At 40.0% G+C, this 72,089-nt stretch overlaps 5 protein-coding genes, 1 non-coding gene and 1 pseudogene across 6 annotated transcripts; 4 read left to right on the plus strand and 3 right to left on the minus strand.

Moving 5' to 3' along the window:
- Positions 1-5,253: 5,253 nt before the first annotated feature.
- On the plus strand, positions 5,254-5,410 carry LOC123723419. The gene has a single exon (XR_006756743.1). It is a non-coding gene; the product is annotated as a 5.8S ribosomal RNA (ribosomal RNA).
- Positions 5,411-12,981: 7,571 nt separating this feature from the next.
- On the plus strand, positions 12,982-15,313 carry LOC123723134 (caskin-1-like). Its single transcript, XM_045685689.1, has 2 exons — positions 12,982-13,569; positions 13,688-15,313. Exons 1-2 carry the CDS (start codon positions 12,982-12,984, stop codon positions 15,311-15,313), a joined length of 2,214 nt encoding a protein of 737 aa, XP_045541645.1.
- Positions 15,314-15,337: 24 nt separating this feature from the next.
- Positions 15,338-16,354, plus strand: LOC123723135. Its single transcript, XM_045685690.1, has one exon. The coding sequence runs from the start codon at positions 15,338-15,340 to the stop codon at positions 16,352-16,354; it is 1,017 nt and encodes a 338-aa protein (XP_045541646.1).
- Positions 16,355-32,782: 16,428 nt separating this feature from the next.
- Positions 32,783-34,995, minus strand: LOC106711170 (tRNA selenocysteine 1-associated protein 1). Its single transcript, XM_014503411.2, has 6 exons — positions 34,628-34,995; positions 34,373-34,504; positions 34,052-34,274; positions 33,747-33,964; positions 33,305-33,473; positions 32,783-32,919 (listed from the first exon to the last, which is right to left on the minus strand). The coding sequence occupies exons 1-6, from the start codon at positions 34,658-34,660 to the stop codon at positions 32,807-32,809; spliced, it is 888 nt and encodes a 295-aa protein (XP_014358897.2). The 5' UTR covers positions 34,661-34,995; the 3' UTR covers positions 32,783-32,806.
- Positions 34,996-35,727: 732 nt separating this feature from the next.
- On the plus strand, positions 35,728-37,869 carry LOC123723270 (lipoma-preferred partner homolog). The gene has a single exon (XM_045685848.1). It carries the CDS (start codon positions 35,977-35,979, stop codon positions 37,375-37,377), a length of 1,401 nt encoding a protein of 466 aa, XP_045541804.1. The 5' UTR covers positions 35,728-35,976; the 3' UTR covers positions 37,378-37,869.
- Positions 37,870-38,779: 910 nt separating this feature from the next.
- Positions 38,780-44,700, minus strand: LOC123723136 (annotated as a pseudogene).
- A 999-nt stretch (positions 44,701-45,699) lies between these two features.
- On the minus strand, positions 45,700-55,653 carry LOC123723137 (angiogenic factor with G patch and FHA domains 1-like). Its single transcript, XM_045685691.1, has 11 exons — positions 55,335-55,653; positions 55,112-55,184; positions 54,748-55,034; positions 54,515-54,673; positions 54,389-54,433; positions 54,020-54,301; positions 53,516-53,537; positions 47,368-47,513; positions 46,591-46,719; positions 45,775-45,963; positions 45,700-45,705 (listed from the first exon to the last, which is right to left on the minus strand). Exons 1-11 carry the CDS (start codon positions 55,500-55,502, stop codon positions 45,700-45,702), a joined length of 1,506 nt encoding a protein of 501 aa, XP_045541647.1. The 5' UTR covers positions 55,503-55,653.
- Between the last annotated feature and the right edge of the window lie 16,436 nt (positions 55,654-72,089).

Consider the following 72,089-nt stretch of genomic DNA (forward strand, 5'->3'; position numbering starts at 1 on the left):
GTACACTTTAAATATTTTAACGAGGAACAATTGGAGGGCAAGTCTGGTGCCAGCAGCCGCGGTAACTCCAGCTCCAATAGCGTATACTAAAATTGTTGCGGTTAAAAAGCTCGTAGTTGCTCGTAGTTGCGCCGCGCTGTCGGTGCACCGCATCCGCGGTGATACTGACACGTCTGCGGAGCATATCGTCGGTGAGCCGTCGGTAATACGGCGGTTCAATATCAAAATCCTATCGCGGTGCTCTTCGGTGAGTGTCGAGATGGGCCGACAATTTTACTTTGAACAAATTAGAGTGCTCAAAGCGGGCTCAAAATTGTGCTTGAATATTTCGTGCATGGAATAATAGAATATGATCTCGGTTCTATTTTGTTGGTTTTCAGAACTCCGAGGTAATGATTAATAGGGATAACTGGGGGCATTCGTATTGCGACGTTAGAGGTGAAATTCTTGGATCGTCGCAAGACGAACATCAGCGAAAGCATTTGCCAAAGGTGTTTTCATCAATCAAGAACGAAAGTTAGAGGTTCGAAGGCGATTAGATACCGCCCTAGTTCTAACCGTAAATATGTCATCTAGCGATCCGCCGACGTTACTACTATGGCTCGGCGGGCAGCTTCCGGGAAACCAAAGATTTTGGACTCCGGGGGGAGTATGGTTGCAAAGCTGAAACTTAAAGGAATTGACGGAAGGGCACCACCAGGAGTGGAGCCTGCGGCTTAATTTGACTCAACACGGGAAATCTCACCAGGCCCGGACACCGGAAGGATTGACAGATTAACAGCTCTTTCTTGATTCGGTGGTGTAAGATACGTCAATAAAACACTGCGGTCGGATGCCAACTGATTTATTACTTTTTCATAAGTACCTTCAATATACTACACATCTCTCTCCTAATTAATAACATTTTGATAATCTATGAACTAAATAAACTTACAGATTTTTTTTTTTTTTTAAATGCATTTTAACAAGTTTAACTTACATCTACTATTTTCTTCCTCCACCAAGTGAAACTAATTATTCATCTTACATCATATAACTTACTTTATGTTGATATTAATTTTAATATTAATTATTACATTTTACTAATATCTAACAAAAAGCTTGTTTAATCAAACGACAAGAAAACCAAAGGAAATGCGATAAATGTGACCAAGTGCTGTAACGATTTTTTTTTTTTTTACTTGACCTTACTCCATCCCTTTCCTTCGCCATTCGCGACGAAGCGCTCTTTTTGCCCTCTCATTTAATTCTCCGGATAACGTGCTCACCTGGTTGGAACTTCCGGGAACCGCCCAGGTGGTATCTTCAGCCTCCGCTGGCCCTACAGCCTCAGTGGTCGGCGCCGACGCAGTGCCTGTGTCACTGTCGGGCTGCGGCTGAGCCGTCGTGTACGTATCGTAATCAATATCGAAAGTATCACCTTCATAATTGTTATTTCTATTCCGCGGTCTCGTGTTGACGTACTCATCCATGTTACTATAATTATCCGATTCGTTTTCTATGTCCCATGAGAACCTATTGTTACTCCGAGGTAAAATTTGGTCCGTGTGCCTACGGTATACATCCCCATCATTATTCATAATTTTATACGACACCGGACCGGTTTGTTGTAAAATTTTCCCTTCGACCCACTTATGCTTATTAGTTGAATAATTTCTAGATAATATTTTATCCCCTACCTTAAAGTTTCTAGCGAGTCCCGAGGAGTTGAGTACTTGTTTGTCCTGCGCTTCCTCGACTATTTTTGCGGTGCTCGGGCGCATCACGTCTAGCCTGTTACGCAACCGATGTCCGAGGAGCGCCACCGCGGGCGCAACCCCTGTTGTTGCATGTTCACAATTTCTATACTGCATTAGAAACCGATATAAACTAGTATGGATGTCCCTACCTTCTATAACGGCTTTCTTAATAGTTTTTTTTACTATTTTAACACAGTTCTCGGCTGCACCGTTACCTTGCGGTCTATAGGGCGAAGAAGTTATGTGACGTATCATATTTCTATCACAAAATTCCCTAAATTCCGCGCTTTGAAACGGAGGCCCGTTATCCGTAACGAGCTTTTCCGGTAGGCCGAACCTCGCAAATAAACTTCTAAGAAATTTTATGGTGTGATACGCCGATGTGCTACGTATTTCCTCCGCCTCGAGCCACTTACTATGGGCATCCACTAGGATAATATAATACTTGCCGTGCAGCTGCGCAAAGTCAGCGTGCAGTCGCTGCCAAGGCGCGGCGGGAAACTCCCAGGGATGGAGGACGGCGCGCGGGGGGGCGTCGCGTACGCTGCGACACGCCTCGCACTTGTTTCCTATCAACTCGATATCTTTATCGAGTGCCGGCCAATAAACATAATTCCTAGCGATGGACTTCATTTTTACAATGCCTAAATGACCATCGTGAATTTCTAACAGCACGCGTTTTTGTAATGTTTGCGGTATCACCAGACGATATTTATACAAAATACAGCCGTGATCAATATTCAAATCTGCACGTCTGACATAAAAAGCCTTTTCATCATCTGAACACTTTCCCGGCCAGCCAAACATAATATATCCAAAAATTCTACTTAACAATTTATCTTTAGTTGTTGCTAATGCTATTTCTTTAAAATTAACTGGTAAAGTTTCATCAACGTACATTAAATAATGTTTATCCGGCGCACTCGATGCGCCGCCGCTGCCGTCTCCCTCTAGCGGCAAGCGCGACAACGCGTCCGCGTTGCCGTTGCACTTTGATTTTACAAAATCAATATTAAAATCGTACGCGGCTAGTTTGGCGGCCCAACGTTGTAGCCGACTCGCCGCAGTCTGTGGAATACAGCCTTTAGGTCCAAAAATATATACCAATGGTTTGTGATCAGTTTTTAACGTGAATTTCCTGCCGAATAAATATTGATGATGTTTTTGCACTCCGTACATAATAGCGAGCGCCTCTTTGTCTAATTGACTGTAATTCTTTTCGGCGTCGGAAAGCGTCCTGGAGGCGCAGCTTATAGGGCGCTCGGAACCGTCGGGGAAGGTGTGCGCGAGCACCGCGCCCACGCCGTACGCGCTGCTGTCCACCGACAGCACCACCGGAAGTTCCGCCTCGTAGTGACACAACACCTTGTCGCTAGCTAAAATGTTTTTTATTTTTCTGAATGCGATTTCACAATTTGTATTCCAATACCACGACTGATTTTTTTTTAACAAGGCATACAAGGGATGGAGTAATGTACTTAAATTAGGAACGAATTTGCCATAATAATTAACTAATCCTAAAAATGCCTTTAATTGAGTCACGTTCATCGGTTCCGGAGCCTTCACGATCGCATCAACCTTGGCCATGTCCGGATGTAAACCGTGCCTATCAATAATAAAGCCTAAATACGATACACTCTCTTGTAAAAAATTACATTTATTCAACTTAACAGTAAGACCCATGTTTGCCAACCTTTCTATTACCGCTCTCAGATTTTTTTTATGCGTCTCCCTATCTTTTCCTGTAACACAAATATCATCTAGGAACACTACAGTATTCGGTAAGCCCCTAAGGGTCTCCTCCATAATTTTTTGAAACATTTGTGGAATGCAATTTAAACCATAGGGAGTACGCTTAAATACATAAGTACCAACGTGTGTGGTGATGGCCGTGCACGCCAGCGAATCGGGGTGGAGAGGTACTTGCATATACGCGGTTGTCAGATCTATTTTTGAAAACTCCTGCCCACCGCTTAGGGCCGCAAACAGTTCCTCTATTCGCGGAAGCGGATATTGATCAATTTTTAATTTCGGATTTATTGTAGATTTGTAATCGCCGCATATGCGGATGTCCCCGGATGGTTTAATGATAGGTACTATAGGTGTACCATAATCGGAATGTTCAACTTGATAAATCGATCCCTCTTTTTCTAGACGATTTATTTCCCTCTCCACCGCGGTGCACAATGCGAGCGGTACGGGCCGCGCGCGTAAGTAAACCGGTTTGTTATCAGTCAATTGCAAGCGAAACTGTTTTTTACATTCACCTAACTTATCTGTAAAGACGTTAGGATAATTATTTTTTAAATCTTCAATGAACCGATTTCGCTGCTCGTTAACATCAAGTGAAATATTATTAATACACAATCCATTTATATTAAATCTTTGAATCCAATTTCTACCTAACAAAGGACGACTACCATTCTTGATTACGTACAGTTGTAAATTATCTTGAAAATTATCATCAATCGACGCGTTTACTACAATATATCCCATCCTCGTCGCCAGTGTAAGATACGTCAATAAAACACTGCGGTCGGATGCCAACTGATTTATTACTTTTTCATAAGTACCTTCAATATACTACAGGTGGGTGGTGGTGCATGGCCGTTCTTAGTTGGTGGAGCGATTTGTCTGGTTAATTCCGGTAACGAACGAGACTCTAGCCTGCTAAATAGGCGTCGTCATTTATGTGTGCGTGGCTTCGGTCGCGCAACTCACTGGCGACGTATTAAAATTCTTCTTAGAGGGACCGGCGGCTTCGAGCCGCACGAGATTGAGCAATAACAGGTCTGTGATGCCCTTAGATGTCCTGGGCCGCACGCGCGCTACACTGAAGGAATCAGCATGTTCTCCCTGGCCTAGAGGCCCGGGCAACCCGTTGAAACTCCTTCGTGCTGGGGATTGGGGTTTGCAATTATCCCCCATAAACGAGGAATTCCTAGTAAGCGCGAGTCATAAGCTCGCGTTGATTACGTCCCTGCCCTTTGTACACACCGCCCGTCGCTACTACCGATTGAATGATTTAGTGAGGTCTTCGGACCGACACGCGGTGGCTTAACGGCCGTCGGCGTCGCTGGGAAGTTGACCAAACTTGATCATTTAGAGGAAGTAAAAGTCGTAACAAGGTTTCCGTAGGGGAACCTGCGGAAGGATCATTAACGTATTATGTATTACTCATATATTACGAATAATAATCCACAAAAGAGAGAGCGCCCATCGGGGCACACCAAACGGGGCGACAAAAGAGGGAGTTGTGTGACACTAATCCGGTTGTTGTGTGTCATCTCCCAGTTCCGGTCCGATAATGGTGGGCGCTATACAAAAACAAACAGAAAAATACACACCGGTATTAGAAAGTGCGAACGCTATGTCGTCGTCGTGGTGGCGCGCGCGTGTGTGTATAACGCGCGCGCGCGCGCTCCCTTCGCGTGTTCGTTCGCCTTCTAAGATATTTTTTTTTATTTTTTATTTTTTTTTATATACATACATATATCAAAATATGTAAAACAATTACCCTGGACGGTGGATCACTTGGCTCGCGGGTCGATGAAGAACGCAGTTAACTGCGCGTCATAGTGTGAACTGCAGGACACATTTGAACATCGACATTTCGAACGCACATTGCGGTCCGTGGAGAAATATCCAGGACCACTCCTGTCTGAGGGCCGGCTGTTAAAATATAAAAATCACACTGTTCACTCATAGCGAACAATTGACGGTTCTCTTATTTTATACATATTCACGCAATGTGTATATATATATGGGTCCGTTTAAATATAACCTCTCAGACACATATTACACCACCATACGAGCGGAAACCGATCGCATCGATACGCGTATATATGTTATATACACGTTATATATATACGATATATACCTACGTATGTAAGTATATATATACGATCGGGGGCGTCCCGGGGACGCGCGACTCTTCGACGTAAAAAATCGACAGAGGGCATGCGAGTCACCCGTCCAGCCACAAGCATCGCCAACTGGAACGCCGCCTGCCGTGAATCCTGGCATCCCAGGTACACCGTGCGCGTCTCGACTCATCGAGGACCTCCTTTCGGTGGCCGCGGCGAGGAAAGCGCGCTATGGGCTGGGCGCCAAAAGCGCGAAGCGCTTCCGCATCAATAGTAACCTTGACTTAGACGCGCTGTGGAGGCCCTTCACCTCTGATGAGTTGAAGGCCTCCTGCTTCGATTGGCAGACGGCGCCTGGTCCGGACGGTATCCGCCCGGAAGAGTGGCGCCAAGTTCCCTGGGACCTAAAGGCGGAAATATTCAACTCTTGGTTGTCCGCTGGCGAAATCCCGGAACCCCTGCGGCTGTGCCGAACGGTCTTTGTGCCGAAAACGGACGCTCCTGCTAGCCCGGGCGAATATCGGCCGATTTCGATCGCGTCGATACCGCTCAGGCACATGCACTCTGTCCTGGCGAAAAGACTGTTGGACTGCTGCCCCCCCGATGTACGACAGCGTGGATTCGTCCGCGCCGACGGCACGTTGGAGAATTCCGCCGTGCTGGACGCAGTACTAGGGGATTGCAGGAAAAAGTTAAGAGAATGTCACGTGGCGGTCCTCGATTTCTCGAAGGCGTTCGATACAGTGTCCCACGAGTCGCTGGTCGGGCTACTTCGGGCTCGGGGGCTGCCCGTGCCATTCTGTGATTACATCTGCCGACTGTATGAAACGGCAACCACTACCTTAGTGGTTTTTTTTTTTTTTTTTTTGCAGGTTTGCCGTTCAGGGCACTTCTTGCGTGGCAAGAAACTTTATTTTTCGGGTTGCACTGACCTGATTGTTGCAGTTTTCCGCTTTTTATGATTCGACAGAACCTAAGATGTTGCTTGTTCTAATACTATTCAAATTTCCTAAACCTTCCTATTTTTTCCTCAAATTTTTCTACAATTTTACTTTAAATTTTGAATTTTGTGTTTAATTGGTCTTGTTATTTTTGTTTTTCTCCAGACTTTTTTATTTTTAATGGATTATTTTGTTTCCAGATGTCTCCGGGTCGCAAACGGACGGACGCAGCGGTGTCTACTTTCTACACATGTGGGTTGCGAGGCCAACGTGACTGGTGAGTATTTTGCACGTATTTTATTTTTATTTTTATTTCGTCGAGGTATTTCGCATTTTTGAGCGCACGATATGTCGTTATGGGCCATTTTGGTGTGCGCGATCAGGGCTGCGAGGCAGCCAGAGAAAACTAGTCCCACCCCCCTCTGACTCCCTAATATTCTAATGAATATGGGTAGTGAGGGGGGCGGTGCAAATCCGGTTTTAGACCTCCTATCAGAACCGAGTTTCATCCGGATTTTTGTTTCCAAGGGGTCCCTGAGGCTCAGAGCCGCGCGTTTCACCCAACGGTTGTAATTTATAACTGGGATTTGTTCCCCACCATCCGCCTTCGATCCACGGGTGCAGAGGGCACCACTGTAAGTATACCGACTGCACCCGCGGCTCGCGCCGAAGGTGGGGACACCTCCGCCATTTAACCAGCGCTGCTCCGAGCGCTCAGGGGTCTCCTTTGCGGCCATCTCGCAACCCTTCTCGCCTTCACATTTGCTCCTCAGACTATGTGTGCGCCCATTTCCACCCACCCGGACAACACCGATGCGGGCCCAATATGCAAATCCGCGCATTTTCCGGAGGTTAGGAAAGCCACCCTCCGCACCCCCAGGGTGAGTAGGGACGGCTACTACGGTCCAATCACCAGTTTTTCGGGCGACGGCCGCAGTGCTCTTTGTGAGGGTTTGAGGATTCTTAAGAACCCCCAAACCGCCACCGAACACCGCGACTGCCGGCCTTACCAGTTCTGTTCCGGCCGTCCCCCTCTGCACCACCCTGGCGCTGCGGAGGCCGCCGATCCACCTCACCGAACCGTCTTTCAATTTGCAGACATAGCCCGCACCGGTGCTGCCCATCTGGATGAACGTGCTCCACCCTCCTACACTGTGACGGTCCCGCCGGGCATTTGTCTGGTTTTGTATCACCGACATCGCCACGGCGGGGCCCTCAGCAGTAGGCTATTGATGCCCGTGCCAATCTGTCCCATTTCTGCCTGATGGGACAGTCGCCGCTGAAGGCAGCGTGCCTCGCGTCCCGTAGCCCGGCCAGGTCGCAATTCCTGCAAATCGGGTCCCTTCCGTCTGCGCGGGAGGGGCAATCCGCACGTTCGTGCTCCCCCCCGCACAGACCGCAAAGGTCCACGGTTTCTTTGCAGGTCCTGCGGCCATGGCCGAACCCGAGACAGCGAGTACACTGCAGCAGCGGCGACTGATCCTCGGCCGTTAGTCCCTGGATGTCAATAAATATGGCCCTCGCCTCTACCATCCTGCGCCACATTTGTGGGGACACCTCCAGGACCGTGTGGGCCTGGTGAGGATTTCTCGCCTTTTTTCTGTAGACCTCTTTGACCCTAAAGTGATCAGGGTCCATATCCGCCCACAACCTTTTATTCTGGACTTTTAGAGATTCAATTATGTCCGCTTCCGTGTTGTAGGCGAACATGTTCCTAATGATCACTCTAGGGTCTCTACTTGCAGCAGGTTCCGTTTTTAGGTCGCTGTTGGTCTTAAGTCGACCTTTCATTTTTTCTAGATCTGGCTTATTTCCACAGCTAATAACTATTTTTCCATCCCTTATTTTTCTTATTTTGTCAATCTGTATTCCTGCCTTCCGGGCGTCCAGGGCCTCCCTTACTTTGTCAATGACATTTTCACTGGTATCCATGTCTATCTTAGAGGATACGATCAGGGCGTGGCTGGGTTGGCCAGACGAGAGGTGGGCCTTGGATGTTTGGGCCTTTGCCGTTTCGGCATACGTTACGGCCCCGGGGCCTTTAAAGGCCTCTAGGGCCTTTCCGGTCTCCCTTAAGGTTTTTCCGTTTTCTTCCACTCTCTCGCCGACCTCCCCAACCCGTGTCCCGACCGTCTCCACTTTCCTGTTGGTTTCCTCTATTTTCTTGATAACACACTCTGTTATCTTCAATGACCTTGTTCTTTTCCTCTATCTTAACCCTTAACTCTTTTTCTTTTTCAGACTTCAACTGCTCCAACTGGAGGTCCAGGTTCCGAAGCCGGTCGTCCGCCTGGAGGATTACCTGGAACAGCCCGGAGAGGCTGTCCAAGACGCCCTCCTTGATGGACGACTTCAGGTTCCCGGAAAGCTCCAGTTGGGCCTTCGCGGCCAGAAACAGCCTGTTGGCCCGGATCGTGGCACTCTCCGTTGGTTGGGAGGTTGACTGTGGCACAGCTCGCGGCTGTGTTGTGGCGGTTCCTCTGGGTTTCTCCTTGCCATCGTCTTTACGGTCCGCGTGTGCGATGACAACGTTCTTAACGTTTTTTCCCATAGGAGGAGACATGATTCTCAGGTGAGTACAACCCAAACGTGAATTTATTCTAACCTAACCTATTCGCCACCAAAAGGGGTGGCGGTCAAAAGACTGAATTGAAAATTAAATAAATACTTAAAATAAAAATTGTAATGTCCCAATAGAGGACAGTTGGACAGCACAAAACAAATATTGATTAATTCTATAGGTCTTTGACCGGTCTATTTTTAAAACTTAAAACTTAGTATGACTACTTAAATTTTTTCTAATTCTATGGTCCCAATAGGGGAACAGTCTTTAAGATTAAATTTATATCTAAGTGTCCCAATAGGGGGACACAGTCCTAGTCTATCTAAATTTACCTTAAATACTAATATAATTACAACTATTATTTTCTTTTGTAATTTTGGGCAAAAGCGCCTGTCAAAAATTAATAGTAGCTTATGTTTAATACTAGTGATGCAACGGATGTCTGTTTCCGTTTCCGCAAGTGCGGAAGTTCCGCGTGCTTTTCAACATCCGTTTCTGCTTCTGTTTCCGCAACTTTTATAACGGAGATAAAACGGAACTTTACGACGGCTGAGAGATCCAAATGCGCGGCGCGAGACGGACAGTCCGTGCGCAGCCTTTCGGCACTTGTCGCATTTGTTTGTTTACGTACTATTTTGTGAATTTAAGCGCGTAATATTTTCTGCTGCTGTTTGAAACAATCAGTTTCTCTTGCTGGAGTAAACTGTCTAGTTGTTGTCCATATAAAATTTGACAACTGGCAAAATGTGACTATTTCATACTTACGAGTTATTAAATGTACTTTTGAATAAGTGATAACCATGTAATATATCATCATCATTATATAGTTAGAAATATATTTGTCGTTTGTCAACACGAGTGGTTTGGCGAACTTTAATTTGTAAATAGTGTAATTTTGTTTCCTGAAAATAAATTAAAAAAAAACGCGTATTTTAACTTATTGCAGCGCAGTAAAAATACATACATTGAAAGCTAAAGGACACCGATATCCAATGCCTTAATAAATTAAAAACGAATACAAACTGTTACCAAAAATATTTTGTAAATATGTTTTTTTTTTATTATTTACACTTCTGTTTCCGCATCCGTTTCCGTTTCCGTTTCTGCTAAAATTTATTTTTGACATCTGTTTCCGTTTCTGGTTCCGGTAAGACACTTCCGTTGCATCACTATTTAATACTGACGACAAAAGTCTAAGTCAGTATGTCTATTTAAAACAATAAGGATCGACCTGTTTTATTCCAATAGTTATTTTAAAACTTTGTTCCCAACTCAAGTATTGAATTAAGTATTAAGTGTAAGTATTGAGTTTTAAGTACCAATACTTATTCACAAATAGAATCTATACAAAGTTTTAAAATTTTCCAATACTGCTCGTTTATATTAGTGTGGATAAGACTATTATTAAGAATTTTAATTTTAATTTAGTTTAGTTCGTGTTATTTAGTGTTAATAATTAAAGTTAAGTTTACTAAATAGAGTAAATACTAATAGAATGACATATGATCCAAATCTAAATTAAATTTAAAATTTTGTTTTACAAATTAAGTTAAAAATTTTTGAGTCTTGTCCACTGTACTATTACACGAAGATTTACTATAATTTTGATTTACAATAATAAAAGTAATATAAAAAGTATGCAATTTTAATTAAAGTAAGTTTAAAATGATATGAAATAAAAATCTTAATTCTTATGTTTTGGTCTTATCCTTATTTTTCAACTAATTACGCCCTATTGTATAACAGAATGGCCGCCGCCGCGCTCCTTTGTTCCACTAATGACCGCGAGCGAGCGAGCTCTCGGAACACAATAGGCGTATGCAAATGATAATGTAAGTTAAAATGTAAACAAACTATTTCTTATTTTATTTGAATTAACAATTTTAAAGTTTTGAGATTTGAAAGTCTTTACAAAATTTTACAGCAATTTTTTAAAATGTTTAAAATATTTAATAAAATTAGTTATTATGCTCGTTATATGGTCGATATATTTGTTAAATATTTACACACTTGATTATGTTAGTCTTAATAGTCTAATTCCAATAATAACAGTTATTACGTCTAATACAAAGGTCAATGAACCTTGTCAAAGTACGGCGTCACGTCTAGGGCAATGACCCCGGACCGTTATCTTAATCGTATTGGCGGCGGGCAACAACTCCGCCAACCGTTAAACTTATAATAACTTATAACTAATATTGTCGGGAAAAGCCCGGGTCAATATGTTAATTCTGACTTTTTCCGACTTGACTAGTTTTACAAAAATTTTTTCTCATTTAAGTATTTTATAATTTTTAGAACGCGTTTGGACAATTTAATTTGCTTGTTTAAATGATATGCATTATAATTATAGTATATTATAATTATAGTATATGTTACAATAATTATATTGCCAATTTTGAGAATTTCCCACAATAATGCAGTTTTTTTAAAAACCCTAATGATTATTATTTATTAAGTTTTTACACTTTTAATATTATTCACTTTTCTTATAGTCTTTTTATATTACAATAATGAGCCATTTATTCAATTTCTAAATATTTTCTACTAAAAGAGTCGTCAAGTCGTTTTAACAATTGTCTAATTTATAATGTATCTGCAGCACCGGTGTGCAGTTACGTCACAAGCTCCGCCTTGCACGGGCCGGCGAGGTGCGGCGAGGTGCGGCGAGGTGCGGCGAGGTGCGGCGAGGTGCGGGCGGCGGGAGGGGGGGGGACGCGCTGTGACGTCACTTGTTTACGCGATTTGTAATAACTTTTTATAACTTCAACCGGATTTAACAAGTTATTTAACTTGAATGTTTCCAAAAATTTTCTTGTATATAACTTGAATGTTTCCAAAATGATTTATTAAAATTGTCTTTATTTTATTCTTAATCTTTACTTAATAACTTAAATTTTGAATTTTAATTTCCAGTTTTTAGCACTTTTTTTTTTTTTTTTATAACTTGTTTTTCTCCAAAACTACACACGGGAAAAATCCGAGCAGGGTGTCTTTTTAGTCGTCTTTAAATGCACTATCTAACTACACTTTAAAAAATATATGTCCTCGATCTAAATCGAAAGTTATGAATTTTTGAAGTTTATGCACTTTTGTCAAAATTTTTCTTTAATTATAACTTATTAGTCACTGACCTGATTTTCCTTTTGAAAGTTGGTACCTGCTCGGTTTTTGAAGGGCTATCCAGCAGTGTAAGTCACGTCCTTCTAGCACGTCTGGAACCAGGTCCTCGTGGTCACGCCGTTTTAGTTTTTCCCCATTTTCTCGACATTTTCCTACGGGAAAAATTCGGGAGACAACTCGAGGTCCTAGTCCTTGTCGAGACCTTTACAATGATGTGATAAAAACTATATGTTTACGGTCATGGCGGTCAGAGTAACTCGTGGCTATCGCACCGTGTCATGCGACGCGGCCTGTGTGCTGGCGGGGACGCCGCCATGGGACCTAGATGCGGAGGTGCTCTCCGGCGCCTACTGGCGGAGGGTGGAAGCCCGATCCCGGGGGGAGATCCCTCCCCCGGATCAGGAGAGTGCGTGGCGGCGGGCCGCGGAGGAGCAGCTCGTCACCATCACTGTATGGCGGGAGCGGCTGCTTACGGCGTCCGCCGGCCAACGCACCATTGAGGCGATCCGGCCCGTCCTAGAGCTCTGGACGGGTCGGAAGCACGGGGCTCTCTCGTTCCGTCTGGTGCAGGTACTCTCGGGACATGGTTGTTTCGGGGCGTATCTGTGCCGGATTGCGCGGCGAGAGCCCAGTGCGAGGTGCCATGAGTGCGGCCACGCTGAGGACTCGGCCCAGCACACCCTGGAGTCGTGTGTGCACTGGTCGGCCCAGCGCGCCGCACTCGTGGCAGAAATCGTGGCGAGGAGGTGATGGCGCTGAAGGAGGCGGCGGAACGTCGGCGGGAGGAGGACGCAGCCGCGGACCCTCTTCGCCGTCGTCGCGAGTCTGCGACAACACTGGATAAAATGGAAATGGCAAGCTTCAATAATTCATTACCCCAGGAGGGTACCGCTGGTAACACCAGCGGAGAATCCCTCCCAGAGGTCACTCTGACCTCTGGCCGGCCCTCGTATTCTGGGGGGGCCAAAGACTGCCAACCAACGACCTCGGCGAAAATAACGGACAACGATGCAAATGATATGGATTCGACGACTGGAAGAGTAGGGGATGACAGGGAGAACGACTTGGAGCTAGTCTCAATGTCGGAATCCTCTGACTCGGACAGCACACTGGAGGGCTTCCCTACTGGAAGGAAGACAAGCACGAGCACGGCGCGGAAGAAGAACAGCGGTTCCGCGACCCGTAAAATCTCCCTCAAATTCCCAACTGGGATACAGAGCAAGGGGAAGAAGAGGGCCTTAAAAGAAGTGGAAGCAGCGGGCCCGGTCACAAAAGTGTCCACCGCAGCGAGAGGCCGTACCAGACGACCAGGGGCGCACAACGCCTACCTGCAGGAGGCGAGAGCACTACTGGCAGAGGGAGAGGGAGAGGAGAGTAGAGCAGGCAGCTCGAAAGCCCCCCCCCCAACCGCCCCCGTGCCTCCCTAGGGAGTTATCAGAGCCGAGGTGTGCTCAGCCGGCGGCTGCGACAATTGAGGCCCTTGCCGCGAGAGCCCTCCTGAATGTGGCCACCATTCAGGGGGAGGTCAAAAAGAGCGGCAATATAAAGGGCACAGTGCTGGGGCACATAAACCGGGCCACAAAGGAGGTGATCGAGGCGGTGGAGGAGCTCCGATCGATCACCCCCCAAGAGGAGCAGCGACGGCTCCGCGCGGAAAATGCCAGATTGGCAAAGGAAGTCGAGATCATCCGCGCGGAGCTGAAGGCATTTAAAGAGGCATACTCGGAGTCGCAGAACTCGGGCGCGCTTGACGAGATGAGGCGCGAACTTCTAGAATCCGTAGGCGGGATGGTGAACGCCCGCCTCGGAGACCTGGAATCGCGCCTCCCCCCTGAGCCGGTGGTCAGACCACCCCTCCAGGCGGATAGGCTCCATCCGCCACCGCCGCGCCCTGTGGCCCGGCCAAACCTAGTGGCTGGTGCCGCTAGAACCGCAGAGGCACAACCGGCCCCGGCCCCAGCGGCCAAAGCCGGACCGGCCCCAAGGCCGAAAAGGAAAGCTAAAAAGACCGGACCGGCCGCCCCTCCCCTTCCTCCACCTGCTGGCGGAGAGGGGAGCGCAGGGAAGGCCGCAAAGGCCAGAGCCGGAACCGCCAATCCCGCCCCCCAAACACCCGGGGGCGACGAGACACCGTGGACCCAAGTGGTCGGCCAGAAGGCCCGGAAGAAGAAGAAGAAGGCTCCGGCCGGGGCCCCGCCCGCTGCACCAGTTCACCCTGGTAGGGTGCAGCGGGTTCCCCCCCCTCCCAAGGCTGTAAAGATCGTGGCCCCCAAAACGGCGGCCATAACCGTCACCCTCAAACCGGGGGCCACGATCACAAACGAAGCAGGACAGGTCTCTGAGGCCAAATACGTCGACGTCTTGGCCAAGGCCAAGGCAGCAATCTGCCTCAGGGACCTAGGCTTGGAGACGGTGAAAGTCAGAACTAGCATGACCGGCTCCAAGCTAATGGAGGTAGGGGGGACCACCCCGGAAGAGACGGCTGACCGCCTGGCTGCCGAATTGGTCAGAGTCATCGGCGACTGGGCGGACATCGCGCGTCCGTCCAAACTTGCAGACCTTCGGGTCTCCGGTTTGGACGAGACGACGACGCGCGAAGAGGTGGCAGCCAAACTGGCGTCAACCGGGGGCTGCCACCCCGATATGGTCAAAGTGGGCCTAATCAGGCCCAGCTTCTGGGGTGGGGGTTCCACTCTGGTGCGGTGTCCGGCAGCGGCGGCGAAAGCCCTCGCACAGATAGGGAAGGTGGCCATTGGATGGTGCATGGCCACCGTCACCGCGGTGAGGGCCCGGCCGCTATGCTGCTTTAAATGTATGCAGCTGGGCCACACCCGGGCACTATGCCCATCGGAGGCAGAGGATGGTCGCCTCTGCTTCCGATGTGGCCAGGAGGGCCATAAGAGGGCTGCGTGCGAGGCGCCTGTCAACTGCGCCGTGTGCAATAGGACAGGCTGCCCGCACGCACATATAATGGGGGGAGCAAAATGCACCCCCCCCCACTGTGAGGGGGAAGGCCCGCACCATCGGCCCTCCCCCTGCGCCACAAGCGCAACCGCCGCCCAGGCTGCAGCCGCAGCCTGAAGAGGAACGCATGCAGGTGTCATAATGCCCAGACACCTGCATGCAGAGTTCCTACACTCCGCCCGCGCACAGGACCTGCTCATGCAGGCCCTGGCGGAGTGGAGAATTGCCGTTGCTGTCGTGGCCGAGCCCTACCACATCCCCTCCCAACCACACTGGGTCGGGGACACGGAGGGCTCGGTCGGAATGGTGGTGCCGCCAACAGGCCCGCAACACCTCTCTCTCAGGGAGAGGGGCGCGGGTTACGTGGCGGCAAACTGGGGAGAAGTAGTGCTCATCGGAGTCTACTTCTCCCCGAACAGGAGCCTCTCACAATTCGAGAGGTTCCTGGATGGCCTGGAGCTGGTGGTGCGGAGGGCATTGCCAGCCCAGGTCATCGTGATGGGGGACCTCAATGCTAAGTGCGCGGCTTGGGGATCCCCCATCACCGACGTCAAGGGGGCGCACCTTCGGGATTGGGCCCTCACTATCGGCCTGGTCCCGGAGAACCGGGGCAGCGCCTTCACATGCGTGCGCGCGCGGGGTGGCTCGGTTGTTGACGTGACGTTCGCCACCCCCAGTATCGGCGCGCACATCTCGTGTTGGCGCGTCCTGGAGGATGTGGAGACCCTGTCAGATCACTTGTACATCAGGTTTAGGGTCTCCACAGCGCCCCCTGGGCGTCAAACTCGCACGGCGGGCGGCAGAGGCGTCTTCCCTAGGTGGCAGCTGTCACGTCTCGACGGAGACCTGGCAGAGGAGGCCGCAATCGTCTCTGCGTGGGCCTCCGACCCCCCTCAATCCTTGGGGGTCGGAGAAAGGGCTGCCAGGTTCCGTCGGGACTTGACGGCTATTTGCGACGCGGCAATGCCTAGGGCTCGACGCCTCGCGCCCCGAGAGGGGGTGTACTCACCGGGCACTCTCGATCAAAAACGTTATGATTTACCTTATCCATCCTTTCTAGCTTACAGTGGATACAGACTGGCTCCACTCCTGCTAGCCAATCGTCACATTTCATCTTTTGGTGTCCCGGCATCCCGCAGTGGCTACAGGTTTCGCTAGTAATTCTACATAGCCTTTTCGGGTGTCCATATTCCAGACAGGTCGAACACTGAACGAGTGGGGATTGATCCTCAACCACCACCCGCTGCAGGTCGACCCGTACCTTTCCTGCCTCTATCATTTTTCTCCAAACCTGCGGGGGTACCCTCAACACTATGTGTCTAGTGTGGGGATTTCTTGCCTTCTTTTTGCACACTATTTCCAACCTGGTTGCGTCTATATCGTCTATTATATTTTTATTCTGATTTTTCAGAGCAATCATTATCTCTTTGTCGCTGTTGTAGTTAAACACGTCTTTTAAAATTACTAACGGGTCTTTATTTTGAATGTCCTTTACATTTAAATGTTTTTCCGCTTTCTTTAATCTTTCCTTTAATATCTTTCTCTCCTCTTCCGTCTTACACCCTACTATTACCTTTCTATCCTTCGCTTTTCTTATCTTTTCAACCGATATTCCGCCATCCTTCGCGTTTACTGCTACTCCAATTCTATTTAACACCTCTTCTCCTGTTTCTATTTCATTTCTGGCGGTTACGACTATCGAATGTAATGTTGGTTGTTTCGTTGTTTTTATTTCCTGTGTAACAGCATTTGCGTAAGTATAATTTTGTTTATATGATTCTTTTTGCTCCGCTAATGTGGTTTGTAATACGCTAATTTTTTCATTACTTTGTTGTATAAGTTCCGCGTGTTCTTCCATTTTTTGGATTAGGATTTTCCCAAATTTTTCCATTTCCTTCTCTTTTTCTTTTTCTTTTTCTGGTTCCTTTTCTTCTCTCTTTTTTCCTTTTTCATTCTCCCCTTTTTCCTGTATTTCTCCTTCTAATTCCTTGATTATCTTGTATAAAATATCTATGGCTAAACAAACTTCATTCTTTATTTCCGTTTCGATGTTCCTTGATTGACCCAATTGAATTTTAGCTTTCGTTACCCATGTCTTGGCTTCCGCAGCTCGACTCCGATACTTTGGGGAGCTGTCGGAAGTCTCTTTATGTATATTTAATTTGATGTTTAATTTCCTTTGTGCCTCTTTAACTAAGGTGCCTTTTGTTTTTTCAGGAGGAGGAGGAGAAGTTGTCTTTTCTACGCAGACCATTTCGGATGTTCCCGGCCTTTCTATACCAGGTGGAGTTACCTGGCCGGTCTTCTTTTCGGGTGTTCGGAATCCAAACATTTTTCGGGGGATCGTATAAAATTTTTGAAAATATTCTCAGTCCCAAAAACCTACCTAACTATACGCCACCAATAAGGGTGACGGTCAATAAGACTTTAAATACAATATTTATAATAATAATCTTAGTGTCCCAATAGGGGGACAGTCGGACAGCACAGTAACATAAATTGATATTTTCAATGGGTCTTTGACCGGTCTAATATTTTAAAAACTTAACGACTACTCAAATTTTTGTAAAGCTTACAATCTATGTATAAAGTCAAAAAACTTTTATACGTCAATAAAATTTTTCAATTAACCTAGGTATTGCACAATAGATGCAAGACGACAATTACAGGCAGATAAAAGCTTAAATAGCTTAGTTAACTTATTTTACAATGACTCTACAATTTGTAGAGATCGTCTCTATATACTAATAAGACGATAGCGCCAAGCTCCTACAATCACTTCTTTTCAAGAGTTCTTATTTAAATTTAGAAACACAAAATTTGTTGCTCAACTAGAGTCTGGCTCTATCTAGAGTCGTTTTATTGCCTGCAATGGAAGGCTCTCAAGTCCTTTCCAACGATACCAAACACGAGTATCCTACAACAAGTGTGGCCGGAGCTACAGGGATTTGAAATTTTTAGTTAAAATCCAAGATGGCGGAGGACTTTAGTTCCGCGGCTATATCTCCTGAGTCCCGTGGCCAAAGATAGTCGTGTTTGGGCTTGTCTGTCTCGGCTCGAGTAGGGCTGTTCGAATTTTTAACTTTCGTCACAATTTTTGTCAATTTATCAAGTACAATTTTACTCGTTGAAACACTAGCCCAGGTCGTGCCAAGTGTCCTATCGAAAACCCCGTTACAATTGGCCCACTAATTGCAGAGTTATTCAAGTTTTAAAATTTCCAATATGGCGTCCAAAATGGCCGCTCACGTCCTAGATTCTTTATTTATTGTCCAAGATTAGTCGAGTTTGGGCTCGTTTTGTAGGGATTTTCCTCAGGATCACGATTCCACTTATTAAACTAACACAAACTAACCCCCCGAATTAATATTTCCAAAAAACAATAAATTTTCTTATAACTGTTATAAAAATAGAATTTTAATCCGAAAAATTTAATTTAGGTGTCAAATTTATACTATAATTTTAGCTCTACAATAATATTGAAATTACAAAGTTCTAGATTTTTTAGAAGTATTTTTAAAAAGCGTTTTAATTTTTTACAAATTTTTCAAAAATCTAAGTTTATTGGTCCAAAATACTTAATTCTAATACAGCACTGTATTATTTATACTATTACCGTTTTTTAGAAAATGTAGCGGCGTGTGTGTAGCTACATATGGTTTGGCAAAAAAACTAAAAGTGTTGAGGCGTTTGAGGATTTGGAACTTAGAAATAAAACCAACGTATCGTCTTCCGTATTTCAAATGTATTCTGGTTTTTGATACAATGATCTAGGATAGCGGGGTGGGGATAATTAGCCAATAGGCGACACGTACGTATATTGGTTTCGCACTTTGATTGGATATCACGATGTCATAGAAAACTAGCACTTAAGTCCTAAACATGCCCGCGGCCTTGAAAGCACCAGCTTTTAACACTATTCGTCCCTCACAAGTGGACAGATCTTTGTGTAAGACCGTCTTATGACGCCTGATGTGGTCTTGATGTCCGCCACTCTGGAGATGCCATCTTCACCAGGAATTGTCTTCACGACGCGACCAAGTGGCCATTTCAACGGCGGAAGAGCCACGTCCTTGACAAGGACAAGCGTATCGGGCTTCAATTCTGCCGTATTTTCCCTCCACTTAGCTCTGATTTGTAGCTCCGAGATATACTCTCTAGCCCAGCGCATCTAAAACTGCTGCCGCAGCTGTTCCACTCTCTGGTAGCGGCTCAACCGGTGTACAGGTAAGTGTTGCAGGTCATTTTCACACACCGGTGCCGTGAGAGGTCTGCCAATCAAGAAATGGCCAGGGCTGAGGGGATAGCCATCAGAGGGATCCGAAGACAGAGGAACCAGCGGACGTGAGTTTAGCACTGCTTCTATCTGTGTGAGGACGGTAGCGAATTCTTCGAACGTCAGATGAGCATTGCCGAGCACTCGCCGCAGGTGGTACTTACATGATTTGATCCCCGCTTCCCACAAGCCACCAAAATGCGGGGAATAAGGAGGGATAAACGAGAATTTAATATTTTGACTCTTTGCGTAATCTACAACGTCTTTACTACAAGATGATAAAAACTGAGCAAACTCATTGTTTAAACCTACAAAATTTCGTCCATTGTCTGAGAAAATTTGACATGGTTTTCCACGTCGAGAAATGAATCGTTTGAGAGCGAGGAGGTATGCGTCAGTGGATAGGTCGCTGACAAGCTCTAAGTGAATAGCGCGAGTAATAAAACAAATAAAAAGACAGATATAGGATTTTACTAATTTAGCACCCCTACCTTTACGATTTAAAACGTACACTGGTCCAGCGTAGTCTACACCTGTGCGAATAAAAGGAAAATCTGCCGTCAAGCGCTCCTTAGGCAGGTTGCCCATAAGTGGGCTTAGCGTTTTTCCCCTAGCCCGTGTGCAAGCGACGCACTGATGAGTCACCTTCCGCGCGAGATTCCTACCGGACAGCGGCCACCACTGCTCGCGTAAGCGGTACAGCAGCGCCTGCGGCCCGCAATGTAAAGCTTGATTGTGTTCATGAATAAATAACAAGCGAGTAAAATAGTGCTTAGAACAAAGAAGTATAGGGTGTTTCTTATTATAATTAAAATCTAAAGAATTTTTTATTCTGCCACCTACGCGAATTAGGTCCTTTTCATCTAAAAATAAATTTAGACTTGAAAGTCTGTTGCTAGACTTAACATTCCTTCCACTCTTTAGCAAATTGTACTCCAAAGAAAATGACTCCCTTTGTGATAATTTAGCTAGCATAATCACTGCGCGACTCAACTCATCGACATTGATCGCACCCGTCAGCTGATCGGTTCTGTGGCGCGGCCGGCTGTTGTGCGTGAAGCGCAGTACATAAGCATTGAGCTTATTAGGTGCACAGCCATGTCCATCAAATAAATTTGTAGATGTAAGTTGATCCTTGTAAAAAAAATTGAAATTACTTAAAAAAAAATAATAAGAGCAAAAGACTTTATTTCTGTATTACTACAACATAAAATTAAATTATATTATATTATTACATATTTCCTTTAAATGTTTTCATAATCACCAGCTCACTATACCATCCCCACCGAGGGGCTCGGAGCCTACCCTAACTAAATTTTTTTTTTATTAATTGCAGGTGAAATACTCATGGCATAAATAACTTGGAATAAAATCTGAAGGCAAATGTTGTCATCCACAGTTACTTATGAGCCTTTCCATTGAAGATAGAGTTAGTACTCCAACACCAGTGAGTACCACATTCATTAATTTGTATTAAGTAAATAATCATCCCTAATTTATGGTAGACACTGGCTTGTTGGATGTACAGTCAAACTTGGATAAGCACGAAACCTTTTTAGACGAGAGTTCCAATGGACAAACTTCATAAGCGAGAACCATGGGTAAGAAAGAATCCTCTATAGGCGAGAAAAATATCAGTGCCTCTTGGACTCTGGCTTGTCTAGGTTTGTCTGTATATATGAAATGATACTTATGAACTAAGTAAAGGTTGCCTACACTAAGCTAAATGTTAATACAGTCAAAACCGTTTATAGCGACATCGTTTAGAACAACATACCGGTTAAATTGACCAAAACCAAAGGTCCTGGCTGAATGTTATATACATATCTTTCCTATTAATACCTGTCACCGGTTGTTACAACTATCGGTTTTTACGACTCAATATGAGTAGTCCCTTCGATGTCGTTATAACAGATTTTGACTGTACTTGAAGTACTTTTTCACAAATTTACTAGGAAATTTCAATACCCTCTTAGAAATAGCATTGCCTCGCTCAGCTTCCTTCCTCCATCCGTTCACTTCCTCTTCATGGCCAAGCAAAACAGTAAGTACGACGTGGACTTCAAGAGTAGAGTGAATAGGAATTTACAAAGCTAGTGCGTACCATCTTTAGACCTCATTTTCAATATAAAAAAAAAATAGAAACTTTTTGGTAATTAAAAATGTATTTTTCTCTTTATAAATGTTTAAGAAATATTACAAAGTAACTATTACTACTTTAAATTGCAGTTAATTCTAGTAATAATTAAATTTTCGTAACTAATTCCAGCGCAATGAACTTTGTATGTTTCACAGCAATGAAGTTGCATATCCACTATCTCATACACCTAACAGTGCACAAACCGTTCTAAATTTTATTTTAAAGTGCCCTTTTGCGTACATTTGTATTCACAAAAGTGACATGAGTATATTTGGTTTTTCACTTGTGTGGATTCTTAAATGTAATTTTAAATTTCCCTTTTGCGTACATTTTTACTCACACAAGTAACATGAGTACGTTTTTACACCTGTGTGTGGTCTCATATGTTTTTTTAAACTGCTTTTGACTCACCTGTGTGTGTTCTAAATTGTAGATTTAAATTGGCCTATACATTTGTATTCACACAAGTAACATGAGTATGAAGTTTCACCTGTGTGTGTTCTAAATTTTATTTTAATGTGCCCTTTTGCGTACATTTGTATTCACAAAAGTGACATGAGTATATTTGGTTTTTCACTTGTGTGGATTCTTAAATGTAATTTTAAATTTCCCTTTTGCGTACATTTTTACTCACACAAGTGACATGAGTACGTTTTTACACCTGTGTGTGGTCTCATATGTTTTTTTTTTAAACTGCTTTTGACTCACCTGTGTGTGTTCTAAATTGTAGATTTAAATTGGCCTATACATTTGTATTCACACAAGTAACATGAGTATGAAGTTTCACCTGTGTGTGTTCTAAATTTTATTTTAAAGTGCCCTTTTGCGTACATTTGTATTCACAAAAGTGACATGAGTATATTTGGTTTTTCACTTGTGTGGATTCTTAAATGTAATTTTAAATTTCCCTTTTGCGTACATTTTTACTCACACAAGTGACATGAGTACGTTTTTACACCTGTGTGTGGTCTCATATGTTTTTTTAAACTGCTTTTGACTCACCTGTGTGTGTTCTAAATTGTAGATTTAAATTGGCCTATACATTTGTATTCACACAAGTAACATGAGTATGAAGTTTCACCTGTGTGTGTTCTAAATTTTATTTTAAAGTGCCCTTTTGCGTACATTTGTATTCACAAAAGTGACATGAGTATATTTGGTTTTTCACTTGTGTGGATTCTTAAATGTAATTTTAAATTTCCCTTTTGCGTACATTTTTACTCACACAAGTAACATGAGTACGTTTTTACACCTGTGTGTGGTCTCATATGTTTTTTTAAACTGCTTTTGACTCACCTGTGTGTGTTCTAAATTGTAGATTTAAATTGGCCTATCCATTTGTATTCACACAAGTAACATGAGTATGAAGTTTCACCTGTGTGTGTTCTAAATTTTATTTTAATGTGCCCTTTTGCGAACATTTGTATTCACAAAAGTGACATGAGTATATTTGGTTTTTCACTTGTGTGGATTCTTAAATGTAATTTTAAATTTCCCTTTTGCGTACATTTTTACTCACACAAGTGACATGAGTACGTTTTTACACCTGTGTGTGGTCTCATATGTTTTTTTTTAAACTGCTTTTGACTCACCTGTGTGTGTTCTAAATTGTAGATTTAAATTGGCCTATACATTTGTATTCACACAAGTAACATGAGTATGAAGTTTCACCTGTGTGTGTTCTAAATTTTATTTTAAAGTGCCCTTTTGCGTACATTTGTATTCACAAAAGTGACATGAGTATATTTGGTTTTTCACTTGTGTGGATTCTTAAATGTAATTTTAAATTTCCCTTTTGCGTACATTTTTACTCACACAAGTCACATGAGTACGTTTTTACACCTGTGTGTGGTCTCATATGTTTTTTTAAACTGCTTTTGACTCACCTGTGTGTGTTCTAAATTGTAGATTTAAATTGGCCTATACATTTGTATTCACACAAGTAACATGAGTATGAAGTTTCACCTGTGTGTGTTCTAAATTTTATTTTAAAGTGCCCTTTTGCGTACATTTGTATTCACAAAAGTGACATGAGTATATTTGGTTTTTCACTTGTGTGGATTCTTAAATGTAATTTTAAATTTCCCTTTTGCGTAAATTTTTACTCACACAAGTGACATGAGTACGTTTTTACACCTGTGTGTGGTCTCATATGTTTTTTTAAACTGCTTTTGACTCACCTGTGTGTGTTCTCAATTGTAGATTTAAATTGGCCTATACATTTGTATTCACACAAGTAACATGAGTATGAAGTTTCACCTGTGTGTGTTCTAAATTTTATTTTAAAGTGCCCTTTTGCGTACATTTGTATTCACAAAAGTGACATGAGTATATTTGGTTTTTCACTTGTGTGGATTCTTAAATGTAATTTTAAATTTCCCTTTTGCGTACATTTTTACTCACACAAGTGACATGAGTACGTTTTTACACCTGTGTGTGGTCTCATATGTTTTTTTAAACTGCTTTTGACTCACCTGTGTGTGTTCTCAATTGTAGATTTAAATTGGCCTATACATTTGTATTCACACAAGTAACATGAGTATGAAGTTTCACCTGTGTGTGTTCTAAATTTTATTTATAGTGCCCTTTTGCGTACATTTGTATTCACAAAAGTGACATGAGTATATTTGGTTTTTCACTTGTGTGGATTCTTAAATGTAATTTTAAATTTCCCTTTTGCGTACATTTTTACTCACACAAGTGACATGAGTACGTTTTTACACCTGTGTGTGGTCTCATATGTTTTTTTAAACTGCTTTTGACTCACCTGTGTGTGTTCTAAATTGTAGATTTAAATTGGCCTATACATTTGTATTCACACAAGTAACATGAGTATGAAGTTTCACCTGTGTGTGTTCTAAATTTTATTTTAAAGTGCCCTTTTGCGTACATTTGTATTCACAAAAGTGACATGAGTATATTTGGTTTTTCACTTGTGTGGATTCTTAAATGTAATTTTAAATTTCCCTTTTGCGTACATTTGTATTCACAAAAGTGACATGAGTACGTTTTTACACCTGTGTGTGGTCTCATATGTTTTTTTAAACTGCTTTTGACTCACCTGTGTGTGTTCTAAATTGTAGATTTAAATTGGCCTATACATTTGTATTCACACAAGTAACATGAGTATGAAGTTTCACCTGTGTGTGTTCTAAATTTTATTTTAAAGTGCCCTTTTGCGTACATTTGTATTCACAAAAGTGACATGAGTATATTTGGTTTTTCACTTGTGTGGATTCTTAAATGTAATTTTAAATTTCCGTTTTGCGTACATTTTTACTCACACAAGTGACATGAGTACGTTTTTACACCTGTGTGTGGTCTCATATGTTTTTTTAAACTGCTTTTGACTCACCTGTGTGTGTTCTAAATCGTAGATTTAAATTGGCCTATTGAGTACATTTATACCCACACAAATGATATGAGTATGATTTTTCACCTGTGTGTGTTCTAAATTGTAGATTTAAATTGGCCTATACATTTGTATTCAAACAAGTAACATGAGTATGAAGTTTCACCTGTGTGTGTTCTAAATTTTATTTTAAAGTGCCCTTTTGCGTACATTTGTATTCACAAAAGTGACATGAGTATATTTGGTTTTTCACTTGTGTGGATTCTTAAATGTAATTTTAAATTTCCCTTTTGCGTACATTTTTACTCACACAAGTTTTTTTTTTTTTTTTTTAAGAGGGGAATGCTTTATGCATACGCCGTGTCCCGGGGGGGACACGGTAGTTATGCGAGATTCTCTCCCCTAATGGGAGCATACCCGCTAAACCACCTCTGTTCCTCCTACTGCGCATAGTGACGGGGTCACGGGTACTGCTTTCGCATATCTTCCGCGGCCCCGTCTGCGCTAGCCGCCGCAGCAGCTCCTCCACTGATAGTGGGCTACGCCCACCAACCTCCATTGGGGAGGCGCGCCGGGAACCAAGGCGCGCCGTCCTCCTGGCCCTTTGAAGCGGGTGACAGGTACCCCCGTACCTGCCACCACAGGGCTATGGAAGCCGGGGAGGCGGTTGTCCCACCTCCCCAGCCCCCAACGGCGGATCTGATGTTAGGTCCCGCCGTCGACCTTACCGGGCCGCAGAGGGGCTGGATAAGCCAGTACCCCCCCCCCCCCCACGGCCCCACCACACATCCGGCCACGAGGGGTGCAGGGTGGCAGGATAAACCAGTACCCGCCCACACCCCCCGCGGCCCCACCGCACATCCGGCCACGAGGGCTGCAGGGGGCAGGATAAACCAGTACCCACCCGCAGCCCCCACGACCCCACCACACATCCGGCCACGAGGGATGCAGGGTGGCAGGATAAACCAGTACCCGCCCACACCCCCCGCGGCCCTACCTACAGGCCCTCACAGGGGCAGACCCGCGAACATAGTCCACCCCTGGAGGCCTCCCGCAGGTGGGCCGGCCCGGCGCGCTACACTCGGCGGCTCCGGGGGGCAAGCGGCCAGTCCTGCACGCCGAACCGACCCTGGTTCCTCTTAGCTTCGCCGTGGGTGAAAATCCCACAGGTACTAGAGCCCCACCGCCACGACAAGGCGGGAACCGTTGGTGGGGTTACTCACACAAGTGACATGAGTACGTTTTTACACCTGTGTGTGGTCTCATATGTTTTTTTAAACTGCTTTTGACTCACCTGTGTGTGTTCTAAATTGTAGATTTAAATTGGCCTACACATTTGTATTCACACAAGTAACATGAGTATGAAGTTTCACCTGTGTGTGTTCTAAATTTTATTTTAAAGTGCCCTTTTGCGTACATTTGTATTCACAAAAGTGACGTGAGTATATTTGGTTTTTCACTTGTGTGGATTCTTAAATGTATTTTTAAATTTCCCTTTTGCGTACATTTTTACTCACACAAGTGACATGAGTACGTTTTTACACCTTTGTGTGGTCTCATATGTTTTTTTAAACTGCTTTTGACTCACCTGTGTGTGTTCTAAATTGTAGATTTAAATTGGCCTATACATTTGTATTCACACAAGTAACATGAGTATGAAGTTTCACCTGTGTGTGTTCTAAATTTTATTTTAAAGTGCCCTTTTGCGTACATTTGTATTCACAAAAGTGATATGAGTATATTTGGTTTTTCACTTGTGTGGATTCTTAAATGTAATTTTAAATTTCCCTTTTGCGTACATTTTTACTCACACAAGTGACATGAGTACGTTTTTACACCTGTGTGTGGTCTCATATGTTTTTTTAAACTGCTTTTGACTCACCTGTGTGTGTTCTAAATTGTAGATTTAAATTGGCCTACACATTTGTATTCACACAAGTAACATGAGTATGAAGTTTCACCTGTGTGTGTTCTAAATTTTATTTTAAAGTGCCCTTTTGCGTACATTTGTATTCACAAAAGTGACATGAGTATATTTGGTTTTTCACTTGTGTGGATTCTTAAATGTAATTTTAAATTTCCCTTTTGCGTACATTTTTACTCACACAAGTGACATGAGTACGTTTTTACACCTGTGTGTGGTCTCATATGTTTTTTTAAACTGCTTTTGACTCACCTGTGTGTGTTCTAAATTGTAGATTTAAATTGGCCTATACATTTGTATTCACACAAGTAACATGAGTATGAAGTTTCACCTGTGTGTGTTCTAAATTTTATTATAAAGTGCCCTTTTGCGTACATTTGTATTCACAAAAGTGACATGAGTATATTTGGTTTTTCACTTGTGTGGATTCTTAAATGTAATTTTAAATTTCCCTTTTGCGTACATTTTTACTCACACAAGTGACATGAGTACGTTTTTACACCTGTGTGTGGTCTCATATGTTTTTTTAAACTGCTTTTGACTCACCTGTGTGTGTTCTAAATTGTAGATTTAAATTGGCCTATACATTTGTATTCACACAAGTAACATTAGTATGAAGTTTCACCTGTGTGTGTTCTAAATTTTATTTTAAAGTGCCCTTTTGCGTACATTTGTATTCACAAAAGTGACATGAGTATATTTGGTTTTTCACTTGTGTGGATTCTTAAATGTAATTTTAAATTTCCCTTTTGCGTACATTTTTACTCACACAAGTGACATGAGTACGTTTTTACACCTGTGTGTGGTCTCATATGTTTTTAAACTGCTTTTGACTCACCTGTGTGTGTTCTAAATTGTAGATTTAAATTGGCCTATACATTTGTATTCACACAAGTAACATGAGTATGAAGTTTCACCTGTGTGTGTTCTAAATTTTATTTTAAAGTGCCCTTTTGCGTACATTTGTATTCACAAAAGTGACATGAGTATATTTGGTTTTTCACTTGTGTGGATTCTTAAATGTAATTTTAAATTTCCCTTTTGCGTACATTTTTACTCACACAAGTGACATGAGTACGTTTTTACACCTGTGTGTGGTCTCATATGTTTTTTTAAACTGCTTTTGACTCACCTGTGTGTGTTCTAAATTGTAGATTTAAATTGGCCTATACATTTGTATTCACACAAGTAACATGAGTATGAAGTTTCACCTGTGTGTGTTCTAAATTTTATTTTAAAGTGCCCTTTTGCGTACATTTGTATTCACAAAAGTGACATGAGTATATTTGGTTTTTCACTTGTGTGGATTCTTAAATGTAATTTTAAATTTCCCTTTTGCGTACATTTTTACTCACACAAGTGACATGAGTACGTTTTTACACCTGTGTGTGGTCTCATATGTTTTTTTAAACTGCTTTTAACTCACCTGTGTGTGTTCTAAATTGTAGATTTAATTTGGCCTATACATTTGTATTCACACAAGTAACATGAGTATGAAGTTTCACCTGTGTGTGTTCTAAATTTTATTTTAAAGTGCCCTTTTGCGTACATTTGTATTCACAAAAGTGACATGAGTATATTTGGTTTTTCACTTGTGTGGATTCTTAAATGTAATTTTAAATTTCCCTTTTGCGTACATTTTTACTCACACAAGTGACATGAGTACGTTTTTACACCTGTGTGTGGTCTCATATGTTTTTTTAAACTGCTTTTGACTCACCTGTGTGTGTTCTAAATTGTAGATTTAAATTGGCCTATACATTTGTATTCACACAAGTAACATGAGTATGAAGTTTCACCTGTGTGTGTTCTAAATTTTATTTTAAAGTGCCCTTTTGCGTACATTTGTATTCACAAAAGTGACATGAGTATATTTGGTTTTTCACTTGTGTGGATTCTTAAATGTAATTTTAAATTTCCCTTTTGCGTACATTTTTACTCACACAAGTGACATGAGTACGTTTTTACACCTGTGTGTGGTCTCATATGTTTTTTTAAACTGCTTTTGACTCACCTGTGTGTGTTCTAAATTGTAGATTTAAATTGGCCTATACATTTGTATTCACACAAGTAACATGAGTATGAAGTTTCACCTGTGTGTGTTCTAAATTTTATTTTAAAGTGCCCTTTTGCGTACATTTGTATTCACAAAAGTGACATGAGTATATTTGGTTTTTCACTTGTGTGGATTCTTAAATGTAATTTTAAATTTCCCTTTTGCGTACATTTTTACTCACACAAGTGACATGAGTACGTTTTTACACCTGTGTGTGGTCTCATATGTTTTTTTAAACTGCTTTTGACTCACCTGTGTGTGTTCTAAATTGTAGATTTAAATTGGCCTATTGAGTACATTTATACCCACACAAATGATATGAGTATGATTTTTCACCTGTGTGTGTTCCAAATTGTAGATTTAAATTGGCCTATACATTTGTATTCACACAAGTAACATGAGTATGAAGTTTCACCTGTGTGTGTTCTAAATTTTATTTTAAAGTGCCCTTTTGCGTACATTTGTATTCACAAAAGTGACATGAGTATATTTGGTTTTTGACTTGTGTGGATTCTTAAATGTAATTTTAAATTTCCCTTTTGCGTACATTTTTACTCACACAAGTGACATGAGTACGTTTTTACACCTGTGTGTGGTCTCATATGTTTTTTTAAACTGCTTTTGACTCACCTGTGTGTGTTCTAAATTGTAGATTTAAATTGGCCTATTGAGTACATTTATACCCACACAAATGATATGAGTATGATTTTTCACCTGTGTGTGTTCTCATATGTCTAAGTAATAACAACTTTGAAATGTCTGAAAAAGAGTCAAATATTTGTATACTGTTGGCGAAAAATAGTACAATGTGAAACAAAGAAGTGTTTGTAATTCCATTCCGAGTAGTTTCTTTTTTATTATTGTGTTTTGTTTATGTTTTAGGTTAATTAAACTAGTGGTGACTATAAACTATAAAGTGGTGGTACTATGAATTAAACTTTAAATATCTACTAAACCTCTTGACTCTCACAAAAACTTATGCAACCGATCGGTTACGAGCTAAGGAATAAATAATGTCTTGTCTTTGTAGGTGACCTTCTACATATTTCCAAAAAACACTCCAGTCATACATACACACACTTACATAACACACATACCATACACACACACACACACACATAAATAGAGGTGCTTGATGAGTGGTCGACGTCGCGCGTGACAACTAAAATTATTGACCTCTGATTGGCAATTTCAAAATTGCAACGCACAGCTGAGCGGGGGTCACTGACCGGTTTTGCACACGCACCGGACTTCAGTGGAGTTTTTACAGTGCCGCGATATACCACGCCGCTTACGATTTCTCAAACCCGTACTTTGTTTCTCGAACAGTGATATTTATCTTTCTCCTGTTACTTTTACTTTTCTTCTCTGTGTTGTACTCTCCTTCTAAATATTTATTGGTGTGTACGAGTGAGAATAAATTGTGTTGTGAATAACGGTCGCATCATTTCGCTACCTCACACCCTCACATCACCACATCTCTCACCTTCCACCACACCACAAATACCACAGAGTTAAAAAGGACATTTAATTAATATCTGTTGAAGCTAATATATAAAGTGAAAAGAGCATCTCGTCAATGGCAGCCGTGTTGCGTCCGCTACTCTGCCCGCCGCTCCACTGCCGCATTTAACCGCATCCCGGTAAAATATTATTTACGAAAAAAATATTTACGATGAGGTAAGATCGTTGTGTGCAGGCGGCGGGGGGCCGGTAGTAGCGGATGCATTGACAATCGCAGAGAATTGTAAGGCCGTGGGCACGAATTTAGCGACGAGCGGTACGATATACTTCGCCGCTCCCGCTAGTTTCGTGGTCGCGGCATAACTTTTCTAGCGTAGCGTCGCATGCGCTTGCGCACTCTTGATCTAAGATTTGAATAGGATTCCAAGCAACACTTACAAAAGTTTGAATTTTATTAAATGAAGGGGATCAATAAGTAAATGAATAAAAAACTTTTGCATGGTTCACACTTCCACCGGCCAGCGCCGATCGCCCGGCCCGCCCGCGCTGCTGACTGCCGCGCCCGCCCCCGCGCCGCAACACGCAGCCATGCCCGGAGGGGGGCGTACTCTCCCTTCCCTCGTATCTCCGTCACTATTTACATATCTTAGTATTTCCCATGCATTTAGATGACTGAATATGACATTCGGAGATGTTCGACGACTGCACATGTGCTCGCTTTTCTTGGGAATAAATTTTAATAAGTCGGATCTCATTTTAGTTTCTACGACAATACTGAATATATGAATATAGCACTACTACTCGATTTCAAACACATTTTTGTATAGATGAAGAAACCGTGAAAAGTAAAGTTTTAATGTTGGTGATATAGCTAGTTGGGTATATGTAGCGTCTCTTGAATGATTGCTGTGAACATTCCGAAATAAGTACTGTAGACATAATACTCAGGGAGTCATCACTCAGGGCAGCTCGCCGTATTTAGTCCCGTCCGCCGCGCGTACTGGGCGCGTGCACGCAGCGTCACTTATATCACAGTGTGAAGTGGGTAAAGCACGAGTAAAGATATATGCAGCCGGATAATCGGATCTGTCTTGTAACAAGTGCAATAAGACTGCACACATGCAAGTTCACATGTAGGTACGTGTGTAGAATGTAATATAATAGATCTGAAGAAAAAAGTCCCGGCAATTCCCCTCCCGCGGCGAAAGGGGGCGACTTCCTCATTACGACCCCGATTAGCTCCGTCAATTTATTGCTTTGCTCAAAATCGCAACTTATCCACATTCCTGCCACTTGCCGCCCGCCGCGTGTGTCATTCTGGGGCAACGTCTGCCCAGACTCCGTCTACCAGGTCATCCGGCAGCCGCTAGACCTTACCTACTGTCAACTTAACACTACTATATATAACTACACTAACGTCAAACGTAGAAATTAAACGTCTCAAAAAGTTAATTAGCTATATATAATAGATAAGTTAATTTCATTTCATTTATAAAACAAAGACGCTGACAAATCGACTCGGTCTATTTGTGAAGCTACAAATCTAAAACACAAACGGGCCTAATGAATATCATTTAATTAGCTGTCATAGAGACGAGTCACTTATTTATGAATGGGCGGCGAATGCCTATTATTATAATTATAAACATCGGCGGCGGCGACGAGCGAGGCAAAGGGCGCGATGCGGTGCGGGCGGTGATTGTTCCGCAACTCTGATACAGAACAATTACAACACCTGACGTCAGCTAAGAGAAATGTTAAATTTATTTGGATGCAATTTTATATAGTTTTAGAGACAAAGGAGGAGTTCCACAGAGAGCCTATTTCGAGTATTTCTAATATTTTTCGAAGCGGGGGCATCATAAAATTATATCCAGGTATAAAAAGTCTCGTGTCGCGGTGTATGTCCGAGATAAACCATAGAAGCTATTAGTGACATTTAACTTTCCGCTTTTGAATCGAGTTACCGGCGTCGGCGTTTGGGCAGCTGCACTACGACTGTACGACAGTACAGTACATGTATTGTTGATTGAAGATGCTTTCATAATATCATTTAATCACGTTATGTTTAGAAAACATATATAGAAAATAAAGGTAGCTGCAATCTCCAGAAGACCAAGAGTGAAGAGTGAATGAATTTTTAAAGGACGAGGCAGGCGACTACTGTTATCTCACTCGACACTCCACATTAGCATCGCCTAAGGCCCGCGTTGCTTTAGTAAAAGACGCTGCCGCAAAAGTTTAGTAGGATATTTTATTATAAATAAGCCTATGTTAATCCCGCACACATAATCTTTCGTGCTCCGCATTAGTTATCTAATAAATCTATGCGAAATTATCAAGGTCAAAATTAAACAGAAATAAAAAAGTTCTCATTGTATTTAATCAACTAATGTGCTTAAATCACTTCATTTGGGAACCACTGTGATGATTCCAAAGCATCCCAAAGAGACAATTCTGGTTCTAGGAATTCTTGGTTCATCTGATCTATGTCTATTGTCTTCTTGTGCTCTGTAATATTTAAAATATTGCATTGTTTTACTGGAAAATATTTTTATTTTTCCGGTCACGTGGTCGAGGGTTCAAATCCCGCCATTCGACTATTGTCATAAACCATACTATTACAATGGTACAAGAATTTTTTTCTTTGTAAGAGAAGTGGGCAAACGAGCAGCGGGAACACCAATGTGTTCATCCACACCCATGAACATCTGCAATACCAGAGGAATCGAGAGACTGTGATACACTTGCTTCTTGAAGGACCCTAAGTCGTAGCGGTTTGGAAAATATTGGAAGATAATAGTAAATTAATAAAATCTGCTAACATTAAATCACAAAAAGTTTTGATAGACATTAGTTTGTATAATCTTAAGTAAATTACTATCAAGTCACTTACCAACTAGAGCCAACTCATCATTCTGTGCCTTGACAACAGCGGCTTGCACTGGCTCAGCAACAGGTGTGGTCCCCGCCACAGTACTCTGGTCACCTTGCCCATAGTAACCCGACCAAGCAGAGTAATTTTGCCAGTAGGCCGATGGATTGTAATATTGATTATAATCTTGCTAAAATAAAAGTAATGGTGTGAAACCCAAATCATTAATTTAAAAAAGACAACATTAAAATAACTCCATTAGATTTATTGTAATTTTTTTTGTTTAGATATGCATCTGTTAATTATCATATCACCCTCATTATGTTATTTGTCATTCAAGCTAACTCTTGACTACAACTATAAACCTCGCCTCATGCATCTTGAAACAATCATATGAGGTACATAAATTGTATAAAACATTTTTTTAAAATATTATAGATATGTAGAACATTAAAAATCTTACTGATCCACTATTATATGCAGTGTTTGATGAAACAGATGCAGTTGAATTCTGAGTTGTTGTTGCTCCTTTAGGTTTAGGAACAGCTGTGCATATCTTAAGAGGTTTAGTGCCAAGTCCAGTATAACCATTCATTGCATATAGTGCATTACGTTGCTCCTCTTCATTACCAAATCTAACAAAACCATAACCCTTTGTATATCCAGTGCCATCCAAAATTACTGAAAGATCAAAGATTATTTATGAGCAGAACCAGTGAATACATTGTCATTAGTTCATGATAAACCTATTAGTGTAATGATTGTTACCTTTTGCAGTTTTAATTGATGAGTACTTAGATGCAAATACTCTGTACAAAGAATAGTCATCAACATCAGGACTTAGATCCCCAACCCACAACTCTCTTTCTTGCTGTAGGTTTGATCGTGCCTCCCTAGATGCTGTATTTAACCGAAACCTTACCACTGGAAATGTACCTGGTATAGGTTTACCATTAAGCTTGTGCATGGCGTCAATTGCTTCCTCATCTGTCTGTAAGTATACATTTGTTTGTTTAAAAAAAATGCTCCTAAAGCAAGGCAACAAAATAGTATAAAAAATGAATCACATGTTTAATAAGTAATAACTACCTGAAAGTGTACAAATGCATAACCGGCAGGTTCACCGGTAAACTTATTTCTCATAACTTTGACTGCTAATGGCCTTTGTCCCATCCTATGAAAGGCTGCCATAATAAAACTTACCCTCATATTGGGCTCTAACTACAAGAAAAAACATAATTTTAATAAAACAAATATTATCGTAGTACACTCAGATAAAAATTTTGGGTGGGAACAAATGAGAAATTTGTATGGTTAGTTATTAACATCCTCAATTTTACTTACACTGCCCATCCATAGTTGGCACTGCATTGCCATCTGCTTTAATTGAAATTTAACAAATATTTTTGAAAATCAAAAATAAAAGCCGTAGTAAATGTATAGGCAATTACACAACTTTAGTAATTTTTTCCTGTTCACCACTTGACACAAAGACTCAGGTTCCTATGGTGTCTAATACTTTACACAACAATGTGAAAGATTTATTCACATAAAACAGTCTTGGTTTATCAGTTGACGAGAATCAAAATGATTTGATTAGAGTATTACAATTGAGATTTTTTCAAATCATTGAAATTAAATTAAGACCATTATCCTTACAGTCAGATGTCAAAACAAATGTAAATTTCAAAATGTATACCAAAGAGTACAATAATTTTTGACATGACTGGGGTGGCTACTGCTAGTGATTTGTTATAATAGTGTTGTTGGTTATTCCTTGTTGAAATCGAGAAACGATAATTAAAAATATTATGAGTAAGAGAAGACCTCACATTTTTTAGAATAGAAGTGCTGTAGGAGGGCCAATTTAATTGGCACAATTGACATCTATCAATTTTAGCTTCATAGTTTGGTGAGCTACTTTAAAACATTGATTGAAGGAAATGAATCGATTTGGACTTCATAGCAAAAGCAGCTTAGTACAATTTGTAATTTCATAGAGTTGTGATTTGTACATATTGTGATTTATATTAATAGTATAGTCACCGGGCTGTATGAGATGTAAAGCGCGCGGTCTGCTTTAAAAACCCATGAGCCGCGAACGCATGAGTGGTCTCTCTGCAATGTTACATCGCGTTGAGCCGTGAGATGACAATTTAGTTGTTGAGCCGCAGCTCAACGATTCAAACCTATGTCAGCTGTTGAGACGGTTCAAATTCATAGCCAGAGCATCAGCTCTGGCTATGAATTTGAACCAACCGTCACCGTGAATTGAATTCTTAGGGTTGTGTAAATCATTACACAACCCTAAGAATTACTTATTTCATATTTTGAGATGATTTCTTAACGGAAAATTAAACAATAAAAATAGGGTTATAAAATCTTACACACGTCATACTTATTTTGAATTGCAAATATCGATTTAATACAACCTTGCAATATTCGTTACGAGGTGAGGTTACGGCTCTACATAGCATATGGAATGTTGTAACTGTAATGACATTGACATGCAGAATGCAGTGCAGTGTGTACTGTGACTGTGTATTTTATAATTTGTAGTATTTGATAGTTACGAGTGGTATATTTACTCTTTACATTTCTTTGTTTCGATTAAGTTCAGTTAGTGTTTCTTGTTAAAGTTATTTAAATAAGGGTAGTGTTGTTAAATGTTAAAGTATCCTAAATATTAAAACATGTCAAGATTAGACAATATCGATGCCTTAGATAGGCAATTGGCTGATTTACAAATGAGTAAAGACAACAATACTCCCGGAAGAGTAAAGAAGGTACCACCAGCTGTGCCGCCAAAAAAGAAGGCGCAACCACAAGTTCCACACAGCGCCGTAGTGAATACACTGCGTGAACCTTCTTATTCCACAAAGATCTCACCTGTTTTAAATAATAATGCGTCAACATACAGTAACATATTTTCCTCTAATGTGAAGCCGCCGAATAAAGATTACGCAAACGTGAATCATCAGCCCAATCTTCAGTCTCCCTACAAGGCAACCGCACAAGTGAAAAGCAATATACCCACTTATAGTAATGTCCCTGGATATACAAGCACTCTGAACAAACCACTGCCTCCCCCTCCGCCGCCACTACCACCCCCTCATTTAACAAAACCTATTTTGTATACAACACCTGCTTTTGAGAATAACACAGAAGAGTATTTACCTCCACCATCTCCAGTGAGTTCTAACTACAGTGAATTAATGAGAGCAACACCTAATCTTAATTATAACCAGGAGAGACCATCTTACCCTCCTATATATCAAAATGAATATCCAGAATATGGAGTGTCCCAGGCTTCTACATATGAATCACTATATGAGCCTATAAACCTACACACTCAAGGAAATGGTCAAGGAAGAACCGCTAACATGACTATATCCAAAACTAAATCACCTTTACCAAAAGAAGAAGAAGTTGATGCACTGACTAATCTCCTTGTACAATCTATTTCTGATAGTCAAGATTTGGATATTTTTGGTATATGCATCAAGTGTGATGAGAAAGTGGTCGGTGAAAGTTCTGGATGCACAGCAATGGGGAATATGTATCATGTGAAATGCTTTTGTTGCCATCAATGCAATACTAATTTACAAGGAAAGCCATTTTATGCTGTTGAAGGCAAGCCATACTGTGAAGCAGATTACTATGAGACATTGGAAAAATGTTCTGTTTGCAACAAACCAATTCTTGATAGAATTCTAAGAGCTACTGGAAAACCATACCATCCCACATGTTTTACATGTGTAGTGTGTGGTAAAAGCCTTGATGGAATACCATTTACAGTTGATGCCACTAATCAGATCCATTGCATTGAAGATTATCAATTGAAGTTTGCTCCTCGTTGCTGTGTTTGTGAATTACCAATCATGCCAGAGGAGGGAGAGGAGGAGACTGTGCGAGTTGTCGCATTAGATCGCAGTTTCCATGTTCGTTGCTACCGATGCGAGGACTGTGGTCTGATGTTGTCTTCTGAGGCCAAGGGCCATGGCTGCTATCCTCTCGATGGGCAAATTTTATGCAAAACATGCAATGCTCATCGCATTCGTCATCTTACTAAAGTAATGACTACTGATCTTTAAATGCATATCACAATTAGCTTTTAACTACTTATGACATTTACAGATAAGAAGACATTATATGCTTTATGACTTTGATGACTAATTTTTCTTGGGGAGGATTTTCTTTATCATATTTATTGTTATATGCATATTATTCACATTGTAGTGTAAGAGATATTTATTTACAAGTAACAATATACTTAATGCTTTGCTTATACATAAAGTATAGATTTATAGATAATAAGACATTATTTTTTGAGATATTTACATTATATACAAATTTAGTATTGAATCAAGCCATATTAATAAAAAATACTGTGAAGACAATAATTGTTCCTATAAAGTAACTTGGAAATTTAGCTTTTTGTGTTCTTGAAATACTGAGATAATATGAAAAGCATTAATCAACTATTCAAATCCCAAAATGGCAACTATAATATGTGATTAATTTACAAAAAATTTTTAAATGCATTATGAATGCGATAGTTTAAGAGCCTTACATTTGTCTATGTAGAATAAAAACATGGCTGTTGTGTTAATTTATTATTTAATAAATATTTATATCAAACAGCACTTTATTTTTCTTCTCAACGGACTATAGAAAAGTATAAATTGATTAATTGGTTGTAAAGGATAAAAATTACTCTGAGCACTCAATAACAAATGTAGGCTTCTATTTTATGTGATACTGACACAGTGGAACAGAAGGTTTCCTATTAAAAGAAAGGATTGGCAGTATTTGTATAACAGATCATAATACAATTACTGATAAAATACCGATATGGTTGATATGCTGGAAAATGCGATTAAAAAAAAGTAATCTTACGATTACACACGTCTTTATTTTTTTACGTCGTATATACAAAATAGCAAAGCTAAAAATTACAATACTGGCAGAGGTATATTATATAGAAAGGCACTTACATCACAGTTATAGCATTTTAATATTAAATGGAATGGGAATTTATGGGAAAGTAGAGATTTTAAACCTTTTTTATACTGCTTCATTATACTTTCAAATATTTCACGACTAGTTATATCACCCGGTAAACTTCGGTAAAACATAAAAATTATGTATCTTATATAGTAGACATATTGGTCATGATTACGTATTAATTGTGTATGGATATAGTCACATCTGTATTTTAGAAAAAAAAAGAAACATCTTTCGATAGCAGTATAAAAATGACTACACTCTTCATGAGATCCATGTTTACATGACTTTATAGTAATCAACATATTAAGTACTAGTTAAATTATAGTAAATCTAGGAACATAAAAATAATACATCCGTTTCATGAGATTCCATTCCACGCAGATCCATTTTCAATAAGTACTTTCTCAATATTAATGGCAGTCTTTTAAATCAATCCATATTCTTATCATGTCAAATTACAATCAGTATCAGGAGAATATAATGTTATGAATGTCTTAAAGGTACAGTAATTATTCAGTCACAGTTTGGCAAAATTTTGGCAAATAATATAACAACTAAATACACATTTTAAGTCCACAACCATTAAACTTGGTAAATTATACATTTTCATAAAAACTTGATTAATTTTAATATTTATGCTTTATGTTTTATTTTGGTGTTAAACTTTGGTGGGCTTAACACCTGTTTCATAAACAGAGATCTTTTCTCCTTTATCTGTTTTGAGGATAAATCATAAATATTTGTACCAGATACAGATTTCGATTCAGATACATGAAAATTAGGTCTTTTATCGGTTGAAGTTACATCTTCACTTCTCAAATGTTCACTTCTAACGTCCAGTTGATTCTTTAGTATACAATTATCAGACTGGTGTAATGTGTTGTCTGAATTGTAAAGAATTTCTTCATCTGAATGTAGATTTAACCTAGGTTCAAATCTTTCCCTTAAAAGGGAAAATTTTCTCCGCGGTCTATTACGTGTAGTTTTTTGTTGTTTGAAATTTTACTAGTCGACGTATTAACAAACGATGAAGAAGCATCTTTATGTATCAGAGATTGCAGCGAAGGCGTTTTACGACTTAAGCTCAAATCCTCATTTGAACTGAGTGGTAGAGAATTTTCAGAAACCATTTGCCATAAAAAGTCAACGTTTTTACTTGACAAATCTTGATGCTCGGATCTGTTATTATTATTTTTCGCATGAGATTTGGTTTTGGATATATTAGACTTTTGCCGTCGTGCGGTACTTTTATTATATGATACTTGTGAATTTAGGGACGATGATGATGAAGAAACGTTTTGATCCTTTTTATTTATATCAAATTTGGATCCATGAAAGACATCCAAAATATTTTCTTTTTCAGGTAACGACTCCATTATGTTACTAGAGTTAAATTTGGAAGGTTCTTTCCAGAGGGCCCTTTTCAGATTACTTTCAATTTTTGAAGGAGAATTAAATGGCGGCGAATCTAAAAATTGTTCACGTCTATGATATAGATTTCTAGGCGAATTAGTAACTGTTGCTTTACGTATTTCATCTATTGTCGCCACGAGTGAACTTTCTGAATTGAGTCGTTTTTTGCAAGCTGGATCAATGTCACCCAAGTCCTCAAGCTCTTCAAGAATAGGCTCCAAATGATTCGGATCCTTAACATTGTCTATCATACAAGGCTTAGCCAGGAAAGTTTCATCATTTGAATGGCAAACCACAGAATTGGCATAATCTTCTTGAGAACTCCTATCGAACTTTACGAATACATTTGAATACGTGTGAGCCTTTTTAGGAAATGGCGGCGCTGATAATATGGCGTTCTTCAAATCTTGTGAAATACAACTGCTGATTTCAGAACTACCAGATGTTAATGTATCTCTGCTCCTGTCCCTAACTACGCTACCATCGTGAAGCCAATTCTCAATATCACAGTAACCATTCCAAGATCGCAAGCCCCACGCTTCTCTTGCTATGTTTACTGCACAAATATTTTCATAATCATGTACTGACAGAATTTCAGTTGGTGTGTCAAGATCACGTTGTTTAGAGTTTAATAACTCAGTGCTTATACCGTTTTTCTTCTTATCTTTCTTAGCATACATTTCCTTGAGTATATCAAGAGCTATTCTTTGAATGTTCTCGATATCGGCATCTTGATTACCTACTTTTATATTTTTTAATGCACTTAAACATAATTTCTGCACAATATTTTCATTAAACGTATTTATATCAGAACTGTTGATATCGCTGAAACTTAAATCCAAATCCATATCTATAGAATCTGACGAGGTTTTTTTATTAGAGCCATCAGTGTCGTGGCTTATCTCGGAACTATGATCAGTTTTTATTGTTTTAGCAAATTCTTCGTTGACAATGTTACAAGCTTCTAAATTTAAATTAGTTAATTCATTACGTAATTCATCTGAAGAACAGATTCCTCTTCGTTTTTGCAAATTAAGTGTAAAGAATATGGAGGTAATTTCATCAATTGAATTCTCTATATTCTCTACGGAGGGTACTTTTAAAGTAAGTTCTGTTGGTGGGGCGATAATCTTCTTTTTATTTATTTTTGAGGTAATTTGCTCGATTTTATCGAATTGTCCCGTTTTGTGGCAGTAGACTGGGTGGAGTATTCTCTATTGAATATATTTCAATACTAGAAGCATCGGTGCTGACGTTGCCTACAGGCGCGGACGTGAATGTCGGAGATCCAGATCTAGCGATCCAATGATCGAGCAAGAATTTCTTATCTGCATGCTCACTTTCAATTTGGGAAACTTTTTCTGTTATTGTAGGATCTTTGCTATAAATAAAGTTACAATACATTTGTTATAAGTCTACCATCTTTTTATCAGAAAAGAATGACATTTGCTTCTCACCAATATAATGTATAAAACAATAATACTAAATGAACGGTATAAAATGAACGTACAGAATTTAATAACAGAAAATTATAATTACCTTGGCGTGTCTGTAGTTTTATCTTTATTCGTACTTTTAAATGACCTGACATGACACAATGAACTGGGCTTACTTGCCAGTCTGAGAAGCTTTGTTATTCAGTTCAATATCAGGCTCCGCATATTTCCATGTGATTGGCCCTTTAGAATGAAAGTATCTATAATACAATACCATTGCAAACATACCTGAAATAGAAAAAGTCTTTGATTAACAGTTAACACCCGAGCCGAAAATTAACGATAGAAATATACAAAGGCAAAGGTTTAAATTTATTAGGCAATAACAATGAAAGACTAACAGAACAGTAAGACAAGAAATAACGTCCTTGATGTAACATTGATTTAAATTAAAAAAAAAAGAAGAGCTGTCAAAGAACTTACCGAAAATAGTACCCGCAATTATACAAATAGTAGCAGCAATCGACCAAGGTTTTTTTTGTTTCTCAGTATCTGTTATTAGCACATATAGAAACAAACTGCCAAAGTTTTGAGTGACCATGAATGTATAAAACATCATAAGCCTGTACCGTGTCTGACCTTCTCGTAAATTTATGAATGAGAAACAATAGACAAATCCCATGACTGCATTGTACAATGTCTCTTCAAGTTTGTTAGGACAAAAAGTTGTTTTCTGTATAACAATCCAAAAAGTCATAGCAGCCCAATGTAAAACTGAAAAAATATATACTCAGTATAAATAATACCCTACTATAGATATTTAAATTCAAGGAAATAAACATTTTACAAGAATGAATTGACGAAAGAAACTCACCCAATGGTAATAATGTCCACATACCAATAACAATTGAAAACAGTAAAATGCCTGCAATTCTACCGATCAACATACCAAAATGCCACATTAGTTTTAATAACAATGATTTCCATTGAAATGTATCATTAGATAATAATATAATGCTATAGATGTATGTAATACTGCCCCATACTACTGACGCAATTGATGCTGTCAGAGCAAACACTAAAACACATTAGGAAAATATACACCTTGAACATAAAATAAAAAAAGATTTTTAAAACTCTTCAAAATTGAGCTAATGGAGCTAACAATTGAATGAATATACATTGTGAAAAACTTCAACTGCTTATAGTGTAATAACTAGTGGTCGCCATTGGTTTGAAATTCAACCATTGTTCAAAATATATTTTATTGATAACTAGCTTTTACCCGCGACTCCGTCCGCGCGGAATAAAAAAAAAAAAAAAAGAAAACGGGGTAAAAATTATCCTATGTCCTATTCCTGGTTCTAAGCTACCTGCCCACCAATTTTCAGTCAAATCGATTCAGCCGTTCTTGAGTTATAAATGGCGTAACTAACACAACTTTCTTTTATATATATAGATTATAATTTTTTCATAATTTTTGATTGAAAATAGTTATATGCACTTTTTCACCACATAAACTTTAACTGTGTCAAATTTCTCATTGATGATCTTGCACAATATTCTTAGAAAGGAGTATAAAGTCTTCACTGTAATAATAATTAACAAGATGAAATAATTTAACTAACCTTTAGTATGGTAGTTCTCATTTAACATCAATATAGCATATGTTTGCAGATTGCCATTTTAGAAATAAGCAATTTCACGGTGAGGTTAAAATAAATTCCCCAGTCTTAACTAATTAGTCACGTCAAGAGCCAAATGGTGATATTATTCATTGTTTAATTCTTCTTTCCTTTGTTGGATAATAAACAATTTTACCTCGGAACAAAATGTATGGCTAAAATATACTCACTGGCTCCTTATCACCTTGATTGTCCTTCCCGAGACCTTCGCCCTTCGACCAACCCATCTTCTCTAACAGTTTGAATCCTTTGTTCTCTGATGTTATGTACCTGACAGAAACAAATGTGATACAATTAACTAAAATACATCTGAAAAATATATCAAACATTAAAAAAATAATCTTACTAATATTATAAATGCGAATGTTTAGATGGATGGATGGATGGATGGATAGATGTTTGTTTGGAGGTATCTCTGGAACGGCTGAACGGATCTTGATGAAATATGGCACAGACGTAGAACATAATCTGGAAGAACACATATGCTACTTAGTACTTTTTTTTATTCCGTGCGGACGGAATCGCGGGCGATAGTTAGTCATTTATAAATTTAATAAGTAAGTTTTTTATTAATATTTAATGAAAAAGGTACATGTGCGAGGATTTGAATTTGTAAAAAGTTTTAATTAGTCGTGAGAATGGCTAATTGTTTTGTGTAAGAGCCGCTCCAGTACGCCGGATGCGGTCGCATTGTTTCAATATTTGATTAGCAAGAACTATTTACAAAACATTTCTCATAAACAACAGATTCTTAGAAGAGATCTTATTCGATTTATTATAACACTTTAAATTAAAGTTTTCTATTAAGTTATTCAACTAGAACCTAACTTAATCGATTCCGGATTTGCTTTATTAGATAGATAAAATATATTTAGCATAGATAAATCACTGGTTGAAGGAGCTTAGTATTAGTAAAATTAAAAAAAAAAGTTTTTGAGTAAAACCGAAACAAACAAGAAACAAAACAAATAAGACGTCCCCATTGGAGGCAAAGCTCGGCAGTGGCTTAACGCCTAATGCGCGGCAGCTGAAAAACGCAAACATTCTGCGTATCTTGCATGGTCTGAGGCTCGACAGCATAAATTACCGAATTTAGCTGATAGGAAGAGAGCCTATAACCAAGCCGCCAAGTCTTACAAAAGGATTTTGCAGAAGGCTCGCCTGAGTCACATCAATTGGCGCAAAGCTCTCCAGGCAACCCTGTGATAGTAGAGCTTTTTGGTCCCTAGCTAAAGCGGTAAAGGCCAACTACTGTAGGCCCTTGCTATCACCGCTAGCCGTATCACCGTAAAACCCGATGATACACTAGCTCACACGGCAAAAGAGAAAGGAACCTATTTGCAACCCTCTTTGCCAATAATTCGCGGCAGGACTCCGGCAATGCTCAACCACCCTCCATCCCCTGCTGCGAGACGATTATGTCGGAAATCCGCATTAGGCAGAAAGAGCGTTTAAAAGTATTGCGTAGTCTAGACGTGAACAAAGCCAGTGGACCGGATGGAATACCAGCTACTGTTCTTAAGATGTGCGCGGCCGAGTTGTCTCCAATTTTGACACGTTTGTCACCTCTCGTTCAAAGCTGGAAAAGTGCCTAAATCCTGGAAGTTGGCTAATGTGCAGCCCGTGTCTAAAAAGGCAGTCGTGCCGACCCTGCAAATTATCGACCCATCTCAATCACTTCTATACTCTGTAAGATTATAGAACGTGTATTGAACTCTCGCCTCATCGCGTACCTAGAACAGAATGATCTCAGCGACCGACAATACGGATTTCGCCGAAATCAGTCGACAGGAGACCTTCTAGTGTACGCCACTCACCTAATAGGCGAGGAACTAGAAAGGAACCGGGAGGCCATTGCTGTCTCTCTCGACATCTCAAAGGCTTTTGACAGGGTTTGGCACAGCAGCCTAATTAGCAAGCTTCCAGCCTACGATATATCCCCTTGTCCGATCGAGTGGATAAAGGACTTCCTGAGTTAGCGATCGCTCCGCGTCGTTGTCGACGGTTCTTCGTCTGACACTATGGCGACTAATGCTGGCGTTCCTCAGGGTTCCGTTCTCTCTGCAACTCTTTTCCTGCTCCATATTAACGACCTGCTCATTCCCGGTATCTTTGGGTATGCAGATGACAGCACAGTTATAGAGAGATATCTACCGGTAGGTCGGACCAGTCGGGATCAAGTACAGTCTGAACGCGAGGCCATGGTACAGTGCACTAATCGCACACTCGAGGCAGTCTCATCTTGGGGCTAGGCCAATCTTGTGCGATTCAACGCCGCCAAAACACAAGCGTGTGTATTCACCGCCAAAAGAGCGAGTTCACCTTAGCTCCGACGTTCCAGAATGTGTCCCTCGAATTTACCGACAGTCTGCAGTTACTGGGCGTCGAAATTTCGACGAATATTAACTTCGGACAGTTCATAGAGTCTAAGATATAATTCCACCATCACCATTCTACCATCGGACGTTCAGACATACGGCTGGAATCCATCCTTATGTAGTAGACGTGCCACGCGTTCGAACGAAAAGGTTTGAATCATCGTTCTTTGTGCGCACTGCTAAGGATTGGAATAAGTTGCCGGCGTCAGATTTTCCGTACAAGTACAACGTGGGGGGCTTTCAAGAGTAGAGTGAATAGGCATTTACAAAGCTAGCGCGTACCATCTTTAGACCACATCATCACATCATAGGGTGGGATCGTGGTCGAGCGCTAGATTTTTAATATAAAAAAAATAAAAATAAACGACATCTTTTTTCTAACCGAATCTAAAAACATATATTCTGATTGAGGTTATATTTTTAGGTTTTAGGTTAGTTTCCATTCCATTGTGAAATTGAAACCAATACCAAGAAGTGTGAGATGTAATTTCGTATCAAGCCTACATGGTTATAGGTAACAGTCAATGGGTTGTTCGTGATTGACATACTGTTCAAATTAGTTAACTTACGAGTTGATAGCCGACAGTATCGCGACGCGCCTGCGCACGATCGTTGTACGCCTCGCTCTCTATGGCCAGCGGCGGCTTCGAGTACTTGTTCTTCAGCCGCGCCAGCTCCAGCTGGTGCTGTTTTTGTACACTGCAGGTACGCGTGTAAGCCACTTTACGATCTTTGTCTTCAGCTATAAAGTCGATTTTCTGTTAATTTTTGGTTCATGTGCAAAAAAAATTAAACATTAGAACTAAACACACTAAAACGAACAAAGGGTAAATCATATTTTTGCGACAAAAAATACCTTTAAATCATACTAATATTATAAATGCGAATGTTTAAATGGATGAATGGATGGATGAATGTTTATTTAAACGTATCTCCCGAACGGCTCAACGGATCTTGATGAAATGTTGCACAGATTTAGAACATAGTCTGGAAGAACACATAGCCTACTTATAAAGTTTTTCTTTTAGTTCCACGCGGACGGAATCGCGGGCGACAGCTAGTCACTTATAAATGCAATGACAAATGACCTTTATAAATGCAAAAGTTTAGACAGATGGATGGATGTTTATTACTAGGTATCTCTTGAATGGCTAAATATATCTCAGTGAAATTTGACACAGATTTAGAACATAGTCTGAAAAAACATATTGGTTACTAATTAAGTTTTTTTTTTTAATTTCCCGCAAACGGAGTCGTTGGCGACTGCTAGTTATTTATATATATTTTTTTCTGTAAACAATACTTTAGTAGAGCCATAGGGGGGATCCACTTAATTTTAGTAAAAAGTAATAGATAAAAAAAAATTATTGAGTACTTTTTCTTACCTCCATTGGTATGCTAATATCTTGACTTTCCGACATTCGATTCCCGTTCAATATTGTTCCATTTTTGGAGCCCAAGTCCGTTGCCATATAATGCTTTCTCTCAAAATTGTATCTTATATCTAAATGTTTCTGGTGAGAGAAAAGCACTGTTACAATCAAAAATAATAAAAAAAAATACTTTTAAAATATAAATAATTCCCATATATTTCTTTAGGTTTAGGCTATCAATTACTTTGGTTCTTTTTATCATAAATTTGGTAAGTAAATAAAACTAAAGAAAATGTGACGCCAAATCATCTTGAGTGATAAAAAATGAACAAGTCATTCTTGTAAAAGGCAACCTTTTCTGTAATTAACAGTCCGTCGTAAATAACAATGTTTTTTTTTAGAAAAACAATTAAATTTTGTTGAATATTAAATGTGTTAAGTCACCTCTAAGTGGGAATAAAATTAATTTGATATTGTTCAAAACATGTGGATTGACCTTTTGAATTATGGATGGATTTATACATGTGTAACAAAATGTAGTAAATTATTATCAAGATTGTCGGGAAAACGACTTAAACGGTTTCGAAATACAGTAAAACCTGGATAAGCGAAAGTCCAAGGGACCGCGATATTTTCTCACTTATGCAGTACATCTGTTGGGTACGGACAATAATTCTCGCTTATAGATATTACTCGCTTATCCAAAATAAACTGTATCCATTAACCAATGTCTATCTGTACAAGCTAAGCTATTTTGTCTGTTAATTTAAAATATAAAGTTCAACTTACCCTTGATACATTATTATCTTTGATTACAATTGCATGTTGTTCACCCTCTCTGCCTATTGAGCCACCATCTTTTGTAATAACAAACAAACTGCCAATTTTCAATTTCTCTACATTAGTTTCCCGCACTATTATGCGCATACAGGGTGGTTAGGGGGGGCATTAGTGTGTTCCACCTCCTCGCGTGAGTAGAAAGCATCCATCCACGCGGACGTAACACCCCAAATGGATTGATGCTCTCTGCTCCGGTGCTCCCCCGGGCAACGTGGTTAGAGACTGGTACCATTACCTACTCTCTAGCTACGGCTAAGAGAACCACTCGAAGTGCTGTCGGTGACTGTGGGTTTAACCGGCGGTCTATCCAAACCCACCTGCGCTAGGACCTGCGCAGTCGAGCGCCGTACGCAGGGATGAAGGAGTCCTGGGGGGCTGAGCCGAGCGTCATATGGGTTTATAAGTGGCGTAAGGCAACACTCCCCCTTTGGTCCGGATTTCAGGCAAAACGGTAGCCCTACACGCTAGCCACGGGTAGGGAAATGGCCACGCGTCCCGTCAGAGGGCCGCAGGCGAGGAGGGTGGGGTCCGTTAGGTTGTCTCGGGGCACCTAGCGGCGGTGAAGGTCATGCTGACGGGGCAAGTGAAGGTTGCGCAAAGGTCAAGTCGGGCGTTTTTCAACCCGACTGCCAACCGGATCGAGTCCCTGATGTCGCACTGTGAGCCAGCCCTGCCCCCCTATACTTCCCCAGTAGTCCTAACGCCTGAAAATTTTATTATATGAGTAGGGCGTTCCCAAAGGTGCGGGCTCCATGGAGGGTGGGAAGCTGGGGAAATGAAACCTTTTAAGACAGGCTATGGATAAATCAAGGCCAACTCAAAACAAACCAAAGGCGACTGGTTCATTCCACGCCTCCACAAGCCAACCTGTAAAAGCAGGTCCGAGCAAAAGCTCAGCAACAACATCCAAAGGTAGCGGCAAAGCCTCGGCCAATCCAACACCTACAACATCAGCGGATGCGCAGAATAACGAAGCGGCACCTGTTATGGCGCCGCCCTCGCCACCGCAAAGAATCGATGACGACCTATCAGCTGCCTGGCAGGTAGTCTCCAGACGAGCTAAGGACAAAGCACCGAAGCGTAATCTGGAGCCAACCAAGACCGGAACCACCGGAGAGGAACCTGCTGGCAAGCCAAAGAAATGGAAGCGGCCTACCAAGCTCCAACGGTACAGAGCAGCTCAACTCAAGGCACAGAAGGGTGAACTACCTAGGGTTACAGAGTCGCCAATCCCAGATCAGGTGTCGCCCCAAGCCGGACCTAGTGGCCAATGTGCAACTGGTACAGGTCGTAGACCTCCAGAGCCAACCACTATCTCTGGCAAGGGAAAGGCTCCTGTGAAAGGAAAGGCGCCTCAGCGACCTGGTAAGGAAACCCGAGCCGAAAAAAGAGCTTTGAACAGTTCAACGTCGCCGAGAGGAGACCATAAAAAACAGAAGGTGGAGAGACCTTCCAGAACAACAGCTATCAGCTACAGTGACGCAGTATCCTCCGACCTAAAAGTAGCGGTTACCTGCGCACGATCTGGCAACCTAACCAGGGAGATAGCCAATACCTTTATAAGAAACATGACGCAAGCCATGGTCAAGGTCGCATGGAAGCCAGAAGGCGGAAGTAGTGACCAAATGCCGGTTTTCGTCACCAGACCTACATACGTCGAAGGAGCCATCAGGGTCACCTGCGAGGACCAGCTGACACTTAATTGGCTGAAGGGGATTGCAGCGGACCCCCAAATGTGCCAAGGAAACCAGCTGGTCGTCAAACCACAGGCTGACCTCCCACGACGCGTACGATGTGGCATGTTCGTTCCAGATCAGTTCGACATTCTTACTGATACACGAGACATAGGGCGCTTGCTCTACAGACAAAATCGCTGGATAGACATTAAAGAATGGCAGTTCCTGGATGGTGAAAAACAAGCGGAGGGTTGGTTCATCAAGGTGACCATCCCCGAAACGCAGATCCCCACCGTCCTGGCTCACAACAGACGACTGGCCTGCACTATAAATCAGTGCTACCTTAAATTCCTGGGCAAAGGAGGGAAGTATTACGAGACTCCACAGACCTCCACGTCAGCACAACCAACCGACATGCCCACTCCACAAGAACAGGAGCAAAACACCGATGACAAAGTCGCCGACGATGCGTCGAACAACAGTTCTGCAGCAGAGCAAAACAAAGGGGATCAAACATCACAAGATCCCCAGGAAAGCATACCAGGCACGTCAGGCTTGCAACAAGTGTCCTCCCCTGCGGCTGGGGAGTCTCTCGGTACTCTATCGGGAGCCTCCCTCTCCGACGGGGATGATGCTGAAGCAATGCTGGCGAGCCTCTATCTCGACGAAGAAGGCAAAGACATCAAGGAACGTCAAAATGCCGTCCCCTTCGTCGAGTAACCACACACAATTCCTTCAAATCAACCTCCACCACAGCGAGACTGCCACGGCTCAACTACGAAAGTGGCTGGAGGCACACACCAACACCGTCGCCCTAATACAAGAGCCGTGGGTTAGGGCGGACAAAGTTCTAGGACTTTCTAAATTATCAGGTAAGATTAACCTCTTCACAAGTCACGATCGGCCAAGGGCGTGCATACTAACGTCTAAATGTATACGTGCCTTTCCGCTGACGGATTTCTGTTGCAGAGACAACTGTGCCATAAAGGTTACAGACACGCAGGGAAGCGAATTTGTAGTCGCCTCCACCTACATGCCGGAGGCCGACGAACCACCGCCGGCCAACCTCGCCAGACTGGTCAACTACTGCGAATCAGCCGGCCTGGAAATGATCATCGGCACCGATGCAAATGCCCATCATCAGCTGTGGGGCATGGACAAAAACAACGAAAGAGGTAAAAATCTAGTTGATTTCTTATTCACCACCAACCTAAACATTCTTAATATAGGTAATGAACCAACCTTTGTGACGAGGAGGTGCAGGACTATCATTGACCTCACTTTAGCATCAGACCATATTGCGTCTAAAATTGAAGCATGGCATGTCTCAAAAGAGGCGTCATGCTCAGACCACAGGTGGATACGTTTCACTCTCTGCGTTAACATTACAACCACCATGCAACCTAAAAGGAACCCTAGGAAGACAAACAAAAGTTTGTACATTAAATCCCTAGCGGAAAAATTAAAAAAGTTAGACTCAACCACACCTCTCAAGGGGTCAGAACAAGAGTACATAGAAACACAGGCTAATAGTATTTTGGAGAGCATCATAACCAGCTACCACGAAGCCTGTCCAGAAAAATCGATCGATGCTCCAAAACCGGGTCAACAACCATGGTGGTGCAAAGAACTGGACAAAAAGAGGAAGCTGGTTAGGAAAGCTCTAAACAGAGCCATGAACACTTCGTATGACACTGACTGGGACGCCTATAAAAAGGCAAAGTCGGACTACAAAAAGTGCATCAGAAAGCGCCGCACCGCAGGGTGGCGAAACTTCTGTAGCAACATAGACAAATGCGCTCAAGCAAACCGTGTTAGGAAGGTCCTTTCAAGCCAACAACTTGAAGAACCTCAAACTATACGCACCACGGACAATACTTATACAACCTCATCAGACGAAACACTAATAGCTCTACTTAATGCACACTTCCCTGGCTGCAAACTGAGTAGAACTACAGAGTGGTCTGAGGACGTCAGTTCACCCACCTCCCATGATTGGGTACTTGCCGAGCAGGTTATCACGGAATCCAGGCTCAAATGGGCCATCAATAGCTTTCACCCCTTCAAAGCTGCTGGACCGGATGGAGTTTTCCCAGCCCTTCTCCAGTGGGGGGAACGCCTTCTAAATAACAGGCTCGTTAAACTCATGCAAACTTGTCTAGCATGCAAATACGTGCCTAAAAGTTGGCGAGAAGTTAAAGTCACCTTCATACCTAAACCAGGCAAAGGCGACTATACCGACGCCAAATCCTTCAGACCGATAAGCCTAACGTCGTTCATTTTAAAAACGATGGAAAGACTTATCGAAAGATACATCAGGGAGGTAGCCCTAAGGCAAAACCCCCTACACCCTTTACAACACGCATATAGTGTTGGCAAATCGACCGACTCGGCCCTCCATCTTGTAGTTAGCAAGATAGAGAACGCGTTGAATAATAAATCATTTTGTATGGGTTCCTTTATTGACATAGAAGGAGCCTTTGACAAAACCAACTTCAAATATATAGAAAAGGCCCTACTAAATCACGGAGTTGACTCCGCAATATGCCAATGGATCACACAGATGTTAAGTAAAAGGATCATAAGGACTAATGACTCTAAAATAGTAACAATTATGAGAGGGTGTCCCCAAGGGGGAGTCCTCTCACCGTTGCTGTGGAATCTAGTCATTAACGATCTAATTAGCATCCTAAACAAGAATAATTACTACACGGTGGGATATGCCGACGATCTAACAATACTGATCACAACTATCTCGGCTAGTGTCGCCTGCGACCTCACCCGAGCGGCGCTACGAATTGTAGAACGCTGGTGTAATAAATTCGAATTAACAGTCAACCCAAAAAAGACCGAGATAGTAATGTTCACCAACAAAAGGGTTCTCGGTGAATATAACCCCCCCTCGCTATTTGGCACAAAAATTCAAATATCAACTGAGGTGAAATACCTAGGCGTGATATTAGACAGTAAATTAAATTGGAACAAACACCTAGAAAGCAAGGTAAACAGGGCAACCATAACTTTCTGGCAATGTAAAAAGATGATTGGTAAAAGATGGGGGCTCTCACCAAAAACGGTGCTATGGCTATACACGTCGGTTATAAGACCAATCATCACATACGGAGCGGTAGTCTGGTGGACAAAAAGCAAACAAACTACCGCGTGCAACAAACTCCAAAGGTGTCAAAGACTAGCTTGCATGGCGATAACAGGCAGTATGAGGACGACTCCCACTACTGCCTTGGAAGCCCTACTAAATTTGACACCTTTAAACATCCATATACAACAAACAGCAACCTCAACGGCGCTAAGGCTGCGCACACTTAATCTATGGAGACAACACAGGATCCCTCATACGTCTATTTTGGACACGCTCACAGCAGCGCTGCCCATCGTAGATGCCAAACATGACCTGATCCCCAAACAGTACATCTTTGACAAGAAATACAAAATACACCTCACTGAGTCCAAACACAATGACACGGGTAGGCACAACCACACCCACCTGATGATCTACACAGATGGGTCCAAGACAGACCAAGGTTCAGGTTCGGGAGTATTCTCGGAAGACCTGAACATTAAAATACACACATCCTTCGGTCAGTACTGTACCATATTCCAAGCAGAATGCATGGGTATAATCTTAGCAGCACACGCCATAGCTGCAAGGAAAGCAAAAGATGAAAACATCTGCATACTTACCGACAGCATGGCTGTGCTCCAGGCACTTAACAGCTACACAGTTAACTCAGGCCTTATACATGAGTGTCACCTAATCCTGAATGATTTAGGAACAGTCAACAATATCAACCTTCGATGGATTAAAGGACACAGCGGCTCCAGAGGCAACGACGCAGCGGACGAGCTGGCCCGCAAAGGTTCCGGTAGCCGAGCAATCGGCCCTGAACCCATCGTCCCCCTGCCTTTAGGATATTTAAGGTCGCAGGTAACAAGCAGAAGCTACGACCAGCACAGCGCGCTTTGGGATTGCATTAGTGAATGCAGGCAGACCAAAGAAGTTCTGCCGAAAATTAATAAGCGTATCACAAACATGCTACTTAAATTAAGTAAGCCACAGCTCAGAGTAGCTGTGGCTGCCCTGACAGGTCACGGCCACTTTAACAAACACCTTTTTAACTTAGGTATCACAGACAGTCCTTTATGCAGGGCGTGCATGGAGGAAGAAGAAACAGCATTGCACGTTATACAACACTGCCCGGCAGTGTCCGACTACAGGGACAGATACCTCGGTCCGCCGAGGTCGCCGCCAGAGATCACCAGCAACATTAAGGGACTGCTGGGGTTCTTTGGCGAGCTGGGCTGGCTGGAGTAACCCACAGCCTGCCTTCACGCAAAATACGCGCTTGTCGTGGAGTTGCGGAGAACTGAGCCCCTACTACTAACTAACTAACTACAGGGTGGATGATGCTTTGCTACCGAGTCTGCGAACAAATTAAATATATTACAATTACTGCATTATTCCAGTAACAGAGAAAAGAACGTAAAAAGTTTCCTAATAGTTGTGTTAAATTATAGTTATACTAGCTGTCGCCCGCGGCTCCAACCGCGCGGAATTAAAAAAAAACTCAATGAGTAGTCTGTGTCCTTACAGACTATGTTCTACATCTATGCCAAATTTCATTAAGATCCATGCTGCCTTTCTGGATATACCTTCAAACAAACATCCATCCATCCATCCGTCTAAATATTCACGTTTATAATATTAGTAAAATGTCTACCAATTCTAACAATTTTTATATCAAAAGAAATAAAATCAGATGTTTTTTTACTCCGGCAACTGTTCTTCATTTTCACATTAAACACACTACAGCTTAACTTACTTACTTTCATAGAATCAATCATTACAATTTACAATAATTCTAATTTACTATTAATAAACAATCACTTTAAAAAACCATTAATTTACCATCATCATCAGTAGCAGTTGATGAACTAATGATTGATTCTACATCATCTTCAACCTCACTAAGCTCTTCACAATCCGTTTCACTGCATTCACCATCTTCTAATTCATTATCTTTAACTTCTTTCTGTGAATCTTCAGCAGAACCATCAACTTGCATGTTTTCATTCTCTATATTTTCAGTATTTGTTTCACATTTCTCAACATCTTTATTAATGTCCACTTTCTTCTTTCTTCTCAAAATCTTCTTTCTTTTCGGCTTGCTGACTTCATCTTCTTTGTCCTGTAATATAACATTTCATATGTTGGTATTGGAAGATAACTTCAGATCAAATTATTTACCTAAGGCAGTTGGGCCTTGGAGTGAAACCTGAGAGAATTTTTTCGTCAGGTTATCAATATTTGATCTCATTTCCTGAAAAGAAAAAAAAATACACTAATTATTTACTATTTACCATTCATGACAAACATATCTCTTATAGTAAAAATATTATACCTTTTTATGCTTTTTAGCTTTCTTTAATACATGCTTTAATAAAGGAGCATTTTCAATTTCAGCACTTCTATCAGGGTATGAATGAAATACGAAATTTTTCTTTTCATCAGAATAATAGTAGTAACAGCCAGTGTCTGTGTGATAATACAAGCCAAGCTCCTGAAAAAAAAACATATGTTTGTCAAAATCTCATTAACAATTAGAAATTTTATTTAATGTTCCAAATAACTCACAGAATTATAATAGTACCCTGTCTTGTAATCATAGTACATTCCAGCTGACTCTACATATACCATTCCACTTTCATTTAAAGCAGATTGTGCAACTTCTTTCACTTGTTCTGTTATACTTTTCCCATTATCATCTTCTTCATCTTGTAATTTCCATTCAGATACTTTTGATTCTATGTTTTCTTCAGAATTCAAATCTTCTTTTGTATTATCATCACTAATTTGAAGTTTGCTAGTCTGTGTACTAACATCGGACAATATTTTATCATTGTCATTTTCAGGTGTTGGATCTAGAAAAAAATGTTTTAAAAGAAAGGGTTATGACTTACTTACTATTTTGTTTAACATGTTATGTATGTGTAATCACCTGACTTCCCTTTATTGAATTCAGGAATTGTATTATCAGTTTGCACAAAAGATGATTTCACTTCACTATTAATCTGGAATTTTAAGGTAAATATTTAGTCATAAAAGTACTATCGATAAAAATATAATGGTCAAACATTTTTTCACTGTTTTCATACAAAACATATTTATAAATATATATTGGTAGATACGAATAACTTAACAAATTATCTATTTATACGTACCAATAAATTTAGTTGCTTTCTTAATCGTGTGATTATAGAATTCTTTTTCCTTAAACATTGACGCATTTTTAAAATTAGCTTTAAAATTTCAGGCCTGTATTTTAAGCTTAATCGTAGATTCCTAAGCTTAAGTGAACTTTTATTCATCGCGCGTATTTTAGTATCCATGTTCTTTTGTTTTTATAATATAAATTCCAATTGTAATTAAAAACTATTGAGTTAAATTATAAATTATTAATATTTCAGTTCGTCTCATATTTGACAAGTCGACAAATGTCAGTGTGAAATGTCAATGTCAGTCAATAAAACATAGATTTAGTCCATGGTCTATTAAAGAAAACTTGGTTTATTGTTCGTTAAATCGTGAAATCGATGCGATGGATCGGTAATATCGATTCGTCGTGTCAAAAATTATTTTACTTCAATATCTTTCCTTCCCATACCTTCCTTCACTGACCACTTCGTCTTGCATTTTTTATTTACTATGTAGTTGAATACGATCACAATACTGCGTGTACGCTCGTTAATACGTCATGTACTATAGACAAAATTTATCAGAAATATTGGTTCCTAATTTTTTTAACTGTTGATTTAATTTAAACACTAAAAATTTTATCAGTATTTATTTATTATAAGGTCTTTTTACACTTTTTACCATTACCATTTAAAAATTACATTAATTCTTACTCCGGCGCGTTTTGAAAGATATGTGAACATCTCTTACAAGTTTTCATCTTCACTAAATGTCAAATTACCAATTAAACAGGATTAATTTAAACATAGCTTGCTTATTTTTTTAAAATTCTATATGTACATCATACATTAACCAAATATATAATTGAAACAAAAAAAAAATAAGTTGTAGCTTCGATTGGTCTAGCTAGTCTTGGACAAATAGTGGCCATAAGCTCAGATGAAGAATTATATAGATATGGCATGCGCGTTCACCCGTAAGGGACAGATAGAGAGTACTATAGACTATACCTATATATAAGTAAAAGGATTGGGGTTACCAGTTATTTGTTTTGTCCCGAAAATGAATAATTACGATATAATTTAATATAGACCAATTTATATATTCCCAATTAAATTGTAATTAATAAACGTAATAAATATAAAAGACAATGCGTAGTTTTTGTTTATGTGACTAAGATTACGTAAACAGATTTTTTTAGTAATACTTAGTCAGGTCATAAATTCTGTTACATGTTTAATATAAAATAATTGAAACAAGTTTATTCATTATGTGACCATTTATATACCAAAATGAACTTAACAAAACATAGATTCTTATGACACTAAAGTTTACTCAAAATGACATCCGTGATTTTGAATACAGGCCTTCAATCTGCTCGGCCAGTCGTCTATCACAGCACGAACGAGGTCCATGTCAATATCGGCGGCTGCCTTAATCAAGGATGTCTTGAGTGACTCCAAAAAAAGAATTTCCCGATATTTTTTTCCCGCGTACTGCTTCAACAAAGCGCGGCATCTCTTCAGTCTTAGGGGGCGTCCATAAATTACGTGAGGTGTTTAAGGGGGGGAGGGGGTCGAGTCAAATCTCATCTAATCTTACGTTGGAGGGAGGGGGGGTCTCGGCAAATATCACGCAATTTTTTTTCTGATTGAAACAAAAAAAAATTATACTATTTTGGTCCATATAATCCAGATTGTACATGCATAAGATTTAATCTTAAGCGTAATCGTAATACGATAAAGATCATTCACTAATTCGTTCAATAGAAAATAATTTCATTCATACTTCGACGTTATACATTTACTTACTGTCAAACCACCATATTTGTTTTATACACTGAGAGAAAATTTTATTTAACAGTAATAAAAAAGTTTATTTGGACTTGAAAAGAAAACTTAGTTAATAGTAATAAAATTATATTCCATGTGAATAAAATTTTATTAGTATTTAATAACATTTTATTAAATACTAATATGTGTTTTAATACTATTCGAAGTATTCTATTGTTAAATTTTTATTACATTTATAATTAAACTCTCAGCAACATTGATTACTAGTCATAACTAGTCGTAAATAAAAGCACGAAGCAAATTTGTTTTTTTCTTTTTACAATGACAATCCAACGCGTTTACGTAAGAAACTCACATTTTGAAAAATCTCACGTGAGATTGGGACTAAAAGCGTGCAAGCCTTAGGTATGATTCCTAAATGAAATTAAATTTGTGTATTTTCCTGGACTGTCCCAGAAAGAGGATTAACTGTCCTGGAAAATTTTGAGGATAATTTGAATGATTTAATTGTGGTGACATATTTTTAAAGATTTAAAAAGGTCCCCTAAAAATTTAAACAATTTAATGAAAAATGTTTTCAATGTTTAATTAAACATTTATTATTGTTTTTTTTTCCTTATATAAGGTGACAAAAAGCAAGTGGATACCTGATTTCTTTAAAAAAAAATTAAGCGACCACTGCCCATAGACATCTTCAACAAATTAAAAAAAATTTAGTACCTAGGTTTTTGACATGATTTTAACTAGCATTGCAAAATATATAGGTTGTATATATAGGTTGTACTTCAACCAATAGCCCATTGGTTGAAGTACAACCATAATTCAAAATAAAATATATTTTTTATGTTTGATTAGAAATAACTTTACACACTTCTGCTGCCCTTTAACTATTTCGAAATTCATGGACATAAGTTAATAATAAGTTATTAATAAGTAATATATAAGTAAATATAAGTAAGTTATATATTAATTATATTAATATATTAATTAAGTATAAATTATTAAAAAAAAAAAAAATTAAAAAAATTATTAAAAAAATTAAGTATATATTAATATATTAAGTTATTAATAATAAGTTATTAATAAGTTACAATAATATAATTTCACCATTAAAATTAATAAAAACATTAAAATAGTCAATAAAAATTATTAAATAAACTATACTAAAATTATATAAGTAGATATAGGAATTATATCATAATTAGTAATAAGTCTAGAAATTAGTTTAGAATATAACGTAATTAATAATAATTTTCATTTAATTTAAACCTATGTAATTAGTAGATAGCAATTTCTTAGAATCTAATATAAAATAAAACAAAACAAAAATTTTTATAAATATTAAGTGTAATACTATAGTGTGTCACTCACCTAAGAGTTTCTAGAAATTTAACGTAATAAGATAACTGTTAATTCTAAAGACATCTAGTGGTGAAAAGCATAAACTGAGGAGTCCAAAGTTGAAAACTTACACGAATTAGGATACCACCCACCTCAGTGATAACAATATATAGTATTGATAAAATTAGAAATATTAACATTACTTAGTTAGGATATCTCTTTAAAATTACAAATTGTAAAATAAAAATTGTGTAATAAATCATATCTTTAGGCACTTAAACTAGCGTACAAATATATACCGTAAGTGTAGTATAAGAACTCAATATAGTAAGACTAGCTTTATAAGTATTATTACTGTATTAATATTATTATAATTATTGCAACTACAATTAACATTAACTACTCCAACAAGCAATTTAGATACTTATTTTGAAAAACATAAATATTAAATCAGTAAAAACCAATCACTCTAGTGAACCACCGCCCGAACTCATTCTTATCTAAAATTCCATAAACATTAGGGCCGCAACCCATTCAAACGGTAAAACATAAATTTACAAAATATATTGTAGCATTATACATTAACAACTAGATATAATACATAAATATAATAGAGAATTATAAGTAAGCATAATTAGTATAAATTAAGTAAGATAAGAATTTAAGAATACTATATTAATCCTTAAAATATTAAGAAAATTAAAATTATAAAATAAAAATATCACACTATAAATTAAGAATAAATATAAAGAAGCTCAATACGATAAGCAATAGCTGAAATAATATAAATAAATTCAGAAATCACCACTATAGTGTGTCAACCACCTAAAATTCTAAAAAAAAAAAAAAAAAAAAAAAAAAATTTGTAAACTTGTTTTGCCGTTTAAAAAAAAAAACAGATACTTAAAACTAGAATCTTAGAATAAAAACACAAAGCAAATACACATACTAATCATAAATTAGAAACATGCCGATCACACACTCACCCCCTAGGAAACAAACCAAAAAGGCGCCAACTTTACCCCCCCAGCAAAAGACAGACCATAAGACAATGGATCCAAATGACCAACAACCAACAACCTCAACAGACAATAAGGGCCTTCGTTTAACTTTCCCAAAACCGAATCAAAGGAGGACCAGATCACAATCAAGAGCCTCCTCCACAAGTAAGGAGCCAGAAACACAGACACTGGCCCCCAAAATCACACCACTCAAGTCAACAGTAACACAGGCATCAGCCTCCGACACCATACTACATACACCAACAGAAACACTGGCACAGGCCTCCGATACAACACCACACATGCCAGCAAAAATATCGGAAATGGCCGCCGAAACTACATCATACATGCCAGTAGAAACACCGACACTGGCTTCCGACACCACAACACAAACACCAACAGAAACTCTGGCAATGGCCCCCCGATACTTCACCGCATAAACAAACAGAAATAACAAAAGTCTCCAAAATAAAAGAGGCAAAGGCACTACTAGTAAATGCAAAAACCCAATTAAAGAAATCAACAAACTTAAAAGACGAAACAATAAATGATGTAATACAAACAATAAATAAGACATATGAAATACTCAAAGAACTTGAAATAGAAAATGGAAAAAACAACAAAAACAGTAAGGAAATCAACACACAGCAACAACAAAAGAACATACAAAATTCATACAAGGAAAGCGAGGACAAACTTATGAAAACAATAGAAGAACACACAAAACTAATAAACGAAAATAATAAAAAGATAGAAAAACTGAACGAAAATCTAATAAAATACAACATCGAACACAACAATAACAGAACATATGCAACAGTAGTAGCATCAAACACAAAAACAAGAAAACCAGCACTGCACTCAATAAAAATAACATCCAAAAATACACTAGAGACAGGGGAAGAAGTATTGGACAGAGTAAGGAAAGCAGTCAAAGCAAAGGAAGGGGGTATAGCGGTAGAGAGTGTCAGAAAAGCGAAGGACAGAAAAATCATAGTGGGGTGTAAAACGGAAGAAGAAAGAAGCAAACTAAAAGAGAGACTGAGCGCAGAAGACCAGCTGGACGTACAGGAGATGAAAAATAAAAACCCACTAATTATAATACTCATAATGCCCACACATAGAGAAGGCGCTACTGTGGCGCTTTCTCACATATGTGTCTTCACACATAGAGAAGGCGCTACTGTGGCGCTTTCTCACATATGTGTCTTCACACATAGAGAAGGCGCTACTGTGGCGCTTTCCCACATATGTGTCTTCACACATAGAGAAGGCGCTACTGTGGCGCTTTCTCACATATGTGTCTTCACACATAGAGAAGCGCCACTGTGGTGTTCTCCACATATGTGTCTTTACACATAGGAGAGCACCACTTAGCAAACCAATACCTTTAACCTCAGCAAAAAACCCAAACCGAAAAACAAATATTCTGACGCCAATGTCAGAAGAATCAGCCGGAGGCACAAGTAGCCTCCTCAAGAAAAAAAAAAAAAAAAAAACCTAACGTTCCGCCCGCCCAGGTGTCACCGCGCGCGCAAAGTTGCAAAAAGTAGCTCCGTACGTCGAAAACGTGAAAAAAAAATTTGAAAAAATTATAAAAAAAAAAAAATATTATTTTTAGAGCTAAAAAACTTGAAAATTTGAAGAAATTTGACCTTCAAAAAATAACGCTGCTCGAAAACGATCGACAACATATCCTTTTTTTTTTTTTTTTGGGTATCGATCGAAAGATCTTGACGAGACCTAGGTCCAGTCCAGCTTCCAGAATTTTCCGCTGAGGAAAACCGCGGAAAATCACCTGCTGAAGTAAACCGCGTGGACACGAGGTCCTGGAACCAAGACTGCAAGAAGGACACACACCTCGTTGGAAGCCTGAAAAAAAAAAAAAAAAAAAAAAAAAAAAAAAAAAAAAAATTGATGGTGTTTTCAAAATTAAAATTGGACAACAAATAAAGGAGATATTGAGGCACAAAGTGGGGAAGAATTTTCCCCCTTTTTCAAAAAATCGTAGCTCCAAAAGTAAAGCTGCGACCTATATCAAAATTTATTAAAATAGAATCTACAACTCCTGACGAACATTTTGATACCTCTCTTGGATTTTTTAGGCTAGTATTTTAAAAGTTATGACAAATTAATCACAGTAGGTCGTGATTGATTAAAACACTTTGACAAAAAATGGTGAAAATATAAGGACATTAAGGATTAGTTGATAAGAAAATACAGTGAATAGACAGAGGACAGTGTAGTGAACAATAAACAACAAAAAAGTGCAAGAAAAAGTTAAGGATTTTAGTTTGAAACAACTTAGAATAAGGTAAACAAAGTTTTATAAATTTTTATATAAGTGTGTAAATATTCGAAAATAGTTGTAAATAAGACCTACAAAGTATAGCGACCCACTATATAATAGGGAAGCTATAATTTAAGATTTTAAAAATAATTAATTTTAAATAAAAATTTGATTTTACGTAATTTGAAACCAAAAACTGGTACCAGAAATACTGGCACCAGAATAGTGGGAGTGGTCTTAAAAGAAAGGTCTCGACGAAAAAATAACTCTGACACCTCGAACGTCCAGATCGGACGAAAGGGGCCGGAGAAAATAGAAATAGAAAGTTTGTAAAAATTCCCTCCCAGAAATTTTTTTTCAATGAATTGAAAATTTTTGTAAATAATTAACATATTGACCGTAACTCTTAGGTGAGTGACACACTATAGTATTACACTTAATATTTATAAAAATTTTTGTTTTGTTTTATTTTATATTAGATTCTAAGAAATTGCTATCTACTAATTACATAGGTTTAAATTAAATGAAAATTATTATTAATTACGTTATATTCTAAACTAATTTCTAGACTTATTACTAATTATGATATAATTCCTATATCTACTTATATAATTTTAGTATAGTTTATTTAATAATTTTTATTGACTATTTTAATGTTTTTATTAATTTTAATGGTGAAATTATATTATTGTAACTTATTTAGTAAGTAAGATAAATTTAAAAATAATCACTAATCTATTTCTATTCACTGAGGTGGGTGACGACCCTTATGTTTCAACCTCGGAGTCCGCTGTTTCGACTTCCTGTCGCTAGAGGTCGCTATTTTTAGTTTACAATTTAACGTGTGGACGTTAAATTTAGAATTTATTATGCCAGCGACACACAACAGTACTAAGGTTAATATAATGTTTTGAAATTTCTCTGTTTATTTTAATTAATTAAATGGTGAAAGTTATATTTCTAAATTTAGATCTGGATGTTGATAATTATTAATTTTACAGTTTTTTATTACTTTTACAATGTAACAAACTCTTAATTTTTTTTTAAATATTTTAATGTTTTAGTTTTATTGATCACTAATAGTAAGGTTCTATTGTTAGACTAATTTACTACTGGAATGAGAGAAGTTAGAGATAATTGTAATAAAAGTATAAGTTAAAGTTATATTCTATTTTCTTACGTGTGTTGCTGTTCTAATGTCTTGTCCTTGGGATGTATGTTTCAAGTCTCCGTCGCTAGATGTCACTGGCGTGTCGTGAGTTGAATTTTTTGTTTTTTGCTATTTATTTGCACTTATTTGCTGTAAATTACACTTTTGCTATTGTTTTTAAGTTACCTGGTCTAAGTCGAAATCGTGGGTATATGTCACAACACACTCCACTCACTACTTTTTGAATGACATATGGTCAAAGTTTAAAATGTTTATAAAGTTTTCTTTTTAAGCAGGAAAAATCCAATTTATACACCACAGGGAGGGGCTCTTCTCGACGAACAAAATGATGTATTCAAACACCTATGTCGTCGATCTTTTTGCTGAGATAATTCGTATCGAAATTTTTACACTTAACGGTTTTCAGTTTTTTTTTTTTTTTTTTTTTGATATAACTCCTTGCAGGGTTTGTGGATCGCAAAGATTTTTGCACTAACTTATCCGCGGCGCTAAGACGCATCCGGTGATATGTAACACTGCACTATTTAGACACTTTTTTTTTTTTATGCAACTTTGAATTTTGTTAGTGCCCTCATTCAATGGGGGCAACCGCTGGACATCGTCGTGGCCGGGGACCTAAATGCCAAATCGAGAGCTTGGGGTTCCCCGGTCTCGGACTGTCGCGGAGATTTATTGCTGGAGTGGATGGCCCAGCACAACTTGGTGCCATTAAATACGGGCGCGGAGCATACGTGCGTGCGCATGCTGGGTGGTTCTATTATAGATGTCACATTCGCGAGCCCCGCCCTAGCATGTCGCGTGCAAAATTGGAGGGTCCTGACTGGGGTGGAGACACTGTCGGACCACAGGTACATCCGTTTCGAAGTTGTCTCCTCCCCATCCGGGGCCCAGACCAGGCGAAACACCCCTGCTCCCGCGGGGACTGGGCAAATGTGGTCCCTAAGATCGATGGACAAAGAAGTAGCCGAACTTGCCACCATCGTCGGCACCTGGTCCTACAAAATGGAGGGAAAAGAGATCAATGAAGGCGTGAACTGGCTGACCGAGACATTGGCGCATATTTCCGATAGCGCCATGTCGAAGGTTCGGCCAGCACAACATCGGAGAAATCGGGTCTACTGGTGGTCGGCAGAGCTATCGCGGTTGCGAGCTGTGTGTGTGGCTGCCCGCCACCAGTACGCTAGATACCGCAGACGTTGCGCAAGGGAAGAGACTGAGGAGCGGCGTCTCTACGTCTTATATCAAGATGCCAAGAAGGCCTTGAGATCTGAGATCGCCGCCTCCAAAGACCGGGCCTGGGAGGAATTTCTGAGCAGTCTGGAGTTGGACCCATGGGGCCGGCCGTACAAACTCGTCATGAGTAAGCTGCGCCCCTGGGCTCCTCCTCTAACTTCGACTCTGGACCCGGCGCTGTTAACATCTGTTGTGACCACGCTCTTTCCTCCCAGTGCCCGAAGCACCGGATTCGACTTCTCCGGCTAACGTCTAAGTGCATGATTGCCATAATTATTTCGGAAAAAAAGAAAAATCGATTGGTAACTTTCGATTCCGACATTGAAATATATTTTTCAGAAAAAGTATTAACTCTCAAACGATTTCTCTTTTCTCTCAATCACTCTCTAAGCATTCTCTACCTACACAATAAATTTGATACGTCTTAGTGCATGATTGCCATATTTAATTCGGAAAAAAAGGAAAATCGATTTGTAACTTTCGATGCCCAGAATTAAAATATTTATTACAGAAAAAGTAAAAACTCTCAAACGATATTTCTTTTCTCTTAATGTCTCTCAAACGACTCTCTAACGATTCGCATTGAAAAAAATAAAAAAAAGTAAAGTGAGGGGGCCAACTTCACACTAGAATTTGAAATTGTTTTTACGGAGAAAGTAGGAACTCTCAAATGATATTTCTTTTCTCTCAAACCCTCTCAAACGATTCTCAAACGATTTGCGTAAAAAAAAGTTAAAAAAATTAAAGTGAGGGGGCCAACTTCACGGAGGTCGGGCCACTTGCCAGCCTGGCGCAACTTCAAGGTAAAAAACGATTCTATGAATCGGGAGCGAATTTTTAACCCGTATAAGTTTGAAAAAACATCGAAATCTATAAAGCAGTATGTATTAAACGGCATTCGATTTTAGGCGGATTGTACTTCGCCGCCATGCGGTGTCATGTTGATTGTTGTTGTCTCAGGTTGTTGTTGACTTTCCAGAGGAGCTCTCCCGCGCCCGGGAGGCGAGGAGAAAGACGACCGTGGAGCTCTGGGCGAGTGGCCTAGCGCACGCCCAATATGGCGTGCGCACCATAGAGGCCATACGCCCACAGCTCCCGGAGTGGTGTGGGAGGAGCCACGGCTCCCTTACCTTCCGACTGACACAGGTGCTGTCCGGACATGGCTGTTTCGGACGGTACCTGTGTCGGATCGGAAGGGAAGAGACGATGCGCTGCCACGGGTGCGGCGCCGATGAGGATACGGCGCAGCACACACTTGAAGTGTGCTGCGCTTGGACAGAAGAGCGCCGCACCCTGGTGGCGGCGATAGGAGGCGACCTCTCACTTCCCGGCGTCGTGCGCGCCATGTTGGGAAGTGAGAGGTCTTGGAACGCGGTCTCCTCCTTCTGCGAAACTGTCATATCGCAGAAGGAGGAGAGGGAGCGGGAGCGCGAAGGGGATCCCCTAGCGCCCCCGCTCCGGCGCAGAAGAGTGGGGAGAAGGAGGCGGCAATTTGCTGCTGCCCTTCTCCCCACGCCTCAAAATTGAGGGCCTCTTAGGGCCAAACGCAGGCGGGGTCACGGAAGTAAGCTAACGCGTTTCCCGTGACCCCGCCGTAACGCGTCAGAGGGCAGTCAGGTTTTAGTGGGTATTCCGGTCGCCTTCTGCGGCCGGCGAGTCCCACACTCCCTACGCCATTGCACAGCCCGGCGTAGGGGTGCGTAAATGCATTTCCAGACTTTAAAAAAAAAAAAAAAAAAAGGTTGTTGTTGACTTGACGTTTTTATCATAGAGTAACTTTGTATACTTGAGATAGAGACATCACTCTAACAGACGCTCATGTAACGACATCTCTTGTTTTGTTTCGGAAACAAATGGCAACCTACATATAAATAGTACCATTTAATGATTACTTTATTTTTCTTTCAATACGAAGTAGATATTGTGATTTGAATGTTGATGTTAAGATAAAACAATTATTTTATATATTATTTATCTATACATCAACATTAACACGTTCACTGCGGATCAGGCCTAGATCGACCTGCCGCGGAATTTCAGCTGGTGCGGACGAAGAAAACTATGTCCCTCTCACTGGTGCGGAACGATTTTCTCATAAAAAATCACGGCAGGCCTTTATCGGCCTACCACGCACTGACGGTGAAAAATATCAACTCGGTGCGGCAGGGGTCTATCGCGGCCCGCCGTCCCAACAGGCGGTTGGCGACCCGATACCGCACGGAGCGCCCCGCTTCGCTAGTTAGTGTTGAGCCATCTCACTGAACTGTACGTCGCGTTTTTTCTTTTCGTAAAATTAACGACGCACGATGGCAGGAAACAAAAGAAAAATACAAATTTTGGAAAATAAACTATTTCGCGAGGCAGATAAAAGTGATAGTGACAGCAGTGAGGAAATATTTTCCTTCAAGAAAAAAAAATAGATATTTTCCTTCAAGAAAAAAATAGATATTTTCCTTCAAGAAAAAAAAAAATAGGATGTGCACACAAAATCTTTGTGCGAAATGTTTTAAAGACAAGCATAAATAAATAATTAAATAAACTATTTTTCATTTCTTTTCTACAATTCTATTTTATTTTCGATATCTCCTTATTTTTGTCTTTCCATCACTACTAAAAATACTTTCTAGTGCGGTGCTGGTCGATATCGACCCGCCACTTTCCCTGGTTCATTTCTCATTTCCTGTTTGGCAGATCCCGGGGCGAATCAACTCTAAAGAAGGTGGGTTCAAGGTTTTTCTAACAGTCCAAAAAGTACACACCTATATTATGTTTTCGCAAAGTTATAGCGATTTAATCTAACCTTATGCTGGTGGGTCGAGAAACGCCTGCCACGCACTGGCGGAAAAATCATTGGGGGCACACTTTGGCCCGCCGCCGCACCAGACGAAGGTTTAAGATTTTACTTGCCGCAGCTAAGGTGTTAAACCAACAGGCCTCTTAATTCTAAAGGAATGGGAACAAAATGAAAAAAATATATCGGGAATAAATGTTACCGGCAAAACTCAATTTCAGGATATACTACTACATACATCAACATATATAATATATATATATATATATATATATGTTGATGTATATATGTATATATATATATATATGGCCTACAATAAACTAGTTTTTTCTAAAATTGGGCTCACAAGTAACATAATTATATTTTATTTGTTATCTTTTTTACATCTTTTTTTACAATATTGATATGCAAGTTTTTGAATAACATCATTCTCATCAAAGTCTGTTCTGTTCCCACTTAATATTTTATTTGTATCTTTGCACCAGTTATAAATAAATATGTTTATGGTCAAATTTTCTAACTTTTCCACAATATCAATTTTGTGTGATCTGCATTTAATAAAACTGTAGTCCATAACAACATAACAGCAAATATTGTTTTTATATATTGTCGGATATTTTGCCGAGTACAATCTTTTCTTATTATACTTATGGATTATGGATATGTGAGCAATCTTTTATTTTTAAAATATTCTCTAATTGTTATAGTAGATAAATCATTTTGATTATAAAGGCATTTTTTGCATGTATTACAGCTTTTGATTCTTAATTTTCGCAACACATATCCTGTCACATATTCTAGTTGTGCCCTTATTTTTGGGTTGCCCATTTTTTGACCCAGTTCTACAAAGATGTGGTCTGGTCTGTTAAAAAACAATTTATTTAATGATTTGAAATTTTGACATGTATCAACTTCACAGTTAGACCCTTTGGAATGGATGCTGCTTATATTATTTATAAGTAACGAAGCGAATGCTGCTTCGAAGCCAGCGCATGTTGGAGATACGTTTCTGCATCCATGGCTCCGAATGCAGCCAAAAAAGTTTTCCAAAGGGTCTTGATTGAAATGTCTCATCCGGAGAGATGTCAAACCATAATTTTTTTTTTTTGACAAAATTTCCACAATGTACTCAGTATTTTCAATTGTTTGAAACCAATTTGTTAATGATGGAACAGAACCTGACTTTGTATGGTTTTCGTTTACAAAGAACAATGGCAGAAAAATAGTTGAAAAAAAAATTAGCGTCTAGAAATGTCATATAGATGCAATTAATTTACATATTTTTTTAATAATTTACGTAAATATTAGGTCCTTACATATGAAATTGGCGTTTTTCGTACTGGCCACTTTAATCACGAATTTCTCCTCTTTGGTAAGGAATTCCAAATTCAAATTTGTACAGCTATAGACTCATGTATTTGTGGTTCGATGACCGTCATTCATTTGTTTTTTTTCTTCTGTTTTTTTCTGTTTGCGTCACTCATTTTACAAAATGGAAAACTTAAAATATCACATTATTTACGAGTACGAGTTTCGCCGTGGCACTAGTGCTGCGGAAACGACTCGAAGGGTGAATGATGTGTATGGCGGTCGTGTTGCAAAAGAAAACACAGTTCGTTTTTGGTTCCAACGTTTTCGTTCTGGAAATTTCGATCTGCAGAACAAGCCCCGTGGACGGCCTGAGACTCAAGTTGATAATGAAGAGTTGAAGGCTATTGTGGAAGCGGATCCATCGCAAACCACGTCCGAGTTAGCTGCAGGCTGCGATGTTAGTGATAAAACTGCTTTAATTCACTTGAAGCAAATTGGGAAGATTAAAAAGCTTGAAAGGTGGGTACCTCACGAATTGACTGAAGCAAACCGGCAAACGCGCGTCGACTGTTGCGTTACATTACTAAACCGGCACAATAATGAAGGTATTTTAAACCGAATCATTACCTGTGATGGAAAATGGGTTCTTTACGATAATCGGAAGCGCTCAGCGCAATGGTTGGATCCTGGCCAGCCAGCAAAATCCTGCCCCAAGCGAAAATTAACCCCAAAAAAGTTACTTGTAAGCGTTTGGTGGACTAGTGCCGGTATTGTTCATTACAGTTTTCTCAAATCTGGCCAGACTATTACGGCTGATGTCTATTGTCAGCAATTGCAAACCATGATGGAAAAGCTAGCGGCTAAACAACCTAGGCTGGTCAATCGCTCCACGCCACTGCTGCTTCACGACAACGCTAGACCACACACTGCGCAACAGACGGCTACTAAATTAGAAGAGCTTCAATTGGAAAGTCTAAGACATCCTCCGTACTCCCCGGACCTTCCACCAACAGATTACCATTTTTTTCGAAATTTGGATAACTTCTTGCAAGGGAAAAAATTCAACTCCGATGGGGCAGTCCAAATCGACTTCAAAGATTTTATTGATTCCCGTCCGACTGGTTTTTTTAATAAAGGAAATGTAAAATGAACTACCTATGAGATGGCAAAAGTGCATAGAAAATAATGGTTCATACTTTGATTAATTAAATATATTATATTAAAAAATATTCGACTTTTTGTTCCTCCCATACAAAACGCCAATTTCATATGTAAGGACCTAATATTTTCAAATTCATAACAACCACAGTAGGAAATATTGAATTTAGTTTGTTTATTTGTAAAGATACGAGGGGAGGTCCAAAAGTTCGCGGAATGAAAGGGTTGTCAATGAAATATAACAATAAATTTATTTTTCCTTTTCAATATAATCACCCTTAAGTCTAATACATTTATTCGATCTATGAATTAATTTTTCTAAACCATCGAAAAAATATTTTTTGTCTTTGGCCTCAAAATGGGCCGAAATTGCCTCCTTCACTTCATTATCGTCGGAAAATTTCCTTCCCCTTAGCTCTTTTTTTAAATTTGGAAATAAATAAAAATCGCTAGGAGCCAGGTCTGGACTGTAGGGTGGGTGAACAAGTGGTTCGAACCCATGTGTGTGCAGAGCAGCCATGGCAACTCGGCTCTTGTGAACCGGCGCGTTGTCTTGCAAAAGCAACACACCCTTGGCCAATTTTCCTCGACGTTTTTCTTTAATTGACTCCTTTAACTTTTCTAATATGAGTGCGTAGTATTCTCCGGTTACCTTTTTCTTTATAATCAATGAGTAATATTCCCTTACAATCCCAAAAAACAGTGGCCATCAACTTTCCCGCCGATTCTGACACCTTGAATTTTTTGGGAGGTGGTGTACCCTTTTTGTGCCATTGCATGGACTCCTGTTTGGACTCAGGTTCAAAGTGATGAACCCATGTTTCATCTCCAGTAACAATCCGCTCCAAAATCTGCACGGGCTCGTCTCCACACAACTCCAAAAAGTGCTTAGACGCGTCGACGCGCTGCTGTTTTTGAAGCGGCGTGAGCATTCTCGGCACCCATCTTGCACTGACTTTTGTCATGCCCAGGTGGTCGTGCAGGATACGCAAAATAGTTGTATCTGATACTCCAACAAATGCAGATAATTGTTTCTTCTTCAAACGTGTGTCTTCGAGTACAAGTTTTTCGACTTTTTCGACGATGTCTGATGTGGTGGCGTCAGCTGGCCGCCCAGAGCGAGAGTCGTCTTCAATTGAATCTCGACCATGTTTAAAAAGACCATGCCACTTATAAACCATTGTTTTACCAGGGCACTGATCTCCATAAACGGCTTCCATTTCATTTAAAATGGTTTGAACGTTTTTTCCTTGCTTGGTAAGGAATTTTATCACAGCGCGATGTTCAATTTTCTCCATAGTTGCAGTTTGCTTCCGGATTGACTTGTTCAGCAGGCGAGTACTCGTAAACGAATGGCACTATAGGGTTGAAATGTTATATATATACTAATTATGAGTGCCCAATTAGTATGACACTAAGCGAGCTACCCTATCACCACTCCATCCCCTCCATTCCGCGAACTTTTGGACCTCCCCTCGTAGTTATTCATTAGATGGTTGCAAAGGAATGGAAACCGACGTACATGTATGCGTTGATGTACAAATGTAGAAACGAAAAGAAATGCGTCAAACGGAGGTCCGTTGTCTCTGCCTACCCCCCCCCCCCCCCTCTGACTCCAATAAGCCTAGAAAACGCAAATCTAATCTAGTGCGTGCTTCTATCGCTCGAGATCGCGCTAAGAAAATTTCTAGTAGCCAAAAGTCTCTGGAGCTCATTCACGTTTGTGTTTAGATCTATCGCTATATATGTCAAAGAGGTCGAGAGACTCAAGAGAAAAACAAAACCAAGCACGTCGGCTTTTAGATTGCTGAGCGAATTGCCGCAGTCAAACGCTAAAAACTACACGGACACGACAACTACTGAATTGCTGCCATTCGATGTAACACTCAAAAAAACACCAACGCACAAATTACTCCACCCGGCCGACAGACTAACTGTATTTAACACCGACTAGTCAACATTCCTAGACCGCTCCAATACCCACACCCCATCGTTCCTATACATAAAAATCTCTGCCGTAAAAATAACCCGGTTAAATTTGTCTGGTTCAAGAGCATATCAACGAAGCCGCTGACCTAGAAGCCAAAAACGCCGCAAAACTCCACAGATGCCCAGATTACATATACTATTTCCTAACCTCATTTGTGAAACTCATAATGAAACACAGGACCCTTAAGACTGCAGCATTGAAAATCAAAAGGAAACCTGATTACAACAAATGTCCGGTTTCATTCATCAAACGACAGATCAGTCAGGAGTCGTCGGTTCGACCACGGTACCATGCACAAACTTCAAGACCAAATAAATTAAAAAAAAAAGGGTTGCAACACGCATGTCGGCAGCGCCATCATTTAATGTCACCACTTTATAGACAAACTCCTTGTCTGTCGACGGGGTCTGCTGCGACGGCAGGTACATAAACCTTAAACCAAGACCAGAGAATGTGCTCCTTAGTACGTCACGGAGAACAGTGGTGGCGTGACAAGGGAGCGGACACCATGAGAGAGCTTCAAGACGAGATCCGAAAGAAGATGTTTGTGGGATCCAATGAGGAAGACGCTCTGGCCCGACTTAGTGATCAGCAAAATTGTATTTTAGTGTAATGTGATTAAATTAAACAATTCAAACGTTATTTTGTGTTTATTTAATGTGCAAAACCCTAATTCAACAAATAATCTTGTATGCATAAAAT

Source organism: Papilio machaon, chromosome W (assembly GCF_912999745.1).
Source record: "Papilio machaon chromosome W, ilPapMach1.1, whole genome shotgun sequence".
Classification (NCBI taxonomy): Eukaryota; Metazoa; Arthropoda; class Insecta; order Lepidoptera; family Papilionidae; genus Papilio; species Papilio machaon.

Coding starts and splice junctions, on each gene's coding strand:
- LOC123723134 (XM_045685689.1), top strand. CDS start 12,982: ATGGCGCTGAAGGAGGCGGCGGAACGTCGGCGGGAGGAGGACGCAGCC. Junction 13,570..13,687: donor ACAACGCCTACCTGCAGGAG/GCGAGAGCACTA, acceptor AGGTGTGCTCAG/CCGGCGGCTGCGACAATTGA.
- LOC123723135 (XM_045685690.1), top strand. CDS start 15,338: ATGCCCAGACACCTGCATGCAGAGTTCCTACACTCCGCCCGCGCACAG.
- LOC106711170 (XM_014503411.2), bottom strand. CDS start 34,660: ATGGCAATGCAGTGCCAACTATGGATGGGCAGT. Junction 34,275..34,372: donor ATGCATTTGTACACTTTCAG/GTAGTTATTACT, acceptor GTATACTTACAG/ACAGATGAGGAAGCAATTGA. Junction 33,474..33,746: donor CTGCATATAATAGTGGATCA/GTAAGATTTTTA, acceptor CTTTTATTTTAG/CAAGATTATAATCAATATTA.
- LOC123723270 (XM_045685848.1), top strand. CDS start 35,977: ATGTCAAGATTAGACAATATCGATGCCTTAGATAGGCAATTGGCTGAT.
- LOC123723137 (XM_045685691.1), bottom strand. CDS start 55,502: ATGGATACTAAAATACGCGCGATGAATAAAAGTTCACTTAAGCTTAGG. Junction 53,538..54,019: donor CTGCTACTGATGATGATGGT/AAATTAATGGTT, acceptor AATTTGTTCGCA/GACTCGGTAGCAAAGCATCA. Junction 47,514..53,515: donor CTCGGTAGCAAAGCATCATC/CACCCTGTAGTT, acceptor GCCCCCCCTAAC/CACCCTGTATGCGCATAATA.